The following is a 72,089-nucleotide window of genomic DNA, read 5'->3' as shown; positions in this document are numbered from 1 at the left end:
TTCTATCAGCAAAAATATGTTCTATTACGACTCAAATATTTACAACTCAATGTGAGCAAGACAAAGGAGCTGATCGTGGACTACAGGAAAAGGCGGGCCAGACAGGCCCCCATTAACTTCGACGGGGGTGTAGTGGAGCGGGTTGAAAGTTTCAAGTTCCTTGGTGTCCACATCACCAACGAACTATCATGGTCCAAACATACCAAGACAGTCGTGAAGAGGGCCCAACAAAACCTTTTCCCCTTCAGGAGACTGAAAAGATTTGGCATGGTCCCCCAGATCCTCAAAAGGTTCTACAGCTGCACCATCGAGAGCATCCTGACCGGTCACATCCCCGCCTGGTATGGCAACTGCTTGGCATCTGACCGTAAGGCGCTACAGAGGGTAGTGCGAACAGCCCAGTACATCACCGGGGCCAAACTTCCTGCCATCCAGGACCTATATAATAGGCGGTGTCAGAGGAAAGCCCATAAAATTGTCAGAGACTCCAGTCACCCAAGTTATAGACTGTTTTCTCTGCTACCGCACGGAAAGCGGTACCGAAGCGCCAAGTCCAGGACCAAAAGGCTCCTCAACAGCTTCTACCCCCAAGCCATTAGACCGCTGAAAAATTCATAAAAATCACCACCGGACAATTTACACTGACACCCCCCTTGTACACTGTTGCTACTCGCTGTTTGTTTGTTACCTATGCATAGTCACTTCATCCCCACCTACATGTACAGATTATCTCAACTAGCCTGTAACCCTGCACACCGACTCGGTACTCGGTGCCCCCTGTATATAGCCTCGTTATTGTTATTCTTATTGTGTTACTTTTTATTATTACTTTTTATTTTACCCTACTTGGTAAATATTTTCTTCTTCTTGAACTGCACTGTTGGTTCAGGGCTTGTAAGTAAGCATTTCACGGTAAAGTCTACACTTGTTGTATCGGCGCATATGGCAACGTTTGATTTGATTGGATTTGAGTTCTGTCACATAACTCAAAGAAATAAAAATAAAAAAACAGCAAAGAAAATACTGTTACATACAGTACCAGTCAAAAGTTTGGACACCTACTCATTAAAGGGTTTTTCTTTATTTGAACTATTTTCAACATTGTAGAATAATAGTGTGAAGACATCAAAACTATGAAATAACACATATGGAATCATGTAGTAACCAAAAAAGTGTTAAACAAATCAAAATATATTTTAGATTTTATATTCTTCAAAGTAGCCACCCTTTGCCTCGATGACAGCTTTATACACTCTTATTTAATAGTTTTGATGTCTTCACTATTATTCTACAATGTAGAAAATAGTAAAAATAAAGAAAAACCCTTGAATGAGTAGGTATGTCCAAACTTTTGACTGGTACTGTGTAGAAATTAATGAATAAATAAACACATTGTATATGTACAGTACATTCAGTATTTTCAATTGCATCTATTGGTTTGGAAACACTTGTATATGGTAGGCTATAAGTGGTCTATGTAATATGAAAGTATACATGTTTACTTTGCTATTATTTCAGAATGATCAAAGCCTAACAGTAAGGCCTGCCTGGGTGTCATACACCAGACAGCTTTGACACACACACACACACACATCTCCCATTCACGCTGTCTGCTCCTCACATCTCACATGCACTCACAAGTCCACAACAAAGAAAGATGCCCCAAGTTATCATCCATCAAACCAAGCCTTTTAAGGCTCATCAAAGGACAATGCACTGTCAAAGACAGAGCAGTGTATCAGACATGATATGACAGAAAGTACTCCAGACGAGGAGCATAAACTGTCTGCTGAAATGAAAGGGCTGCGTGGTGTTTGGGTAATTTGAAAAAAATGAGTCAATATTATCTGTCTTTATGAGGGAACGGGGGCCTGGGATATGAACACAGCAGGAGTTCCCTCCCTTGTTCCTGATCACAGTTTGATCCTTTGGCTTGAGGAATATGCTAAGCTTCTGATCCACCATTTTGATGGGTTTAAGTGTTGAATATTTCATTGTTGACAAATGCCAGCAGTGTCCTTCAGTTCTGTGGTGCATGCTGGGAAAAAAGCAGCATTCCGAAATAATATATCACTAAATGACATCCAACTTTACTGTGTTCTAACTGAACATAGTGTAAGACAGGGAAAGAGATCAAGAGAACCGTCGTTGGCTACTGGCACTGAAGAATGCAGACCACTGTATTGTGCAGAATGCATGGACGGAAGACTAGCACACTTAAACAAGCAAGCATGGTTTTGTGTATTTTTCTCCCATGACTTGTCGTTCTCAAATCAACCATCAAACACTACAGCTATTACAGTGCATTGCATGCACAGCTGGGTTGAGGAGTGTGCCCCAGTGCGCGATGGATTTTACAGACCATTATGTGGTGAAGAGAGCGAGAAACAGGATCCCTCTATGATTACACTGTATTCGGCGTGTCACTGATTTATTGTGATAGCAGAAACTCCCTGCAGAACCAAGTCATCAGGCGATGCTTTGACTAGCGCCAGACTTGGCTTCAAACAGTATTTGTTTTCTTTCAAACACTTTATCTGCATTTGATTGAGCTTGCCTGGTGCAATGGAAACAATGCAGTTGTCCCAAAAATACAAACCCCACCGATCTGGCACTCCAGGCGGGCAGACTCAATCAAATGCTTGAAGTAGTTGAAAGAAAATGAAAACTATTTGAACCCAGGTCTGACTAGTGTTATAGTAGGTGATAGGATGCATAGTTTCAGTCCTGACCTTCAGAGCTATCCTTTAAGACATTAATTCCAGTGAGAAAACATGAGGGCTAGCATTCAGCTAGCATGAGTGGAAAGCAGGCCATCCCATCTGTAATCATTATTGTAATAGTGGTCTCGTGTTGCCATACCTCCAAAATCACTTCGTTTTCATGCCTCCCTTTGAACTTGTTGAACTTGTTTGAATTGTTAAACGATTAATCAAAATGACTAGTGTCAATGTTGATTAATCATTTATCACAATCCTGCAATAAAGAGGGGAAGGATTTCTGTCTCTAATGTGTCTGTGTTGTATTCTCAAATTAACAACTCCTTTTTGTATACAGTAGTTGTAATATCTCCAATCTGTTTTATTTGATTGTCACTCTCTCTCAGTATATTTTGCAGCTTATCATATGGCATGAATCATATGGCATGGATCTCCCAAGAGAATTCTCGACAGTTATTGTCACAGCTGTGTATATCCCCCCTCAAGCAGATACCACGATGGCCCTCAAGGAACTTCCCTGGACTCTATGTAAACAGGAAACCATATATCCTGAGGCTGCATTTATTGTAGCTGGGGATTTTAATAAGGCAAATATGAGAACAAGGCTACCTAAATTCTATCAGCGTATTGATTGCAGCACACACACTGGACCACTGCTACTCTATATTCCGCGATGCATAGGCCCTCCCCCACTCTCCCTTCGGCAAATCCGACATCGACTCCATTTTGCTCCTACCGTCCTATAGGCAGAAACTCAAACAGAATGTAGCCATGATTAGAACCATTTGACACTGGTCTGACCAATCAGAATGCACGCTTCAAGATTGTTTTGATCACGTGGACTGGGAAATGTTCCAGGCAGCCTCAGAGAATAATATAGATTTATACAGTGACTCGGTGAGTGAGTTTATAAGGAAGTGCATTGGAGATGTTGTACCCACTGTGACTATTAAAACCTATCCTAACCAGAAACCGTGGATAGATGGCGGCATTCGCTCAAAAATTAAAGTGAGATCCACCACATTTAACCATGGAAAGATAACTGGGAATATGGCCGAATATAAACAGTGTAGTAATTCTCTCCGCAAGGCAATCAAACAAGCGAAATGTCGGTATAGGGACAAAGTGGAGTCGCAATTCAAAGGCTCAGACATGAGACGTATGTGGCAGGGTCTACAGGCAATTACGGACTACAAAAAGAAAACCAGCCAAGTCACAGACAACGACGTCTTGCTTCCAGACAAACTTTGCCCGCTTGAGGATAATACAGTGCCACCGACATGGCCCGCTACCAAGACTGCGGGTCCCCCTTCTCCTTCTCCGTGGCGGACGTGAATAAGACATTTAAACGTGTTAACTCTCGCAGGGCTGCTGTCCCAGACAGCATCCCTAGCCGCATGCTCAGAGCATGCGCAGACCAGCTGGCTGGTGTGTTTACGGACATATTCAATCGCTCCCTATCCCAGTCTGCTGTCCCCACATGCTTCAAGATGGCCACCATTGTTCCTGTACCCAAGAAGGTAAAGATAACTGAAGTAAATGACTATCACCCCGTGACACTCACTTCTGTCATCATGAAGTGCTTTGAGTGACTAGTCAAGGATCATATCACCTCCACCTTACCTGCCACCCTAGACCCACTTCAGTTTGCATACCGCCCCAACAGGTCCACAGACGACGCAATCACCATCACACTGCACATGCCCTATCCCATCTGGACAAGAGGAATTCCTATGTAAGAATGCTGTTCATTGACAACAGCTCAGCATTCAACACCACAGTACCCTCCAAGCTCATCATTAAGCTTGATGTCCTGGGTCTCAACCCCGCCCTGTGCAATTGGGTCATGGACTTTCTGACGGGACGGCCCCAGGTGGTGAAGGTAGGAAACAACATCTCCACTTTGCTGCCCCACAAGGGTGCGTGCTCAGCCCTCTCCTGTACTCCCTGTTCACCCATGACTGCGTGGCCATGCACGCCTCCAACACAATCATCAAGTTTGCAGACAACACAACAGTAGTGGGCTTGATTACAAACAACAACAAGACAGCCTACAGGTAGGAGGTGAGGGCACTCGGAGTGTGGTGTCAGGAAAACAACCTCTCACTCAACATCAACAAAACAAAGGAGGTGATAGTGGACTTCAGGAAACAGCAGAGGGAACACCCCCCTATCCACATGGACGGGACAGTAGTGGAGAAGGTGGAAAGTTTTAAGTTCCTCAGTGTACACATCACAGAGAAACTGAAATGGTCCACCCACACAGACAGCGTGGTGAAGAAGGCGCAACAGCGCCTCTTCGACCTCAGGAGGCTGAAGAAATTTGGCTTGTCACCGAAAACCCGAACAAACTTTTACAGATGCACAATTGAGAGCACCACCTGATATCACCACCTGGTACGGCAACTGCACCGCCCTCAACCGCAAGGCTCTCTAGAGGGTGGTGTGGTCTGCACAATGCATCACCAGGGCAAACTACCTGCCCTCCAGGACACCTACAGGCCCCGATGTCACAGGAAGGCCAAAAAGATCATCAAGGACAACAACCACCCGAGCCACTGCCTGTTCACCCCGCTACCATCCAGAAGGCAAGGTCAGTACAGGTGCATCAAAGCTGGGACCGAGAGACTGAAAAACAGCTTCTATCTCAAGGCCATCAGACTGTTAAATAGCCATCACTAACTCAGAGAGGCTGCTGCCTACATACAGACTCAAATCATTGGCCACTTTAATTAATGGATCACTAGTCACTTTAAATGTATGTACTGTATCTTATACCATCTATTGCATCTTGCCTATGCCGCTCCGCCATCGCTCATCCATATATTTGTATGTACATATTCTTATTCCATCCCTTTAGATTTGTGTGTATTAGGTAGTAGTTGGTGAATTGTTAGATTACGTGTTAGATATTACTGCACTGTCGGAACTAGAAGCACAAGCATTTCGCAACACTCACATTATCATCTGCTAGCCATGTGTATGTGACCAATACAATTTGATTTGATTTGAGGCCTAGTCTGATTTGAGGCCTTATTATGATGCAATTACATAAGATCTGGCCACCTGACAACCTGCTAGCTCGACTCCATCCTCTCCTCCCTTCTCCAGACCATCTCTGTAGACCTTCTCCCATTCCTCACTTCCCTCATTAACTCATCCCTGACCACTGGCTGAATCCCCTTTGACTTCAAAATGGCCTGAGTGGCTCTCCTCCTCAAGAAACCAACACTTGACTCATCTGACGTCAAAAACTATAGACCGGTATCCCTTCTTTCTTTTCTTTTGAAAACACTGATCAACTCTCTCGTTATCTCTCTCAGAACGATCTTCGTGCCCTAACCAGTCAGGTTTCAAGACAGGTCACTCAACCGAGACTGCTCTTCTCTGTGTCACAGAAGCTCTCCGCACTGCCAAAGCTAACTCGCTCTCCTCTGTTCTCATCCTCCTAGATCTATCCGCTACCTTTGACACCGTGAAACCATCAGATAATCCTCTCCACCCTCTCAGGGCTGGGCGTCTCAGGCTCTGTCCATTCCTGGATTGCATCCTACCTGGCAGGCTGCTCCTACCAGGGGATGTGGAGAGGATCTGTGTCTGCACCTCGTACTCTCACTACTGGTGTCCCCTAGGCACTGTCCTCTTCTCTCTATACACCAAGTCACTCGGCTCCGTCATACTAGCACTGGCTTTGCTGATAACTACTTTATTGAGCAAAAATGTACTTAATATGCCTGTGATATGTGGTTGTCCCATCTAGCTATCTTAAGATGAATGCACTAACTGTAAGTCACTCTGGATAAGAGTGTCTGCTAAAGGACTAAAACGTCAAAGTAATTACTGGCCTTATGGGCATCTGTCATCTGAAGCAGAGAATAGCTAAACTCACACATTGTTTACATGCTGAGCTATCTGTTCTCAATTTAAAATGATACCAGTAGAAAATGTATATGACACAAACCATATACCAGATTTTGTACATGCCTTTTAAGTGCTGACATATAACATATTTTAGTGCAAATCCAACCCCTGTAATTTAGGTACAGTATGAAAATAGATGATGCAATCTCTATTGCACTCCACACTGCCCTTTCCCACCTGGACAAAAGGAACACCTACTATGTGAGAATGCTATTCATTGACTACAGCTCAGCATTCACCACCATAGTGCCCTCAAAGCTCATCACTAAGCTAAGGACCCTGGGACTAAACACCTCCTTCTGCAACTGGATCCTGGACTTCCTGACGGTTCGCCCCCAGGTGGTAAGGGTAGGTAACAACACATCCGCCACGCTGATCCTCAACACAGGGGCCCCTCAGGGGTGCGTGCTCAGTCCCTGTTCACTCATGACTGCACGGCCAGGCACGACTCCAACACCATCATTAAGTTTGCTGATGACAACAGTGAGCGATGAGACAGCCTAAGATTTGTCATGGGTCCTCAGATCCTCAAAGAGTTTTACAGCTGCACCATTGAGAGCATCCTGACGGGTTGCATCATTGTCTGGTATGGCAACTACTCGGCCTCCGACCGCAAGGCACTACAGAGGGCAGTAAGTATGGCCCGGGGCCAAGCTTCCTGTAATCCAGGACCTCTATACCAGGCGGTGTCAGAGGAAGTCCCTAAACATTGTCAGAGACTTCAGCCACCCTCGTCATAGACTGTTCTCTCTGCTTCCGCACAGCAAGTGGTACCCAGAGCGCCAAGACTAGGTCCAGGAGGCTCCTAAATAGCTTCTACCCCCAAGCCATAAGACTCCTGAATGGCTAATCAAATGGTTACCACCCCCCCTCCTGGAACGCTGCTGCTACTCTCCTTTATTATCTATGCATAGTCACTTTAATAACTCTACCTACATGTACATATTACCTCGACACCGATACCCCCTGTATATAGCCCCACTATTGTTATTTACTGCTGCACTTCAATCATTTGTTATTCTTATCTCTTACTTTTTTTGTGGTATTTTCTTAAAACTGCATTGTTGGTTAAGGGCTTGTAAGTAAGCATTTCACTGTTGTATTCGGCGCATGTGACAAATACATTTTTTTATCTGATTTGAAATAAGGAGACGACATAACAGAGAATTGCAATGAAAACCAGCATGCTGCTAACGTTCTAAACACACACATACATACATTCATGCTACACACACACATCAAAACTGCTGCAACCAGACTCTTATTATGATTGCTAAATACTGCATAATTTAACAGTTGCCCATCAATCCCCTCTTCTCAATACAAGTGTAAATATTGGACTATAAATTGTGCCTTCCTGTATTGTATTTATGCTAAAATGTTTATTCTATTCTACTGAACCATTTACTTTATGTTCGTGTTCTTATCTTGTATTGTTTCTTTTTGCTGTTGCATTATCGAGAAGGAACCTGCAAGTAAGCATTTCGACGGACGGTGTATACCATGTGTATCCTGTACATCCGACTTATAAAACTTGAACTTGAACAGTGCTTGTTGGTTGCTCCTATGGCACTAATCTTTTGAGCACCTTTGGTGCTCTGCCTAAGCATTTGATTGGTTTGACGTGTTGTGAGGCATCACTGATTTACACCGGGTTCCGACCCCTCTAACTGATTTCTGCCTTGGAACTTCACCAGGCTTCCCGTTTTAGGGAAGCCTGGTTAGCAACAAGGCTATTGTAATAGATACTAATCTAAAGCGGGAAGCCTGGTTGGCAACGAGATTATTGTAATAGCTACTAATCTTATGTTATATGTTTTGTGTATTATAACACAGTTGTTAGTATTTATTCAGAAAACTGGAAGATAAACAACACAGTCCAATGTCAGTAAAGACTTTATGTGTCAATTCAAACGGGGATATCCCTATTCCTCTATGTGTGTTTTCTAGTAGAGTACTGTGTCAAACAGGGATATTCCTCTCTGTATGTTTTGGCTTCAGTTCAAGTCCTCCAGTAAACCCTATCACACACTTAATCAGTGAGCTGAGCTCTGAGTGTCAACATCATTTGTTATCAATGAGTCTCAGCAGTCCCTCTTAAAGTGATGCTCCGGAACATTACAATAATTTCAGCCAGTATAAAAATAAAAGAAATGTATTCATATGATATGTTACAAATCCAATTTGTACAATATGTTACAAATTTGCTTTGCTTAAGATCCCGCCATTTTCTGGTAGTTCTCCTAATTTCAGTGTATGTGACAAAACAAGCAAGTGTAGAGAATCATTGTACCGTCTAAACCGCTGTGAAAAATATTTTCCATTAACATTTTTTTTATTTTCAGCTGTTTGAAGCTGGTTTTCAAAACCGAAAGTAAAAGAAGCAAAAACAGCATAGAAATAGTGCACATAGAACAAATCTAGTGCTTCTTAGACTTGCTATCAATGAGAATGACAGATCTGTAACACACATTTCTATGTGAATTTGGTCTGGTCGCCCAAAACGTTCCATATTGCAGCTTTAAGTCAGGAGTGCAAGGATGCTGCTGACAGAACTGCCTTAAAAACCTGCCAGAACTTTCATGGCTGCAAACGAATGCATTTTGACCTTCCCTGTCACTATCAGTGAGCTCAGGACTCAGTCGGGAGCCCTTTCAGAGTGACTAGACAGGGGAAGCTAATCCACAAGGCCCTGCCGCTCTGACATTCCTTCCTGGTTCTCAGGACCCTTGTCAACATCCCAGAGGTGCAGATGCTCGGCTATCAGAGCCACTTCAGGAGGACTGGAAAGAAGGGATATGTCCCAGGGCACCCTAGTCCCTATTTAGTGCACTACTTTTGATCAGCGCCCCATAGGCCCCAAAACCCCACTCTGGTCAAAAGTAGTGCACTATACAGGGAATAGGGTGCCGTTTGGGACTGGGACGCAGACAAAGCAGATAGTAGGATAGGGGGCTGGGGCTCTACAGCCTCTGCATATGATTTGTGATGTCAGCTGTGTGTATTACAATGGAAAACATGTCCCACATGCTCATGATGTTATGCACCACTACCACAGCATCTTGGCTATTTTAGGGCGATGACGTCACGTGTAGAGGTTGTGGTGTTGTCAAATTAACCACACATTCTTGTAGGAAACGACTGTTTTTATACAATATAAACTGTACCAATGCACATTGACTTAAATAATAATAATATAATATACAGTTCAAAATGTACATAATTAATTGTCCTACAAAGTTGTTCTTATATATATTTAATGCATGGTTGGATGTGATCCACAGTAGGAGAGGCAACTGAGATGTTGTGTAGAACTTCCCATTTGCAGTGTTGACTGTATTATCTCTTGGACTCAGCATTTTGGCAGCAGGGCATTATTCAGAATAAATGCATTATCAGGGAGTGGACACAAATGACTAAATAAAACCGTTAAGCAGGCAACCCAATGGTCGCCCAACAAGATTAATAGCAGGCATTCCTGCTTCAGGATTGGATTTATTTTAACTTTTATTTCTCCTTTAATGACTAGCCGTGAACACCACTGTTAATATATCGCCCATGCCTCCAGATTGCCAATGAAACCCAATGACTAATGAGAATTCAAAATGGCCATTATCTACATTAATGTCTTTTCATTTGGAAAGTCAATACTGTGTCTGAGTTGGTGTGTGAGAGAAATGTATTCTAAGGTCGAGCAATCTGGAGTAAAACAGTAATCCATTATCTACCATCCAATTAAAAGTGTTTTTTTTTAAAGTGCCCCCGCCGAACACATAATGAAAAGGTATTTTTGCTTCTATGTAAAAGTACAGTAGGGTATAACCATTACATTTGTATTAATGAATTTCCAGCACTGTTCGTGTTACTCTTTTAGATAAGTGCAAGGTTTTTCAATCGCATTTATCAGCTACTACGCCCACTTAACTTTCATCAGTGTATTTATTATCACACCAACTAGATTTAAATTATTAAAAGCTTAAATGATGTAGACTCTGAGAATGTGTTGTCCCCTATTTTCACCACAGAGTTATAAATGTTATACATTAGTGGGATAAATTAAGCAATACTTCACCAGGGTGCGCTGCTGCCTTTAATGCGTTTCTCTCTGTAGGATGTATATTCTTCCTATACGGCTCCCAGAGGCAGAAGATACAGCTCATTTTAATGAAAGAGTCCAGCTTAGTAATGACTTCTACTGTGATTCATAATGAAACAGTCCAGCTTAGTAATGACTTCTCTTGTGATTTATATATTAGTAATGGAAATCGACTTCACATAAGCTAACAGGGGAGACGGCATCTTTTGTAGGCCTTTAAATCCAAGCATTAGGAAAGACACATTGCCACATGCAGTTACATTAAAACCTGCTATTTCTCATTGATGTACAGAACAAAGTCCGGTGGATTCCATTCTGGAAGCAAAAACACAGTATACACAGATAAAATATGGCCTACAATAACTTGTTTTTAGCATGTTGTGCAACTCATGCCTCATGCAATGCTTAGGCCATGGCTTAGGCATTGCTTTACCATCACATTCAATCTTGAATATTGTTCTTTTCATCTGTGATTTAGCATAGGGAACTATAAGATAGATGTCACCCTTGAGAGGACTTGATTTTCATGTCTGCCAATCCTCTTTTATACCTATCCACAATGGTCATAAATGCACTTTAATATCTCCCAGAGAAATGATTAAAGAAACTGTTTATCCACATCCTGCATGGAACACCACGGCAACATTCTTGATTAATGACAAATGCAAAGCTTTGAAATGACGCTCCTGAGAATTTCGCAATAATATAATCTGCTTTGTTATTCTACATCTGAAAATAATCTCTTCTTTCCTGTCTCTAGTTGAACCTGGACATTGGGTTCTTCTGTTGAGACCACACATTGATGAGAGCTGGTTCAGAGAGCTGACTTAACGATACACTGTAATCTAGCCAGGATCACTGTGAAATTCACATTGCTACCACCACGTGAGATGAAGAAGTTAAGAACTACATGGAATGAAGTATGCACACTGTCCACATTTGTAAAATAGAGTAACAGAGTCATTCAGGAGTTAAAGTGAGAGCAAGGAGAGTTGTAGGGGAGAGTGGGGTAAGTTGAGCCAAATGAAAATAAATGTAGTGTGTTAAAGGTTTCATAATGCTGGTATTTAAACGAAAGTAGATCATTTTAAGATTGTTCTATACATCAGTTGGGGTCTCTATAAGCTTCAATATGAGGTCCTAAACCTAGTATGGAAGTACATCCTTGTAGCTGTGTGGGCTAATATAGTCAAAAGGTTTGCCTTTGGGTAAATTGAGCCAATGGCAAGTTGAGCAAATTGAAGTGTTTTCTTCCCAGGTGCAATGCAAGCCATTATCGCTTGGATATGAGGTAACAACAGGTACAAAGTGTTTGTTAGGTGTTAAGGCCGTGTTAAAATATGCTTAAAATTATGAAAAGACAAAAAGCAATTGTGATTATGTTGAATTGTGTTTGGGAAATAACGATAGACGTGGTTTTAAAAAGTTATTGGTAATATATAATTCAGTACAGACATTCGTAGGAGATAGGTTGTCCAAAAAAAGTGGTCTCTTAGCACAACCTGTTTTCAAACCTGTTGTTTACATTAATTGTGATTATGTCCAGGGATACACCACATCCTGAAATATATGTACATATCTTTGTTAGAAAGGATGCTATATTTCCCTTGATGGAGTGATGCTGAATGTAAAAAAAAAATCTCAATTTACCCCACTTTCCCCTATACAGTGATAGCTATTAAAATAACAACAACCTACCACCTGCTTAAGCCACTCTAGATACATTATACCGTGTCTGTCTGCAAGATGGATACCAAACATAAATCCCAAGTATAGGTCCCAGATGGAACTCTATTGCCTATATACTGCAGCACTATATAGGGAATAGGGTGCCATTTGGGACATAGCCCATCAGAGTTAAACATAGAGCAAGAAGTGAGTGGTATGCGGCCTCTTCCTGTTTGGTTGTTGTGTGACAGGAGAGGGGGCACCAGTTAAGCTCCTAAACTGGCAAATCCCCTAAGCTACCACTCCGGCCCGCCATAACCTCTTCTTATAAGAGATGCAGTGTTGTGCTATGAAGGAGGACCATGTCGATACAGTAGTAGGCTACGCATAATTTTACCTTTGACTGGTGTTTCATGAATGGCATTTGATAATAATAATTGAAATTCACACCTTTATTAAAGCCATTTTTCAAAGCAGTGTGAAGTCAGTGCGCCTACCACACACATTTTTCTTAACGCCCGTTAAGGCGCTAGTTTAGTTTAGTGGTAGTTTAGTTGTCGCTAGTTTATTCATTGTAATCATGTGAGTATTAATGATGAGTTGATACGGTTTCTGACAGAAGTTCCTGGATGTATATTTTTGTACACAGCATCAAATTTACAAGAGCTGTCATCACAAAAATCTAGCTAGTATATACTGACAAGAGTATTTTCTTCTCAAAGGGACAAAATGAACATCTTCCAGGCAACAATATTTCAATCAATGTGAGTTATTACTTTGGGGGGCAGTATGCTTTGTCAGTCAGCAACGAGACGATGGGTTGGTTGGCAGTGGCATGTCTTATTAACAGGACAATGTTGTGGTTGACATTTATCATATAGCTGCGGGGTCGTGATCTTCAAGCAAAATGCCATTGTGTCACACATACACATACGCATGCGCAAGCACACACACCAACACTGATCTTCAAGCAAAACGTCACTGAGACATTACATGTGATGCAAGGCTTCTGCTTTGTTCTCTCTCAGGCGTCAACACTAGTGATTTCACGCTGAAGTGAGTGACTAACTCACGCTAAGCCATACACATCTTTGTCTAAACTGGGACATGCTATGTGTAGAAAGGAATATTCCTGAGGGTATAGGCAACAAAACAATGAGTGCTTTAACAAGCCGACTAGGGGCTCTATTCAATCCGTATCTTGGAAGTTCAGCGTTACAGAATGATTGAAATTTAAAGGAAATGTTCCCTCGATTGGCGGAGACTGCATCACAGTAAATGCTGAGTATGTCAGCTCAATCGAAAATTACCTTTTCATTTCTAACGTTACGATGATACAGATTGAATAGAGCCATAGGCCTATTAGTTGGTACATTTAATATAGATATCACTGACTATTTTAGAGGGATATGTTTCAATAATGCTTTTATCATGGGAGGTTAAATCCACAGGACAGACTGTTTCCTTTAGGAATATGATGAATCCAATACAGCCATATCTACAGTGCTTTCGGAAAGTATTCGGACCCCTTGTCTTTTTCCACATTTTGTTACGTTACAGCCTAATTTGAAAATGTATAAAATGTATTGTTTTACTCATCAAGCTACACACAATACCCCATAATGACAAAGCGAAAACAGGTTTTTAGATTTGATGAGAAATTATACTTTTTTTTAATCAATTTAAAAATAAGTCTGTAACGTAACAAAATGTGGAAAAAGTTGAGGGGTCTGAATACTTTCTGAATGCGCTGTACTATCCATTTATCTAAAGTAAGCCCACTGTAATGTTATTAGCATCCAGCCTTTCAAGTCATCTCACAACGGCTAAATTGGGTATAACTGGTTACAATTACATCACCAGACGTCAATTTCTAGTTGTATTGACGTCACCAGATGGTCGCCTCGCTTCGCGTTCTTAGGAAACTATGCAGCATTATTATTTTTTTTAATGTATTATTTCTTACATTGTTACCCCAGGAAATCTTAAGTCTTATTACATACAGCCGGGAAGATTTATTGGATTTAAGAGCAACGTCAACTTACCAACATTACGACCAGGAATACGACTTTCTCAAAGCGGATCCTCTGTTTGGACCACCACCCAGGACAATGGATTTAATCCCAGTAGCCGAACCAAAACAACGGCGCCGCAGAAGGGGCAGACGGAGCGGCCCACTGGTCAGGCTCCGTAGACGTGCACATCGCTCACCGCTCCCGAGTATACTACTCGCCAATGTCCAGTCTCTTGACAACAAGGTAGACGAAATTAGAGCAAGGGTTGCCTTCCAGAGAGACATCAGAGATTGCAACATTCTCTGTTTCACTGAAACATTGCTCACTCGGGATATGTTATCAGAGTCGGTACTGCCACCCGGTTTCTTCACGCATCGCGGCGACAGAAACAAACCTCTCTGGTAAGAAGAAGGGCGTGGGTGTATGCCTTATGATTAACGGTTTGTGGTGTAATCATAGCAACATACAGCAACTCAAGTCCTTTTGTTCACCTGACCTAGAATTCCTTACAATCAAATGCCGACCGCATTATCTACCAAGAGAATTCTCTTCAATTATAAATCACAGCCGTGTGTATCCCCCCAAGCAGACACGTCAACGGCCCTGAAAGAACATCACTGGACTCTATGTAAACTGGAAACCACATATCCTGAGGCTGCATTTATTGTAGCTGGGGATTTTAACAAAGCTAATCTGAAAACAAGGCTCCCTAAATTTTATCAGCATATCGAATGCGCTACTCGAGCTGGCAACATTCTGGATCATTGCTACTCTAACTTCCGAGACTCATACAAAGCCCAACCCCAGCCCACATTTCGGCAAATCTGACCATGACTCCATTTTGTTGCTCCCTGCCTATAGACAGAAACTAAAACAGGAAACGCCCGTGCTCAGGTCTGTTCAATGCTGGTCTGACCAATCGGATTCCACGCTTAAAGATTGCTTCGATCACGTGGACTGGGATATGTTCCGCATAGCCTCAGACAACAACATTGATGTATACGCTGACTCGGTGAGCGAGTGTATTAGCAAGTGCTCACCGAGTCATGTTGTACCCACCGTGACTATTAAAACCTTCCCTAACCTGAAACCGTGGATTGATGTCAGCATTCGCGCAAAACTGAAAGCGCGAACCACTGCTTTTAATCATGGCAAGGCGACCAGAAACATGACCGAATACAAACAGTGTAGCTATTCCCTCCGCGAGGCAATCAAACAAGCTAAGCGTCAGTATAGAGACAAAGTAGAGTTGCAATTCAACGGCTCAAACACGAGACGTATGTGGCAGGGTCTACAGTCAATCACGGATTACAAAAAGAAAACCAGCCCGGTCGCGGACACCGACGTCTTGCTCCCAGACAAATTAAACAACTTCTTTGCTCGCTTTGAGGACAATACAGTGCCATTGACACGGCCCGCTACCAAAACCTGTGGGTTCTCCTTCACCGTGGCCAACGTGAGTAAAACATTTAAATGTGTTAACCCTCGCAAAGCTGCCGGCCCAGACGGCATCCCTAGCCGCGTCCTCAGAGCATTCGCAGACCAGCTGGCTGGTGTGTTTACGGACATATTCAATCAATCCCTATCCCAGTCTGCTACATGCTTCAAGAGGGCCACCATTGTTCCTGTCCCAAGAAAGCTAAGGTAACTGAGCTAAACGACTATTGCCCCGTAGCACTCACTTCTGTCATCATGAAGTGCTTTGAGAGACTAGTCAAGGATCATGTCACCTCTACCCTAACTGATACCCTAGACCCACTCCAATTTTGCTACCATCCACAGACAACACAATCGCAGTCACACTGCACACTGCCGTAACCCATCTGGACAAGAGGAATGCCTATGTAAGAATGCTGTTCATCGACTACAGCTCAGCATTTAACACCATAGTACCCTCCAAACTCCTCATTAAGCTCGAGACCCTGGATCTCGACCCCGCCCTGTGCAACTGGGTCCTGGACTTTCTGATGGGCCGCCCCCAGGTGGTGAGGGTAGGAAACAACATCTCCACCCCGCTGATCCTCAACACTGGGGCCCCACAACGGTGCATTCTCAGCCCTCTCCTGTACTCCCTGCTCACCCATGACTGTCTGGCCTTGCACACCTCCAACTCAATCATCAAGTTTGCAGACGACACTACAGTGGTAGGCTTGATTACCAACAACGACGAGACGGCCTACAGGGAGGAGCTGAGGGCCCTCGTAGTGTGGTGTCAGGAAAATAACCTCACACTCAACGTCAGCAAAACAAAGGAGCTGATCGTGAACTTCAGGAAACAGCAGAGGGAGCACCCCCCTATAGACATCAACGGGACAGTAGTGGAGAAGGTGGAAAGTTATAAGTTCCTTGGCGTACACATCACAGACAAACTGAAATGGTCCACCCACACAGACAACGTGGTGAAGAAGGTGCAACAGCGCCTCTTCAACCTCAGGAGGCTGAAGAAATTCGGCTTGTCACCGAAAACACTCAAAAACCTTTACAGATGCACAATCGAAAGCATCCTGTATCACAGCCTGGTACGGCAACTGCTCTGCCCACAACCTCAAGGCTCTCCAGACGGCAGTGCGGTCTGCACAATGCTTCACCGGGGGCAAACTACCTGCCCTCCAGGACACCTACAGCACCCAATGTCACAGGAAGGCCAAAAAGATCATCAAGGACAACAACCACCCGAGCCACTGCCTGTTCACGTCAATATCATCTAGAAAGCGAGGTCAGTACAGGTGCATCAAAGCTGGGACCGAGAGACAGAAGCTGTTTTTCAATCTCAAGGCCATCAGACTGTTAAACAGCCATCACTAACATTGAGTGGCTGCTGCCAACATACAGACTCAAATCCAATTAATAATTGGATGTAATAAATGTATCACTAGTCACTTTAAACAATGCCACTTTATATAATGTTTACATACTCTACATAACTCATCTCATATGTATATACTGTACTCTATACCATCTACTGCATCTTGCAATATTTTTGATCTGACCTTGCCTTAACCTGGGTTACTTCACAGAGGCAGAAATGTAAGGAATGCCACCGATGGGTTGTTGCAGGATTGTGGTAATGATGAGTGGTGACTTGGAAACAATAGCTGATACTAACATCTTGACTTGAAATTTGTATACTCAGAATGTTTTAGCAAAATTTTTTTTTTATTGGGTTTATTTGTTTAAGGCATTTGTGCACATACCATTTTGTGTCTATTCTGAATCAAAGAGCAAGCAGTCTACCGATTTCAATTCGGGTAAACTGAAAGCAAATAGGGTGCTCAATAAAAACATTGCTGCCTGTGGGCCTCTGTTAGAAAAATCAATAGCCAGAGGACAAAGAACCTATAGTCATCACTTAATTCTCTTATCGCTGTGATTTAGGGGACAAGGGGGATGTTAAATAACTGTAAATCCTTATCTTTGACTTTGTGGGTGGTTTATGGCAGTTTCAACAGCAGCTCAGAGACAAAAAGTCTATATCTGCAGCAGGATATACGATTTATAGCTTTATTACTCTTTGTCTAAAAGAGCAGAGAAACATATAATTGAAAGGAAGAGATAGTGGCTAGCTGGCGGCTCGGGGAGCTAGTGGGTGCTGGAGGGGGACTGGGGGGGAGAGAGGGGGATTAAGTATAATCATTGTGAGAGACATATCTCGGTGACAGGTTTATGGGCGTACGGAGCTAACCCTCTATTTTTGGAACTGCCCCTCTTTATAAAAATCCAATTTTTTGATTAATCTGCAAACTGTCCAGATTGAGTTTTAGCATTTCTTTGCTAGATACACACACATGCAGGCACACACATCACACACACACACATCACTACGCATGAGCCTAGAGGTCACCAGGAGGACTAGGCAGGGGGAACCACATCCTCCCCCACCAACCCAACCACTAGAATCTCCTCACACACCGTCTTCTCCCTCCTCATATTTTCACCCTCAGTGACACAAGGCTTATTGTTCCCACTGATGAGACCACAATGTAATGGGAATTAGGGGAGGGGTAATTCACAGAGAAATTGGGTGACACCGGATCAATAGATAGTCACAGCTTTCTCATGAACCCCGAGGGGCCATTAGTGGAGAGGACTCCTTTGTTTGTCTAATGGTGAAAGGCTTGGTCTACATCCCAAATGGCTCCCTATTCCTTATATAGTGCACTACTTTTGACCAGAGCCCAGCGCTTTGGTCAAAAGTAGTGTACACTATATATGAAATAGGAACCAGAGAGGGATATAAATGAGCACAGACAAATAAAGGTGATTGTTGAAACAGTAATTCCTGTTTTCCTAAAGATGCACCTTATTTCCTATATACTACACTACTTTTGGCTAGAAATGTGCACTATAAAGGGAATGCAATCTGAGATTCTTCACCTTTCATAAACCTTTGGGCAATGACATTTCTACATTAGAAGTCGACCAGTTTCGGAAATCCAAGCCAATGCAAAATTTGGAATAATCATAAGATCTAATGTTGTGAATTACTCTGAAAATTATACTGTTTATCCTTAAAAATCCACTGTTTATCCTTGTTAATCAAAGACCATACATGTTTCGTTCAGGAAGTAGATTCTTCATGTGTTCAATGGACTATGGGAAAGGTCTCCGTCCCCATCATCAGAGCAGCCCTCTGGCTCAAGCTCTGCGCTGTAGCCTAGCCAGAGAATGGAAATGCATTAGCCCTAATCTTATACAGTGTTCAAGCTGATGACCCCTAGCATGTGACAAGTCCAATTCACAATTAAGTTCTTAAGACAAATGCATATTGCGGCCATCACTGTGATGCAAGCTTCTCTGCCCCACCTCCCACCTAAATGCACAGATCATTATAGCATTTCTCCTACTCAAGGAGCAGCTCCGACTACAGCCCATGAAAACCATGTGCCAATGTGCCAATGAAAACCAAAGATATTAATTTGTGAATTATGATGGCGGCCCATGCATTTTCACAATTAATAAATTCCACCCCATCGAGTTGTGATTTAATTATGAATTATGTAAATGGTATGCCATGCATCTTTTATGCATTTTATTTGCTAAATGGGGGAATGGGGATGTAGGCGTATCACAATGATTTAAATGAACACTCTCCAAGTGTAGACAGCAGAAGTAAGAGAATACTTAGCGACCGATCAAAACTGCACACAGGGCGCGTTGCTAATGGCAAAACACATTTCAGATTACAGATGAATAATTGACAAATAAGGCTTGAATGGCTTTTAAAGGGCTGGATTTACTTCATATTTATCTGGTCTTCAACCCGGTTAAACAGTACTATTACATTTACACATTATTTTGTAGAATAGATAATACGTATGGATTTGACCCTGTAGAAAGAATGAACCAGTTAGAGTGATATACTATCAACCTCCTCAACACTAGGTTTTTTCTCTCTCACTTCACTCTCTTGTCAAGATGATGCATTGCCTAGAACAAGGACTATATTTAGTTTCAAGAGGGCTGTCAAATCGAACTGTCAGACTGCACTTTTTGATGAAGCCTTATCACTCGCTCATCCGTCAATCAAGGAGAAAGTGCTCCCAAAGTCAAATTCAAGAGTTGAGAGAAACAGAGTTGTCTGACAAGCTAACATTTCACAGTCAGGGCCAGGTGATAAAGAGGTATTTGAAGGGTATTGTTATATACTTAATGGGCCCTCAGGAACAGTATTGCATCTCAAATGGCACCCTATTCCATTGCAATACTTTTGACCAGGTCCCACTATGTAGGGAACAGGGTGCCATTTGGGACATAACCAGGATGTTCAGGTAGCAATGATAGGGTATAGCCTCTCTGGTATGAATTAGGAGTATTATCACACCACACACATAGATGCATAGCATTTCAACAAAAATAACACTTGATTTGCCACTGTAAAAAAAGGAAAAAGAAATGTTCAAACGTACAATTATAAGGCAACCAGCTGCAATAGGATTGTGAGTTTGCTCAACATTTGGGCATAAAGCTGAAACAACATACAATTCAACTTGAGAATGTATGTTCACTCAACTTAGAATTTTAGGTTGAGGGAACATACAATTCAACTTGAGATGTACATATTTCCCGGAGTGCCTTGCCTTTCGAGTGAATTGTAGTTACCACCTATGACTGTATTTTTTTAGCGACAGAGACATGCTTGTTGTATTCAATGGATTTCAGTCCTGTAGCCTTCACCAAGTGAGTGTCTAATTGAATATGTTATCTTTATAATTAAGCTATTTATACATTACATACATCATAAGGCCTTTCTTTGAGTGCTTAGTTACACCCTATCACAGTCATCGGAAACTCCTGATTTACAGGCCACATGAAGCCTGCAAGTCACATTACGCTGGCTTGCAAAGTGATGTGTAATTCCTATTGGAATCCAGCCAGAGTGAGGATATCCAACAATTATACATTTTTATCTCCCACAGCATGCATTGAGAATGACTGCCAGAGTATGGAAGATTGGAACCCTGACCTGTTCACCGGACGTGCTACCTGTCCCAGACCTGCTGTTTTCAACTCTCTAGAGACAGCAGGAGTGGTAGAGATACTCTCAAAGATCGGCTATGAAAAGCCAACTGATATTTACTCTTGAGGTGATGACCCGTTGCACCCTCTACAACCACTGTGATTATTATTATTTGACCCTGCTGGTTATCTATGAACATTTGAACATCTTGGCCATGTTCTGTTATAATCTCCACCCGGCACAGCCAGAAGAGGACTGGCCACCCCTCATAGCCTGGTTCCTCTCTAGGTTTCTTCCTAGGTTTTGGCCTTTCTAGGGAGTTTTCCTAGCCACCGTGCTTCTACACCTGCATTGCTTGCTGTTTGCGGTTTTAGGCTGGGTTTCTGTAAAGCACTTTGAGATATCAGCTGATGTAAGAAGGGCTATATAAATACATTTGATTTGATTTATTGAGACTACCTAAATCATCTAAACTGAAACAACCCTCTCACCAACAGATTGGATTAGTTTAAAAAATGTATGTTATTTATATTTGTGTAGCATAAGATTAATCAACCAATCAATGCACATGCAAAAACACAGGTATTGAAACAAGCAATTCAGAAAATCAACCTGCAATAGAGCATTCTGGGAAATATGATAATGATGAACATGGTTTTGAGCAAACGTGAATTAGTAATTTTACTCAACCAGCTTGTTCAAATTCAGCTCACTTTTTGCAGAGTTTGTTGAGTAAACAGACTAACACATTAGCTCAAATTCTTGTCCTGTTGAAGTCCACTCAACTTGCAGAATAATGCTGATTAAGCCATTGGTGAAGTTGGCTTTTTCTACAGGTAATGACTTAGGCATGTTGCAGCATACAACATAGCTACAGTACATAGCCAGTCAGTATGGTCTTCCTGGATTTACTTGTAACTATCATAACATATCATCACAGTAAGTTCGCTGGAGATGCACCATTGAGGCCCTTGCTCCGCTAGGAGCTGAAATGACTAAGTCCAAGTCAAGTAAGTCATAACAGCAGCAAGCAGAAGCTTAAGAGTTCATAGAAATAGAATGACATTCATAAAGATATCCTTCACATCACAGCAAGTCCCCAGACATGTGGAGGAGTAATGCATCCCCTCTGGATGCTGTGTTATGGTGGGATATTGTCTTTAGCCACTTTAGATGGTTGCCACATGGCAGACTCCCTCAGATTCTTCCTCACCTCAGTGGGCTAGCTCTGGCTGTGAGCTCCCCTGTCTGGCCCCCTGGAGAAACTCTCTCTATCCTTCCCTGCTGTTCGGAGTCTGTCTGTGTTCCAAATAGCACCCTATTCCCTATATAATGCACTACAACACCCTATGGGCCCTGGTCAAAATGGACCAGGTTTGGGTCTCTGCCTGTAGGGACTGCTCAACTGTTCATCTCAACAGGATGGAACCTACAGACACTCACATTGCATGACTTGTATTATATATTGGTCTTTGGGAAAATACCCTGCTATTCACAATGCATGCCACTGAGGTACCAAAGTCGTATACTCTAGTATATTTACACTCTCTCTAAATTAGCTGGTGCTCTTTGGCCACCTTTAGTGGTAACACCTGGCGGCTGCTTGCCCTATCCTTCCTCCTGAGGACGAGAAATAATAATAACATTGGTTAGTCACGGTGTTATCCTGAGCTTATTCTGCCCTGTGCTTGTCAAAACTGAGGCATATCATTAACTAAAGCTCCTAAAACGGACACATATCATCAACTATAGCAGTGAATAATGATTTTACACTTTATGATGACCTCCTGATGGGCTGACCCCAAGTGATGATGATAGGCAGCAACACCTCCGCCACGTTGATTCTCAACACTGGGGCCCCACAGGGGTGCGTGCTCAGCCCCCTCCTGTACTCCCTGTTTACCTATGACTGCGTGGCCCGCGTCTCCAACTCAATCATCAAGTTTTCTGACAACACAACAGTGGTAGGACCTGATTATTAACAACATTGTGACAGCCTACAGGGTAACAGTCCTGGCGGAGTGGTGCCAGGAAAATAACCTCTCCCTCAACGCTAACAAAATGAAGGAGCTGATCGTGGACTACAGGAGACAGCAGAGAGAGCACATCCCCATCCACATCGATGGGGCGCAGTGGAGTGTGTCAAAAGCTTCAAATTCCTTGGCATGCTGTGACGTCTCTCCCACTCTCTATGTCTGCTGAGATCTCCTGTTTGGTAGTCTGCTTGTTGCAGGAGGCCAGTGGGCAGCTGATGTGGCGCACCTGGGCAGGCTTGGCCTGCAGGCTATAAAGGGTGGCCACATCAGCCAACACTCGCTCGCTTCCCTGACTGGCAGGCTGGCTTCTACCACTTTTAGTTTTGTTGATCTGTTTTCACCAGACAACACCCTCTCCACTCAGCCACACACACTACTGATTCTACAGACGTCCACAGCTTATGTTACATTTTTGTATTTGTTATTATTATTTAGTTTAATACATTTATTCCTTTTTAAATTGAAGTAATGTGTGGTCTACCTTTGTTGTTACGAACTATGAGCCAGGTCATAACACAGTGGAGGCTTGTGCAATTGGATTGTTGGCTAATTTGTTTGGTTTGGTTGGATTTTGGTTTGGACTCCATGGTTTGTGCATGGCCAGGCTGGAGCACCGTGTAGGGGTAGTAATTGGGTTCCGCTGTGTTGCCATTTTGTTTTTGTTGTCCTTCACATTATCAGTGTACACTAGGTACCAACACTATTTGTGTAAGCATTTGTTTTTTGTTTGTCTAAATTGGTCATTTAGTTGAGTTTATCATGGCTAGTAATGTAGAGAAGTTGGAGTGCCCGAATGAAGAACTTTTGGAGTAGTGCACTAAAGAACAGATACCACAGATTGGTGAGCACTAAAATATTGAATTGGATCGTAAGCAATTTAAAGATCTTATGAAGGTTAGTGTAAAAGCGGAACTAGTTGAGGAAGGATTCCTAACTGTTTGAGAGACACAGTTTGTTACTACAGTTCAGTCACCAGGTGTCGCTGGTTTAAGTTTTGAGCAAGGAAAAAAATTGCACATCACTGACAAACTGAAATGGTCCCTTCACACAGACAGTGTGGTGAAGATGGTGCAAAACAGCACCTCTTCAACCTCAGGAGGCTGAACAAATGTGTCTTGGCCCCTAAGACCCACACAAACGGAAATGTCGGAGACACAGACAGCAATGTTAATACAAATTTCCTCTGTTGAAAACTAGAAGGTTAATCTAAAAGAAATGTGAGATAATGTCTAGATGCTTTTTATAGTGGAGATCAAGTTTATACATTACCTGGCTAGACTGATGAGACAGTGGATTGCTCAGTCAGATGGAACAGAGTAAATAGGCGTTTTAACGTCATAGATTTAGCCGGTGGTAACTTGTGGAATAGACTCGGGCTGGAATGTGATTTTAGCCCATCAGCATTCAGGATTAGACCCACCCGTTGTATGATAACGTTTACTGTTTCACCGACTTTATATGTCGTATGCTAGTCATGGCTCTTCCTATGTAACTTGCTATTGCATTTTTCTATATTATGTGTGTATTGCTAGGTATTGCTACACTGTTGGAGCTAGAACCATAGGCATTTCACTGCACCTGCGATAACATCTGCAAATCTGTGTACGCGACCAATAAACTTTGATTTGACAGTCATAGACGCACTGACCTTTTCAGAGTGATAGGCATACTACTCATTTAGAAAAGACATATTTGACAATGATCATCTGGTTTCCTGGCTGGCTATATACCTCCTTATCTGCTCTCTTCCCTCCTCTCTTATTCCCTCTCTCATCCTTTCATCCCCTCTCTCCCTTGAAGTCAATTACACCACTTGTCTCTGACATTACGGCTAATAACGCGAGCTGCTCTTGACCTTATGCTCATGTGTCTCAGAGCAGCAGATGAAAGGGAGACGTCCCCTCGTGAATGGATTAACCTCTGATATGGGATGAGTCCCACATCGTACCCTATTCCCTACATACTGATCTACTTTTGGGCCCTGGTCAAAAGTAGTACATTAAATAGGGAATAGGATGTCATTTAGGACCCAGAAATGGTGTGTGTCTGGGAGTATTAGGCTCCTGCACCGAGCCCTGTGACGGAGCCCCCATTCCCCATCCATCTCCCCAGGCAGCACCTTGCTATCACACGGCATGGTTGTGGTACTAAAAGGCCTTTGGAGAAGACTGCTTTTTCACTTTAGTTACAAATCAGAGATCAGCTCCCATAGGCCTTCTGACCACGACACTAACACATATAGAACTGGGTCAAAAGGCCATGGGGCAGAGCGTTGGTCTAAGTTACATTGTTGTCAGAGCTTGAATTGTTTAGGCTAGTGCAAATCATACTGCTTTTTAATAAGATTTTGTTTTAATGAAATCCGTCGACATGCAAGAATATATTGTAGATAACATTGTGAGGTGAAAGTTGGGGACCAATAGTAGGTCTATCCATCTCCAATATTACAGTATCCTGAGCATTGCCATGACAATACTGCCCCTCTCTGCACAAAAGTATACATCACATGTTGGTCATCCCCAGCTATGAATGATAATATTACATGCATTTTGAATGTTCCTAAAAGGTATTTCAGACAGTCACAAACAGCCCAGATCCATGACAGTAGTATCAACTGGATGATTAGCCTACTATATCATTACCATCACAAAGTACATAAAATGAAATCAAAATGTAATGAACATCAGTCCATGATTTCTGACACGGTACATACTTAATATCAAAGCATGATTTCTCCATCAAATACACTGTAGCCTACTTACAGAAATGGCAATATAAAAGTCGTCCAGAATTTCATGATTTTTAGGTATATCATTGCAAATATGCTATAGGCTAATGTTCTGGCTCTGGCCTAGTAAAATATTCCCACAAACTATTTTCAGACAAATTTTCACATTGAGTTCAAAATAACACTGTTCAAACAGACTGTCCTGTTGGCCTCTGTGTGTGATGACTGACAACCAATAATCCACATTCTGTAACTGTTCACCTGGGATCTTCTGTGAAAACTAACCACTGGTCCTGGGATTCATCATTACACACACCTGGCATCAATCATTACGCGCACCTGTAAGTCAACATGATACTCACCTGGACTCCATCACCTTCCTGATTACCTTCCCTATATCTGCCACTCGCTTTGGTTCGTTCCTCAGTTAGTATTGTTCCTGTGTAGACGCTTCTGTTGTCTCCGTTCATGGTTGTTGTTTAATTAAACGTTTCACCTGCTTCTCAGCGTCTCCGTTACAGACTACTGACTCTAACAATGGAAGCAGCAGGAAAACAGAATATCTCCTAGAAGGTTGACGAGCAGGGATACCTTCTAAGTCAACACCATGACCAGCTGGCACAACTGGGGATGGCTATGGGAGGTTTTTCACTGTGTGCAAAGTCACAAACACACCCGGGAGGCGTTGTCTTCAACTAGCAGAGGATACTCTACAACCAGTCGACCCAGCGAGTCAGCCCATTCACCAACCTGCTCAGGTCAGCGACGCCTGTTTGTCCCTCCCGGATAAATATGATGGCACTCCATCTAAATGCCCTGGCTTCCTACTTCAGTGCTCCTTCTACTTTACACACCAGATGGGATCTCCCACGGTCCAAGGTTGCCACAGTTATTTCTCTGCTGACTTTGAGGGTGTTAGAATGGGCCACAGCCATCTGGGAGAGGAGCTAGAATCTTATGAGGGGTTCGTGGCTCTGTTTAAATGTGTCTTCGATCATCCCCCGGAGGGCAGAGAGTGGGGTGAGCGCCTACTCCAATTATGGCAGGGGGACCAGACGGCTGCCGAGTACGCGCTCACCTTCCGGACAGTACCAACATCCAGCAGATGGAACTAGCCGGCGCTTCGTACGCTATTTAGGTCTGCACGATGAGGTCCAGACGGAACTGGCCTGTCGCGACAAGCTTTCCTTGGACGCACTAATTGCGATGGCCATCCGTCTAGATAACCTACTTCAGAAGTGTCGGTACTCTCATTGCTTCTCTCCCTCCCTCAGTGAACACTCGATTAGAGCCTGAACCCATGGAGGTAGGGGGTCACACGCCTCCCCACGGCGGAGTGATGGAGACAGCTGAGGCTCTGTCTGTATTGTGGTCAAGGAGTGCTCCAGCAGTGTCCGGCGCTTCCTAATCTGGGATACACAAGAATAGATGGACAGTCACGTGATCTTCCACCTCCTGGGGCAGGAGTGAGTATTCCATCTTTATCACTCTCTGCTAAACTCTTTGGTGTCCATCACACTAGTTGACTGACCCTCATGTACTGTGTCTACAGCATTAATGTATTCCGGTGCTGCGGGGAACTTTATTGACCAGACCCTTGCCTCAACATCTCATGCACGCTCTCCTTTCCCGGTTCAAGCCCTCGATAGTCGGCCACTAGGATCTAGAACCATTACACACCACCCAGCCACTATCCCTCACCGTGGAGTCCATTCATCAGGAGAACATCCCCTTCATTACCAGTTCACAAGATCATTCTCGGCCTCCCTTGGCTTCAACGCCATAACCCCACCATCTCATGGTTGAGGATAAGCATCAGACTGGTCACCCGAATGCCAGAGGACATGCTTCCCCATCCCCTGTGGTTCCACGTCAGTTGAGTCCTGTGGTTGCCCTTCAGCCCAACATCCCGGAAGTATACCAGGACCTGCGGGAAGTCTTCTCCAAGACCTGCGCCCACCGGTCTTTCTCCTCATCGCCCCTGGGACTGTGCCATCGACCTGCTTGCAGGTTCAGCACCTCCACATCTACCCTCTGTCGATGGCTGAGACCCAGGCCATGGAGGATTACATCCAAGAGGCATTCCATCAAGGTTTCATCCGCACTTCCACTTCTCCTGCATTGGCTGGTTTGTTCTTCGTGGCCAAGAAGGATGGCGGGTTACGTCCATGTATTGATTAGAGGACTCGCTGAATTCCCCACAGAATACCGGTACCATCTCCCGTTGGTGCTGGCAGCCATATAACAGCTCCACGGGGCCCGGTTCTTTCACAAACTGGACCTGCGGAGTGCTTACAATTGCATCCAGGAGGGGGGACGAGTGGAAGACTGCGTTTATCACGATGTCTGGCCACTACGAGTACTTCGTGATGCCATTTGGCTTAGCCAATGCTCTGTCAGTGTTCCAGGCATTCGTGAACGAGGGGTTCACGGACATGCTCGGACGCCAGGTGGTCGTGTATATCGATGACACCCTGGTCTACTCAGCTACCCTGGAGGATCACATCACTCACGTTTGTTCAGTCCTGGAATGCCTCCTGGCTAACCACCTGTTCATCAAGGCTGAGAAGTGCCAATTTCATCAGAGGGCGCCAAGGAACCATTCGTCATCCTCACCGACCATTGGAAACTGGAGTACATACGGACAGCGAGGACCACCGCAGTGCGACCCGTGTTCATCCCTGGGGATCATGTCTGGCCCTTTACCAGGAACCTCCCACTCCACTTGCCCTGCAAGAGACTGAGCCCCTGGTTTGTGGGGCTGTTCAAGGTTCTCTGGAGGGTCAACGTATAGGTTACAGCTTCCCAGTGACTACCGTATCTAACCTTCTCAGGCCGGTGGTTCCTGGTCCCTAGCTGATGCTGTCCCTCACGACACACCCCCCCCCCCCCCCCCCCCCCCGGGATATTGAGGGGAGTCCGGCCTATGCCGTCAGATCCCTACTGGACTCCTACCGTTGTGGGGGTTGGCTCCAGTATCTGGTGGACTGGAACGGGTATTGCCCAGAGGAGCGGTGTTGGGTTCCGGTGGACATTCTGGAGGGGGGTGGGGGGACTGTCACATCTCCTCCCGCTCCTTCCCTCCGGCATTCGACGTCTAACAGCCGGTCCTGGGATTCATCATTACACACCTGCACATCAACATGATACCCACCTGGACTCCATCACCTTCCTGATTACTTCACCTATATCGGTCACTCCCTTTGGTTCTTTCCTCAGTCAGTATTGTTCCTGTGTTTGTGTAGACGCTACTGTTATGTTGTCTTGCTTCATGTTTGTTTTAAACGCTTCACCTGCTTCTTGACTCTCAGCGTCTCTGTTACGTTAGGATTTGTGTTGCTTCTGTAAGTGCAGGGGGCCATGTACAGTATGCTGTACAAACCAGGGTAGTAGAGGATGGAGAAATGTAGAAATAGACTCAAAGTTTCAGAGACAAAGAAATGCAGAGAGAAACTACTACGGTCTGATTTCAAAATTGAACGAAGTGTAGGAATGGGCTGGGGCTGTGAATGAGCACAAGCCACACTCTGCATTACAGGTCTTTGTGTAAAACTACAATGGATCATAATTACATGATAGGAAATGCCATTAACTAGGTTTGGTGAACCAAGTGTTAAATTGATTAGTCACAAATCAGACCTCCTCCTGTCCTCAGAGGTAATTTTATGCAGTGCGCCACAGACATTGCACCGTGCAGATCCATCTTATGCGGTAAGTAGGTTATTCTGCATGACCTTTGGTGCTGTAAGTGCCAAATATATTTTTGCAAATCTTCATTCCACTTATTTAATGCAGGGTTCCCCAATTACTCCTTTTTTTAACAGCTTGTCAGGGAACCTGGAACATAGCTATAAATAGTACACTGCAAATTGACGACAAGAATCCCAAACACTATGACCAAACCTTAATTACAATCACATACAGTAGGCCTATGCCTCTTAACCAATTACAGTCTGGAGTGGATGAATGCAACATCCATGTCTCTAACAAATGTTATTGGTGGTACCTCTACAATTCACTTGAAAGGCACTCTGGTAAATATGCAAATAAGGCTTTACAATGAGCAGTGTTAATTTAACACTGGAAAGTGTGGACCACACACACAGGATTTAACACATTTGCTATGCATTATAACAAAACATTTGAGAAGCCTTTGACGCTTGTCATCAAATACTGATGAAGCAACCGGCCCCAAATAAGGTCCTGATTTATAGATGTCTTCAAAACATTTGCTCAGATTTGCATGCCGGCACTACAAATTGTCCAGTCTGTCATATACAGTAGTAGTGCCACAAGAGGGCACCATGTTTCACAAGTATGACTAGATATTTACACATACTCATAGCCCACATAGGCATAAGACTAAATGTAATCATATCAACTCTTCTTGTCTGGGGCAAAAATAAGAAATTAACATTTTGGCTTTGAGGACCATGGTCATGGCTGATTCCTGGAACTCAAGGTTGCCGCTGAGTAGTCACATCTCATTGCTAACCTGGCCATGAAAGCAATAGAAATCAGTAAGCATAATTCATCACAGTCTATATCACATTTAATAATCTCTTCTCACTCGTTGCCTACCATTTTAATTTGTTTCCACCACCAATAACAGTGTAATGATATTCCATATACTGCAGGGTTGTACAAATAAACTGTCAAATCAAATCAAAGTTTGTCACATGCAGAATAAATGTAAATTATCAATATACAAAGTAGATGAATTAGCCCACAAATCAAGAACATTTAAATGCATATTCCCATGAAACTGATTGAGATCAAATGATTGGTATGCAGATGCAGTTTGGACGTTTCACCGGTAAAACGTGAAGAATAATCATTCACAATTGACAGTGATGATGGCCTATTATGAAATCAGGTATGCCTAAGGCTGTTTACACAGGCAAACCGATTATTTTTTTTTACAAATTGGTGTTTTGACCATCAGATCAGCTCAAAAATATCAGAGACCAATTCGTGTAAGAAAATAATCAGAAACGCAGCTTGTGTGTGCCTAGGCAAATGTAGGATTTGGAGGATGCATTTTATGCATATTCTAAAATTATATTCAATAGGCTACATCTGTCAGAAAAACTTTGAAAATGTTATTCAAAAAAATAAATTAACACTCCAGCACCCCCCCTCCCCAAAAAAAGAAACCACCAAACCACTGCACCTTGATTCAATGTGCAGTCTTATCATGGGTACAGCATTGTTGATAAAGATACCAAACAAAGCATCATCTATGGAATGAAAACATAGCTCAAATCACATTTCATTGGTCACTTGCGCCAAATACAACAGGTGTAGACTTCACAGTGAAATGCTTTCGTATGAGCCCATTTCTAACAGTGCAGAGTAAAAAAATTATAATACTAATATTTGCTAAAGGAAATTGTTACTAGATACAAGGAGTACCAGTACCAAGTCAATGTGCAGGGGTACAAGGTAATACAGTATGTACATGTGGGTAGGGGTAAAAGTGTCTAGGCAATCAGGATATATAATAGCAGCAGCATGTGAAGTGTGAAAGTGTGTCTGAGTATGTGTGTGGCATCATGTTGCATGTGTTTTGTGAGCATGAGGTGGACATGTTTAACTATTCTTGTGGGGACCAGAAGTCCCACAAGGGCAAATGCTATTTCTAGGGGGTTTAGGATTAAGTTTTTGGGTTAAGGTAAGGGTTATGGAAAATAGGATTTTGAATGGGACGGAATTGTGTGTTCCCACAAGGTTAGCTGTACAAGACTGTGTGTGTGTGTGTGTGTGTGTGTGTATGTATATAGAGCCAGTGCAAAACCATTAAGATAAATACATAATAAAGGGGGTCAATGTAAATGATCCAGGTAGCCATTTGATGAACTGTTCAGCAGTCTTGTGGGTTGGGGGTAGAAGCTGGTTATCATTTTGTGAACCTTTAGATTTACAAGACGCTGCCTATGTACTGCACTTTATAAAATGTGATGAACTTAGACTTCGGATTGCTTTTCAGTCCCTCAAAATCAATACAAGCTTTGAGAGACTGGCTGTGTGAGATCAGATTACTTTTACATCACATTATCACAGAGAGCCTGGGGATATTCCACATTGCAGCCGACATTAAAAAAGGCGAGTCGAGATTGACTGATCTGCGAATCACCTTGCATCGTGAACAACTACTCAATATTACTTGTAGATCAGTCAGTCACAATTTACCCATGATACATCATGGTTTTGATGCTCTCGAGCACAGCCCTTGTCAGAGCATCCATTACCAACAGTCTCCCCTGATAACATAAGTTATTTTAACACCTTCAAGAAAAACCCTTATCAGCTGTTTACAGAATTGGTATCAGAAAAAGCAATGTGTAACCATGGACTTTATTATACAACTCCCTGACCAAGCAATGGTCCTATTTAACTATTATTTAAAAAAAATTACAGAGTAGACCATAAAATAGATCTATGCATTCAGCCGGCATTGAAATCTCAACGTACACTAATAACACAGTTATAACGGAGATCAATTAATCAGCATGGATACAGAAAAGACAATGAACAAATGTATTCACTCACATTTCTCTCTCCTCCTCCTCAGATAACCTCACCACTACGAAAAATCCTTCCAGCTATTGAGGAAAGGAGGCATTTTTGCCATTTATAACGTGAGTATTTCAATATAGCTCAGTCATGTAGGATGTTGCCCATAATTCAACAAAATATCTATTCAATGACCTATTCAATTTTGGCATTCAGAACCAAATTAACATTCGTCAAAGACTACAACAGTTCATCTCAAATCACATGAAGGGCAGGAGTAAGCAACTAAGAAGAAAACATAATTACAATGCTCAATGCTTTAGTTCTGTGGAGTGGGAAGGTTGTGAACCCTGCAGCTGATGTGGACACCCAGGCCAGGTGGAAGATGGGCTAACACTGGCCTTCAAACTGTAACTATGTAGGAGACAGGTCTTTAAACTAAAGTGTGAGACACTGGCCTATTCTGTAATAAACTGCAGTACCTTGGCTTGGATTCAATCCGTAGTGCTGAAGACCCACGCTATTGGGCGATTGAAATTTAAAGGCAATGTTCCCGCGTTCAAGGAGACTGCATATGACGGCTCAACCTTTACATTTCAAATCACTCTATAACGCATCGTCTCGCGTCAGATGGTGTGTCACTTCCCCGTGACGCTGTCCCTATGTGCAGGCAGAATCGACGCACTAACGTAAGACAATGTCTACAACGCAGATCTTCCTCGCTATGGTTGAATCTAGCCTTTAAGTGAACTTTTCGTTATGATAATCAGCTGGTACTTGCCATCTTTTTAGTACAGGTACTGACTTTTCAATTGTTATTTAATCATGTCATTAATTCAATTAGTGTTATGCTGCCTTGAAAAACTGTCATGAATTGGTTTAAATGAAAAGGACCAAAGTAATAAGGGTAATATTTACAGTACTACACATTTTGTACACAGGTGAGTCATACTTTCACTGTATACTTGTTTGTTTGAAATGTTCATTATAGTTGAGCTGCACATTCAATTGTAAAACAAGTGACTTGTATATTTTCATTTTGTCCAACTGTATGAAGAGGTGACATGATATATGAAGGAAGAAAGGATTGACTTGTTTAAAGACTTTATTGTAAAGGTTGACACACGAGTGGACTTGGTTTCTGATCAATGTCCCAGTCATATCATTTATACACAGTTATGGGAAGGGGAGGTGGAGGATACACTCAATTAATGGTTTCTCTTTTCCTTTTCAAATCCCATTTGCCATTGTCGTGCAAATTTACATTACCATATTCAACTAGGAAGCAGGTTAGTTAATCAAGACAGTACAAGTCTGCTAATGACCGCAGAGTGGGTAAGCAATAAGCATAGTTACCAAATCCTCAAGAATATTAGCTAAATAGATCAACCAATAGATTGACGTTTAAGGTCTCTGGAGTTGATGATAAGCATTGTGAGTAGGAGCCGTCCCAACAGGCAAAGCGTTGCTAACCGAATGCTACTATATGTGCAAATGAAACAGGGAAAGATGGGATATAAATATAGGTAAAAAAAATAAATTAGGTATAATATAAATTTGCCTGTGCGCAAAACAGTTCAGGATTGTCACATAATATAATGATATAATAATAACATTCTATTATTATACATATTTAAATCAAAGCATATATCTTCATATAAACCCCCTCGGACTGTACAATCCAATGAGCCAAACCAATAAAGCAAAACGCTTTAGGATGTATTTCACTAGTGGTTCAGCACAGCATAGAAACAAACACATGACTTGATAAATAGCAGACCTAGTAGTACTAGCCTACAAACCATATGAAAGGAAATAAGTGGCTGATGGGGTTGGGGATCCATCTAACTGACAGTACTGAGGGCTGTTGGGCAGGGCGTGTTGTTGCTTTAGATTAGATTCATCCCTTTGAGACATCCCTTAAATGGTGGTTGGGCTAGAAATACATAAGGCCAAATTATTCTGCGATTCCCTAAATTAAATTAAATTAAATACAACGACTTCACTACACAGGTTAGCTAGATACTTATGCTTCCAGCTCCAGTCCCAGTCCCAGTTTGTGGCCACCGGAGTTGATGCTTTTTCCATCGACCAGTGCAGACAGGACGAGTTTCATACCTGCAGAACAGGAAAAATAAATAGAAACTTGGCTACAACAGCCCACTTTGGAGATGATTGGCAACGCTTTTGCAAAGTAGTGAGAGCCAGTTCTTACCTGGCCGCAGTGTCTGGGTATAGCCAACTCCCACCAAGCTGGCATTGTTAACTTTAGCCTGGAAAATATAGCAACAAAACACACACAATTAAAGATATCCTCCGGAACTTTGGCGACTACTATGTATTTTTTTATTTTTTTTATCTCCCGCTTTGGGCTGGATGTGTCAATGTGTAGTTCATACATGCATAATCTAAGAGCAGATTTACTGTTTAACCTCAATTAGCTACAAAATCCCTAGCTTAAAATAAATTCTGGAACCTGTGCTACACTATTTTCCCAGACCTGCCAACCCTGTCCAACTATTTAGATAACAGACGCACGCGGCAAATAGGAGATTCAACCAAGTTTAGTCTCTATAGTAGAGGAACGCTTGTCACCTCTCAAACAGGGCCAATCACTAGGGCCAGCTCACAAGCATTGTCTTTTTAGACACGGTTCCTAATCAACACTAAAAGCAAAATAATTTTAAAAACACAAAAACAAATGATCGCATTGACAGACTGCAAACTGGCTACACAAAGCTTAAGTAGGCTACCGCAAAGGGAATCTGACCGTTGTTCGATAGAAGAGTCCGCTGTTTCAGCCTATGTAAAGGTGCCTATTCTATTTCTTTGCGGTGCATACACCATTTCAGATTTTCGAAATTGATAAAATCTCAAATCTAGTGCAGACATTTTAGAAGCATTGCCTCAATAGCTAATGCCGGACACATTCATTCTTCAGCACGCAGTCTTCTAAACTCCCGACTCGATTTAATGCCAAGATGTTTATATTTATTTTTTATTATACTTTGTAATGCTTTTTGTGACATGGATCATAATTACAGTCTCAGGTTGCGTGATTCTCGTAATGTTACATGGAAAGTACAACTAATGGGATGCAGAATTAAATGTATATCACACTCACACAAATGCGCCCAGTTATTTTTCGTATTTGCATTTACATTTCTTTCACTAGGAAATGCGAGTGAACTGCTGGCACTTTAGAGCCCACTGAATGTCCATCTTATGTTCGCTAACGTTAGCTTGAAACAATTAGTGTTTACCTTTCCACAACACACGGAGTCGAAAAGTGATTTGTCCATGTGTTTACATACAGCTGGCAGTCGGCAAACTCATCATCACAACAAACAGGAGGGGCAGATGGGGGGTAGCTACGTTGAATAATGATGTATTAAGTCTCCATGTCCGTTGACACAAACGCCGTACATCTCTGTGTTGCAGCTCGAGAATCGGGATGTTAGATTTTTTTAGATCCCCCCCTCCCCCCCATCAGGCCCTATTCATTTCTGCATACTTTTAACTCGGATCTCATACATGGACAGAGAATTGCATAGTTGGTATGCAAAATGCATGCATGTTGGCAGGTCTGTTTTCCTTACATTTTGCCTTGTGGGCCAGCCCTCTGGCAATTCCAGTTCAACCAGTAAGCTTCAGCCCCTCGCCATATGAGTGACAGCTAGCAAGATGCACATGATGCACAAGATGCACCCACAGCAGAGAGAGAGCAATGACATGGTGCACATATGTGATGTAGTACACCATTTTCGGGGACCACTTTTGGCTTGTGAACTTTCAGAACTACTGATTAAAAAGTATACAAAAGTACCAGATAATCCCTTTAACACTGGAATACAAAGGGTTATATGATAATTATTGTCACGGAATAAAACAAAATGTACATTTTTTTTAAACTCCTGTTACTTCCTAAAATACCCATCCCCATTTAACAAAATACTAATCTCACAGAACCAGAGTCTCTGAATATTGAACACAGCTGTAAAGTCTGGCATACAAAACATATAAACAAGACAAGCAAAAGAGCAGCACTCACGGATATGGAGGTACTGGAGTCCAGCTGGTACTTGGCAGCGATGCCAAAGCGGGTGCTGTTGCTGCCTGCTGTCCAGGCCAGGTTCACAGCAGTCTCCAGCTGGTCATTCACCTTCTGGTAGATGGACCCTCCAAACTCTGTGCCATCATTACTGGGATATATGAAACACATTGAGGGAAAAAAGTATTTGATCCCCTGCTGATTTTGTATGTTTGCCCACTGACAAAGAAATGTTCAGTCTACAATTTTAATGGTGGGCTTATTTGAACAGTGAGAGACAGCATAACAACAACAACAACCCAGAAAAACATATCAAAAATGTTATAAATTGATTTGCATTTTAAATGAGGGAAATAAGTATTTGACCCCCTCTCAATCAGAAAGACTTCTGGCTCCCAGGCGTCTTTTATACAGGTAACGAGCTGAGATTAGGAGCACACTCTAAAGAGAATGCTCCTAATCTTAGTTTGTTACCTGTATAAAAGACACCTGTCCACAGAAGCAATCAATCAGATTCAAAACTCTCCACCATGGCCAAGACCAAAGAGCTCTCCAAGGATGTCAGTGAAAGATTGTAGACCTACACAAGGCTGGAATTGGCTACAAGACCATCGCCAAGCAGCTTGGTGAGAAGGTGACAACAGTTGGTGCGATTATTTGCAAATGGAAGAAACACACAACTGTCAATCTCCCTCTGCCTGGGGCTCCATGCAAGATCTCACCTTGTGGAGTTGCAATGATCATGAGAACGGTGAGGAATCAGCCCAGAACTACACGGGAGGATCTTGTCAATGATCAAGGCAGCTGGGACCATAGTCACCAAGAAAACAATTGGTAACACACTACGCCGTGAAGGACTGAAATCCTGCAGCGCCCGCAAGGTCCCCCTGCTCAAGAAAGCAAATATACATGCCCGTCTGAAGTTCGCCAATGAACATCTGAATGATTCAGAGGACAACTGGGTGAAAGTGTTGTGGTCAGATGAGACCAAAATGGAGCTCTTTGGCATCAACTCAACTCGCCGTGTTTGGAGGAGGAATGCTGCCTATGACCCCAAGAACACCATCCCCACCGTCAAACATGGAGGTGGAAACATTATGCTTTGGGGGTGTTTTTCTGCTAAGGGGACAGGACAACTTCACCGCACCAAAGGGACGATGGACGGGGCCATGTACCGTCAAATCTTGGGTGAGAACCTCCTTCCCTCAGCCAGGGTATTGAAAATGGGTCACGGATGGATATTCCAGCATGACAATGACCCAAAACACACGGCCAAGGCAACAAAGGTGGCTCAAGAAGAAGCACATTAAGGTCCTGGAGTGGCCTAGCCAGTCTCCAGACCTTAATCCCATAGAAAATCTGTGGAGGGAGCTGACGGTTCGAGTTGCCAAACGTCAGCCTCGAAACCTTAATGACTTGGAGAAGATCTGCAAAGAGGACTGGGACAAAATCCCTCCTGAGATGTGTGCAAACCTGGTGGCCAACTACAAGAAACGTCTGACCTCTGTGATTGCCAACAAGGGTTTTGCCACCAAATACTAAGTCATGTTTTGCAGAGGGGTCAAATACTTATTTCCCTCATTAAAATGCAAATCAATTTATAACATTTTTGACATGCGTTTTTCTGCATTTTTTGTTGTTGTTATTCTGTCTCTCACTGTTCAAATAAACCTACCATTAACATTATAGACTGATCATTTCTTTGTCAGTGGGCAAAGTACAAAATCAGCAGGGGATCAAATAATTTTTTCCCTCACTGTAAGCAGACATACATTATGTTATCCTTGTCTGATGAACTGCTCTTTTTGTTTGATAACTCAATTAGAAGATGAATTGAAATGCTCAAATCCACCTACAACTTATCAAAATCAATTGCTAAAACATTTCAGTTCACCTTTAAGCACAAAGGAGACTCCTCTTTCTAACCATGGTAGAAAAATTCAGCCTTGTCACTTTAGTGCCGAGACATACAGTAAGTCCTCCAAAGTACAATCGATATGAAGCTTACACATTGGTGTGCAGCTGGAAATCTCCTGTCTTATAGCCAACAGCGAAGTTGCTCTGGGTCATTTTGGACTTGGCCGTGTCGAAGGTCATCTGATAGCCAGCCAGCCATCCCTCGTATCCGGCCACCGCTGCCCCATGGATGGCCGGACCAGCAAAGTCAAAGTCTACGTCCACACCCAGGTTGACGTATTCACGCTTATAGGCAGTCTTCACCTTCCCACTCTTCTTGCTGTTAGAAAAAAATAAAAAGGTAAAGAGAGGGGAAAAAAGATGATTAATAAACATCTGATATCTCGGTTGTTCTTGTTCAGTCTTCCCTGACTATTTTCAATAAAGAAAGTTTGGTGGATTATGCAGCGCCGAACATGCACAATAAATGTTATCGATTCCAGGGTCTCAAAAGACTGGTGAGAAACATTCAGTTATGCTTGAAACTAAAAAAGGCACAAACCTTACCCAGAATTTGGTGAGAATTGGGTGTCGAACGTAAGTTTCAGTCCTTTGGTGATCTATGGAATATGAAAAAACTAAGCACAACCAAATAGAAAGCTCACAAATCATTTCAGTTAGACTGGTTTCTCCTCTCTACCTGGTCTTCAACAGTGATCTCAGTCCCCAGAGTATTGTCTGTGGTCCACTTCTCTGTAAAAGTCAGGCCGTATTCACCCCATTTGTACTTGGTCTCCAAGTTCCCGTTGACTTTGCTGGTGTCAGTGTTGGAGGAGCCCGAGGTTTTGAATTCCTAAAGGACAATTACAACAGGGTTAGTTACGAGTTGTAGGCTATCCTATCCTTTGTTATACAAGAGCATAATGCACAGTAATTCCCTGGCAAGATTGAATAGAAAAACTCACCACTCCACTTGAAGACTTGGTCTTGACATCAAGTTTCACCAATCCAAAACCTTATGAAGAACAAATCACAACATTCAGACCACCACATGTTCCTTTGTATGGTAAGGTTCCTTTGCATTTCAATATTTGACAAATGGACCACTACATGGAGAATACTGATCCATATGGTCCAACTGTGACATGGCTTGAACAAATTGAATGTCCGGTTGTTATCATCATGTTTCCTTCCTGTGAAATAGGGGTAACAAAACACAACCATGTTTTTCCACATCTCTAAAGGACTCCCATATATAAAATGGACGGTTGTGTAAGAATATTTTACTGAAAAAGTGGTTTAATTGATAGATATTGTGACACACCCACTTAACTCAAGCAGTGCCTTGCTGGAGGGGGGTACATAAGCTCATGTAACCCAGTATTGCAAGCAGTGATATTGCAAAAATGTGGAATACGAGTAGTCAAGTGTCTGCCTTTTATACAATTTGGGATCTTTTAAAGCATTTTGGAAATATATACACCTGTAAACACAGATACAACAGACGGAAATATCAACTGTGAATATTTATAATGAATGTTAACTTCACTTTTTGGTAGCTGTTCAAAATAACTTTCAAAGTCAGATTTGCTCTCATTCAGTGCTATGGGGTCCTGCCTGACCCCCAAACTAAAAAATACGCGTTTGAATACCCATACTAACATACTGTATACTACATTTAAAAAAAACAGTATTTAACCTTTATTTATGTAGGCAAGTCAGTTAAGAACAAATTCTTATTTACAATGATGGCCTAGGAACAGTGGGTTAACTGCCCTGTTCAGGGGCAGAACAACAGATTTTTACCTTGGAAGCTCGGGGATTTGATCTAGCAACCTTTCAGTTACTGCCCCCAAGCTCTAACCACTAGGCTACCTGCCGCCCCATACATACTTAAAATGAGTACACACACACACACACACACACACACACACACACAGTACTATTAGTTTATTTTAGTATACTGTAAACGACCGGTATGCTTTCAGTTGAGCGTACTAGCGCTTCGCCTGTCTACTGGAAGTTGATGTTGCTGTGCAACCTCTTGCTAGCATAAATTACTAGCTAGACATTTTACGACTTCGGGTGCGTTTGTCCGTTTGTAAATTCAGAGCGTTACGCTCTCGGAGCGCACACTTGACGCTCTGGTCGAGGAGTAGGGTTGATTCGAGCGTTCTGACCTTACAACGGCAGTCAAGTGCCCAAGCTAACATTGGCTAGCTACTTCCAGACAAATGAGAGAACACCTCACTGACCATTTTACTCACCCTAGCAGAGCTGGTTAGGCTGTATCCATGTTATCCAGAGCGTTGGTGACTAACTGTGCTGCTGGCAACTCTTTAATTACGTTTTTTTTGCCGACGTTTACTGACACCGGCCATATTCAACGGGTGTTGAGCGTTCATAAATTAAATACGTTTTTCTGCGCTCGGAGTCTGGTACACTCAGACGAGAGTACTCTGAAATCGTAGTTAGATAGCCAGAGCAAATTTACAAAAGCACCAAAATGTCCATTGAGAACTCACAACGACTATAGCACTTAGCTAAGCGAAGAATGAAGGGAATAATCAAGTCAATAAACGCTGGGTAGTTAGATAGCATATCGTTAATATACTGGCTAGTTTGATGTATTATTAGCCAAGTAACGTTAGGTAGCTAGCTAACATTGTGGTAATGTTACTGCTGTAATGATATGCTATGTGGTTCGTAAGGACAGCGTAGCTAACAAACTGTCCGCCAACATAACGTAAGGTAATTTATTTGAAAAGTCATTACATTGCTCAACATTTGTCATAATTAGTTAAAGCAATGAATTTGTATCCGCTCTCGTTGGACTTCGGCTGCATATTTTCTGTCAATTTCTTCAAATCTGAAAACGATGTGAAGCCACGCTAATTTTCTGAAGAATTCCATTACGGGCCCTTAAAGCACTGAAATAGTGTTCATTGCTTGTATACTTCGTATTTTGGTGAAAGTAGTACGACATCCGGGAAATTTCGGCATACTAACTATATCCATACTATGACCTAAATTACTATATACTAAATTAACGTCACAAATAGTACCATTAGTATGAGTATTCAAACACAGCTACAGTAACACATTTTAGGTTGTGGCTACAGTAATCTGCTCAAAGGAAAACACTCAGTGTTTTCCATTAGCGCCGGCTGTCAGCTAATAAACCGGTTACAGATTAGTGTTGGGTCGAATCGCGAACGAGCCGGGTCTTGTAGGTGAACGTTGGGAGCCGGCTCGCATATCAGAAGAGCCGAATCTATTTATAAAAATAAAAAGTTGATATGAATAATCAAAATATTTAAATGAATAGAAGTAACTAATTCATATAAAAAAAATAAATAAATAAAATAAAAAAAAAAAAAATATATATATATATATATATGCCTAAATGCTCAAGCGCACACACATTCGTTCTGACTGTCTGCGCAGACTAACAGCCTCACCTGTTGTTCCTGTCAGACACGCAGTGCCAACCAATGAACCAAAGATGCGTGCGGGAAGGCCGAGCCAACTCACAGTCACACACTTAGCAGCCGTGGAGAGAGAGGAAGGACAGCTGTCAAAACAACAGCTGGAAAATGAGTCGGAAGCACAGTAGCATTTGGATGCATTTTAATAATGTAGACAATGTTAGAGCACAGTGTAGAATTTACCAAAACAAAAATCTCATAAAGCTGGTTCTATGCACAACCTACACGGCATATGCGAACTGTGCAACCAACTGTAAAGCTAGCTGTAGCGGAGCTTCGAAAAACTAGCGGTAATGCTAGTGATAGTGGTGGAGTCAGCATCTCCACCACTCAGTCAAGTAGTCCTACTCCACAACAACGCAGTCTTCTGAGGACCAGTTTATGCCAAAGTCTATGTCTGTAGCAAAACAAGGCCAAATTGATATTGCATTGGCTAAAATGATTGCCACCGATTTCCAGCCATTTTCAATCGTGGAGGACAGAGGTTTTAGAAATCATAGGAATAGTCTAAATCCAACGTAGACAATTCCAAGCAGAAAAACCCTTTTAAAATCACTTATTCCACAACTGTACGAGAGCACACAGGCTTCAGTCCAAAAAGCTACTGCAGTTTGCCTTACCACTGACTACTGGACATCAAGGGTAAGCACTTCTTACATGTCACGTCATTGAAAAATCTTCAATGTCTAGCGGTCTTCTGGACTGCTCCGAGTTCAGCGACAGACACACCTCAGAGAACTTGGCAGAGGAACTGTTGAGTGGTCAGAGAATGGCAAGTAGATGGAAAAGTGGTCTGTTGTGTTTGTGATAATGCTGCTAACGTAACCAACGCCATGAAAATGTTTAAATGGAACCATCATCCATGTCTTGCCCACACAATCAACCTGATTGTAAGAGATGCTCTGAAGGTGATGAAGCCCACTGGAAAAAGTGAAAGCAGCTGTGGAATACTTCCACAGGAGCACAGTAGGTGCTGAAAAACTGAAGTCTACACAAAGCCAGATGGGGATGCCTGAGCTGAGGCCTAAACAAGACTGCACTACAATTTGGAATTCAACATTTATATGTTGAAGCGGTTTCTTGAGTGAAAGGATGCCATCCTCTCTACCCTGGCCATTGTCAATGCACCTGTTGAGGCTCTGACCCAAGAGGAATGGGAGGTGGTGGAGGAGGTGTGCAGAGTCCTGGAACCCTTTGAGCAGGTCACTGTGGAGATCAGTGGAGGGGGGTACAGTAAGCAGTTATTACATCATTATTTAATCCAGTATTATAAATGTATACGAGCATGTAGTATCAGTAGACAAAACATGAACCTGAACTAATAAGTTACTGTTCTCTCTTTTCAGCAATGTGACAGCCTCAAAAATGCTTCCTGTGTAGAGCGAATCACAGAACGCCTCCAGAGAGAAGCAAATGTAACCACAGGACATGTGACAGAGTTTGACACCCTATGTTCATCAATGGACAGCAAGTTCCACAGAATGGAATATAACCACATGCTATCAGAAACCGCTGCACTTGACCCAAGGTTTAAGAAGTTAGCCTTCAGTGATGCCAGAGCGATTGATGAGGCACTTCAAAGAATAACCTCAGCAGCAGGGAGGGACAGCCCCAGCAGTCAGCTGGCTCAGGCACCAGGGCAACAGTAAGAAGAGAGATCCGATGGAGTAGTGCCACAAACTTCTGCTGTTTGGATAATGTTTGACGAGAGAGCAACTGGGGATGCAGCACGAAGGAATCCCTCAGCAGATGCCATAATTGGAGGTCCGATCCTATTTGGAGGAGCCCCTCCTGAGCTGGTGGAAGAACAAGGCCTCTGTCTACCCACAGCTTACTAAAGCCATGACAGCGAGACTGCATAGTGGCCACATCCGTTCCCTCAGAGGATCGTCTAGAAAACGGGACAAATAATTACTGAGAGAAGAAACCTCATCAGCCCCTCAAAAGTGAGGCAGCTTGCATTTCTGAATGTAAATCTCTCAAATGCAAAATATGGTCAACATTGCTGTGTGCTGCTGGTTATAACAAGGCAATAAAGGAGAGAAAAGAGGGACCAGTTTAATGATTTAAGTGGGATGCTGCAGTTTTGCACATTGTTCTTCATTTTCTTTGATATGGTGCAATATTCTATTATGCTGTTCAGATTGTATTCATTTTGAATTGCTAGATTTATATGCACTTTGTTTATATACATTAAAAAGTTATACTTCAAATGCAAATGTTTAATAGCATTCTTTTTCATAACAAACCAATGCATTTTTAAATACATAGCGGTTAAGGTAGAGTATGAATTCATTGAATAATTTAATTAGAATTGTTTTAACAACAATCATAGTCAAACTATAGCAAACTGTTTGACTTGAAAAAATACAAAACATATATTTTTTTAAAAGCCGTTTGGGAGAAAAGAGCCGGCTCTTCTTGATGAGCTGAGCCGAACGAGCCAGCTCATTGAAAAGAGCTGGAATGCCCATCACTATTAACTTGTTATGCTAACTAGCTAGCAAGAGGTTGCATAGCAACAGATTCAACTTCCGGTGGACCGGCGAAGAGCTAGCACGCTCATCTGAAAGGATACTGTTTGTTTACAGAATACTAAAATTAACTAATAGTATATACACTCATTAAATATGTAGTATACATTATGTCAGTATGGGTATTCGAACACAGCTCATGTCTCAATTGGCTCAAAAAAAATCCTTCTTTAACCTTTCTCCTCCACTTCATCTACACTGATTGAAGAGGATTTAACAGGTGACATCAATAAGGGATCACAGCTTTCACCTGGTCATGGAAAGAGCAGATGTTCCTAACGTTTTACATTTTCTCTTTCAATAAATAAGACCATATCATCCTCAAAAGTCTTGTGAATTAACTATTGCATTTGCCTGAGCTGAGTATGGAAGTTAATTTATAATAGCCTCTACAGGTCATAAAATATTTTCACCTCAATAACTGTTGTATCTGTTAACTACCTCATTTTCCAATTTATTTAATCTAGTAAATAAAACTTCAATTAATGATTTGTGAGCGGTTTGGTTCTTGAGGTTCCAGAGCTTGACGACGGTCCAGAATGAGTTTATAGCAAAATTGACTGATTATATTGTTGATTGTATTAACACTAACAGCTAATGATAAGTACCGATAGAGTTAATTCAAGGGTCTCTCTATAGCAGTAAAATGGCGCTGGAACAAATGGCAGCAGTTTTACAGGCGTCTAACCAATTCTGCTATTATGCGTTTTTTTCCCGCATTATTTGTAACTTATTTTGTACATAATGTTTCTGCCACCATATCTTACGGCAAAAAAAGAGCTTCTGGATATCAGAACAGCGATCACTCACCTCAGATTAGACAAATATTTTTTCTTCAAGAAGCAGGAAGCACAGGATGTACTGCGAACACCCGACAAGGCCGACATCCCCGTTATTAGCAGGAGAAAGAGACGCAGGTACAGAGGACACAGAGCGGGTGCCTCGTAAGGATCCAGAGAAGGCGAGTGGGAAAACTACCGTCAATATTACTCGCAAACGTACAATCATTGGACAATAAATTAGACGAGGTACGATCACGAATATCCTACCAACGGGACATCAAACTGTAACATCTTATGTTTCACGGAATCGTGGCTGAAGGATGACATGGACATTCAGCTGGCAGGATATACGCTGCACCGGCTTGACAGAACAGCACACTCTGGTAAGACGGACGGACGGACGGACGGGGGGGGGGGGGGGGGGGGGGGGGGGCGGTCTGTGCATATTTGTAAACAGCAGGTGCACGAAATTTAAGGAAGTCTCTGGATTTTCCTTGCCTGAAGTGTAGTATCTTATGATAAGCTGTAGACCACACTATTTGCCAAGAGAGGTTTCATCTATACTTCTCGTGGCTGTTTATTTACCAACACAGATCGGACACTGGCACTAAGACCGCACTCAATCAGCTGTATAAGGAAATAAGTAAACAGGAAACCACTCACCCAGAGGCGGCGCTCCTAGTGGCCAGGGACTTTAATGCAAGGAAACTGAAATCAGTTTTACCTAATTTCTATCAACATGTTAAATGCGCAACCAGAGGGAAAATAATTCTAGATCACCTGTACTCTACACAGAGACGCGTACACAGCGCTCCCTCGCCCTCCATTTGTTAAATCCGACCACAACTCTATCCTCCGGATTCCTGCTTAAAAGCAAAAATTAAAGCAGGAAACACCAGTGACTCGGTCTATAAAAAAAAGTGGTCAGATGAAGCAGATACTAAAATACAGGACTGTTTTGTTAGCACATACTGGAATATGCTCCGGGATTCTTCCGATTGCATTGAGGAGTACACCACATCAGTCACTGGCCTTTATCAATAAGTGCATCGAGGACGTCGTCCCCACAGTGTCATACCCAACCAGAAGCCATGGATTACAGGCAACATTTGCACTGGGACTCTAACCCGGAAGCTTATAAGAAATCCTGCTATGCCCTCTGACGAACCATCAAACAGGCAAAGCGTCAATACAGGGCTAAGATTGAACCGTACTACACCGGCTCAGATGCTCGTCTTATGTGGCAGGTCTTGCAAACTATTAGACTACAAGGGGAAGCACAGCCGCGAGCTGCCCAATGACACGAGCCTACCAAACAAGCTAAATCACTTCTATGCTCGCGTTGAGGCAAGCAACACTGAGGCATTCATGAGAGTATCAGCTGTTCCGGACAACTGTGTGATCAAGCTCTCCGCAGCCGATGTGAGTAAGACCTTTAAACAGGTCAACATTCACAAGGCCGTGGGGCCCGACGGATTACCATGGCGTGTGCTCCGGGCAAGTGCTGACCAACTGACAGGTGTCTTCACTGACATTTTCAACATGTCCCTGATTGAGTCTATAATACCAACATGTTGTTTCAAGCAGACCACAATAGTCCCTGTATCCAAGAACACAAAGGCAACCTGCCTAAATGAAGTGCTTTGAAAGGCTGGTAATGGCTCACAACACCATTAACCCTAAACCCACTTCAATTTGCATACCGCCCAAACAGAATGTAATTTGTTGCACTCCACACTGCCCTTTCCCACCTGGACAAAAGGAACACCTAAGTGAGAACGCTATTCATTGACTACAGCTCAGCGTTCAACACCATAGTGCCCTCAAAGCTCATCACTAAGTTAAGGATCCTGGGACTAAACACCTCCCTCTGCAACTGGATCATGGACTTCCCGACGGGCCGCCCCCATGTGGTGAGGATAGGTAAAAACACATCTGCCATGCTGATGCTCAACACTGGAGCCCGTCAGGGGTGCGTGATCAGTCCCCTCCTGTACCCCCACGACTGGGTGGCCAGGTATGACTCCAACACCATCATTAAGTTTGCAGACGACACAAGTGGTAGGCCTGATCACCGACAATGATGAGACAGCCTATAGGGAGGAGGTCTGAGACCTGGTCGGGTGGTGCCAGACTAACAACCCATCCCTCAACGTAACCAAGACTAACATGGAACTGAAACCGGCTGCGCGCGTGTGCCATCGTGCATAAATGCATGTTGTCCCCCCGCACCAAACGCGATAACGACAGGCAGGTTAAAATATCAAAACAAACTGAACCAATTACATTAATGCTTTTCAACCTGTCCCCAAATTTAAACATTTATGGCAATTTAGCTAGCTTGCTGGGATATAAACATTGAGTTGTTATTTTACCTGAAATGCACAATGTGCTCTACTCCGACAATTAATCCACAAATAAAACGGTCAACCGAACCGTTTCTAGTCATCTCTCCTCCTTCCAGGCCTTTTCTTTTCTGGACTTTAAATTGTGATTGGCAACTTTCATAAATTAGGTGCATTACCGCCACTGACCTTGTTTTTCTTTCAGTCACCCACGTGGGTATAACCAATGAGGAGAAGGCACGCGGGTACCTGCTTCTATAAACCAATGGGGAGAGGCAGGACTTGCAACACGACCTGGGTCACAAATAGAACTGACTTCTATTTTAGCCCTTGGCAACGCAGACGATCGTTGGCGCGAGCAGTGTGGGTGCAATAATTGAATATAGATTTCTACATTTATTTGGTGTAGTCAGCCTGTAAGGAGATGATCGTAGACTACAGGAAAAGGAGGACCAAGCACGCCCCTATTATCACCGACGGGGCTGTAGATGTGCAAGTTGAAAGCTTCAAGTTCCTTGGGTGTCCACATCACCAACAAACTAGAATGGTCCAAACACACCAAGATGGTCATGAAGAGGGCACGACAAAGCCTATACCCCCTCAGGAAACTAAAAAAAAAAAAGATTTGGCATGGGTACTCAGATCCTCAAAAGGTTCTACAGCTGCAAAATCGAGAGCATCCTGACTGGTTGCATCACTGCCTGTTACGGAACTGCCCGGCCTCCGACCGCAAGGCACTACAGAGGGTAGTGCGTACAGCCCAGTACATCACTGGGGCTAAGCTGCCGGCCATCCAGGACCTCTACACCAGGCGGTGTCAGAGGAAGGCCCTAAAAATTGTCAAACACCTCACCCACCCACCCCAGTCATAGACTGTTCTCTCTACTACCGCATGGCAAGCGGTACCGGAGTACCAAGTCTAGGACCAAAAGGCTTCTCAACAGCTTTTACCCCCCAAGCCATAAGACTCCTGAACAGGTAATCAATTGCCTATCTGGACTATTTGCATTGTGTGTGTCCCCCCAATCCCTCTTTACACTGCTGCTACTCTCTGTTTACCATATATGCATAGTCACTTTAACTATACATTCACGTACATACTACCTCAATTAGCCCGACTAACCGGTGCTCCCACACATTGGCTACCCAGACTATCTGCATTGTGTCCCGCCACCCTCTCTTTTACACTACTGCTACCATATATATGCATAGTCACTTTAACCATACCTACATGTAAACTCAGTCCGTTTTCAGGACCCTGTCGTTCAAAGATTATTTTACAAATTATTTCACAGATCTTCATTGTAAAGGGTTTAAACATGGTGTCCCATGCTTGTTCAATGAACCATAAAACAATTAATAAACATGCACCTGTGGAACAATCGTTAAGACACTAACAGCTTACAAACTGTAGGCAATTAAGGTCACCGTTATGAAAACTTAGGACACTAAAGAGGCCTTTCTACTGACTCTGAAAAACACCAAAAGAAAGATGCCCAGGGTCCCTGCTCATCTGTGCAAACGTGCCTTAGGCATGCTGCAAGGAGGAGTGAGGACTGCAGATGTGGCCAGGGCAATAAATTGCAATGTCCGTACTGTGAGACACCTAAGACAGCGCTACAGGGAGACAGGATGGACAGCTGATCATCCTCGCAGTGGCATACCACGTGTAACAACACCGGCACAGGATAGGTACCTCCGAACATCACACCTGCAGGACAGGTACAGGATGGCAACAACTGCCCGAGTTACACCAGGAACACACAATCCCTCCAACAGTGCTCAGACTATCCGCAATAGGCTGAGAGAGGCTGGACTGAGGGCTTGTAGGCCTGTTGTAAGGCAGGTCCTCACCAGATATCACCGGCAACAACGCCATCTATGGGCACAAACCCACCGTCGCTGGACCAGACAGGACTGGCAAAAAGTGCTCTTCACTGACGAGTCGCAGTTGTGTCTCACCAGGAGTGATGATAGGATTTGCGTTTATTGTCGAAGGAATGAGCGTTACACCGAGGCCTGTAATCTGGAGTGGGATCGATTTGGAGGTGGAGGGTCCATCATGGTCTGGGGCGGTGTCACAGCATCATCGGACTGAGCTTGTATCATTGCATGCAATGTCAACGCTGTGCGTTACAGGGAAGAGATCCACCTCACTCATGTGGTACCCTTCCTGCAGGCTCATCCTGACATGACCCTGAAGCATGACTATGACACCAGCCATACTGCTCATTCTGTGCGTGATTTCCTGCAAGACAGGAATGTCAGTGTTCTGCCATGGCCAGGGACGAGCTCAGATCTCAATCCCATTGAGTACGTCTGGGACCTGTTGGATCGGAGGGTGAGGGTGAGGGCCATTCCCCCAGAAATGTCCGGGAACTTGCACGTGTCTTTGTGGAAGAGTGGGGTAACAGCTCACAGCAAGAACAGGCAAATCTGGTGCAGTCCATGAGGAGGAGATGCACTGCAGTACTTAATGCAGCTGGTGGCCACACCAGATACTGACTGTTACTTTTGATTTTGACCCCCCCCCCTTTGTTCAGGGACACATTATTCAATTTCTGTTAGACACATGTCTGTGGAACTTGTTCAGTTTGTGTCTCAGTTGTTGAATCTTATGTTCATACAACTATTTACACATATTACGTTTGCTGAAAATAAATGCAGTTCACAGTGAGAGGATGTTTTTTTGCTGAGTTTACATACTACCTCAATTAGCCCGACTAACTGGTGCCTGTACATATAGCCTTGCTACTCTTTTTACTGTTGTTTTTTTATTTATCTATTGTTCACCTAATACCTATTTTTTTACTTAAAAAATTGCACTGTTGGTTAGGGCCAGTAAGTAAGCATTTCACTGTAAGGTCTACACTGGTTGTATTCGGCGCACGTGACAAATAAACTTTTACTTGATATCCAACCCTTGAAGATGCCCCTCAGGATAAATAAATGCATCAAATAAAATCTGATTATTTGCTGGAATAATTAATTAAACAGTAAATGATCTATAATATTAACTAGCCAAAAGTCACAACAGCTTGGAGGGCACTAGGCTGAGCTGTAGTCGATGAACAGCATTCTGACATAGATATTCCTCTTGTCAGGATAGGACAGTGTGCAGTGCTATGTCGATTGCGTCATCAATGAATCTGTTGGGGCGGTATGCAAAATGTAGCGGGACTAGGGTGTCCAGTTACGTTCACTTTCTTAGGTACAGGAACACTGGTAGACATATTTTGAAGCAAGTCAGACAGACTTGGATAGGGAGATTGAATATGTCCGTAAACACTCCAGCCAGCTGGTTTGCACATGCTCTGAGGACATAGCTTTGGATGCCATCTAGGCCGGAAGCCTTGAGGGTTAACACGCTTAAGTCTTACTCACGTCGGCCACAGAGAACGATAGCTGACAGGCCTCGTGAGCAGTGGTGGCCCCGCGTCGGTAGCTCAGCGTTTTCCTCCAAGCAGGCAAAGGTGTTTAGCTAGTCCAGGAGAAAGGCCTCGGTGTCCACAACGTGGCTGGCTTTCCCTTTTTAATCCGTGATTGTCTAAAGTCCCTGCCACATACTTCTTGTGTCTGGCCCATTGAATTGGTTTTTGGTTTGGATAAATTCTAAATCGTCATAGAGGAAACAACATCCTCTATGCACTTCCTGAAGAACCCAGTCAGAGTGAGTGTATACTTCAATACTTGTCTCAGAGGTAACCCGGAACACTTCCCAGTCCGCATGATCAAAACAATCTTCAAGCATAGATTCCGATGGGTCAGACCAACGTTAAAACAGTTCTGGGAGATTCATGATGGCATTGGAGAGGTGCAATTCCTATGACATGTGAAGGCCCATTAAGTTGATGGCATTTCTTGACAATGAGTGTCAGGTTGTGTTGGTTCATTGTAAGTCGCTCTGGATAAGAGCGTCTGCTAAATGACGTAAATGTAAATTGTAGTGAACACCTGCCGTAGTCATTTAGGATAGGAGAAAATTGTCTTAGACAGTAGACACACATTACTGCTGTATACAAAATAAACACTACATTATACACTCAACATAACATACATTGCACATTACCCTTATCATATAGCCACATATATAATACTTTGCACATTCCCTTATTCTGTCAGTATTGTCCTTAGCAAGCTCATAATTGAACCTATTGCTGTTTAGGTATTTGATGGACATGGGAATGAGGAAGTGCTTATACCTGTTCAGCTTACATGTAGGGACCCTATAGTGTCTGCCTGATACTCAGAGTGAAGTACATGGGAGGGATCTGAAATAATTTCCTACGCAGGTCTGGTAACAGTCAGTTCAGAAATAGTCTGCAGGGAAGGATGTTGCCTCACGCCCATTACATTCATGGCAGTTTGTATCAGTTGGACTGATAAATTGCAAAACCAGACTGATGCCATATATCAGGATACTCTATGACTGCATGGTAGAACAGGAGCGTTCTTTTCTGGTCAACTCCAAAAACCCTGAGTCACTGTAGGAAATAGAGGCGTTGTGGTACTCTGCAGCAGACACTACTTGGACCTTCCAGCTCAGCACATTGCACATGTGTACACCCAGGTACTTGTACGAACTAACCTGTGCTATGTTGGCATTGTAGACAACCACAGGCACGTGGTCACAGACAAGATTTGGGGTCAAACACCATCTTCTCTGTTTTCTTTACATTGAGGATGAGGTGGTGCTCATCACACCACTTGACAAACCTTTGAAAATCAGACCTGTAAGCATGGTTGTAGCTTGTCATGTCTGGTTGCATCCAGGGTGGGAAATGAACTTTGTCCAACAGTTACGGTGGCAAGTAGATTAAAAAAAATGAAAATCTACCAGCCACTCAGAAATTAAGACAAAATATTTTTCTGCTATTGTTACAGCTAAAAACACAAACAACGAATGAGCATGCTTTGTAAAATGTTTCTAAAACAAGAAATGTATTACCAGTAAGATGTAATGTGGTATATTGCTCAATTCGATTTCATGAATGTGACATGAGTTTTTTAACTGTGTGTACAAAACATTACGAACACCTTCCTAATATTGAGTTGCACCCTTTTTTCCTCAGAATAGTCTCAATTCGTCAGGGCATGGACTCTACAAGGTGTTTTAAGCGTTCCACAGGAATGCTGGCCAACGTTCCTTCAAAAAGAAATCAGCACTGAGCAAATTTCAGGTCTGCGGAGCGCAAACTTGAAAGTTGTGAAAATTCAGGGCAACTTCCAGCTCATGTTTACTGTGAACACTGAGGCTGTACCCGCTTTAAGTTACTGTTTCAGATAGTGGTCAAGTAGGCTTCTGTGGCTATTTGATCATAACATAGGCCTACCAGAGTGGCAATGGAGAACAACGGAGAAAATGCATCACATAAAATGTTAACATGAAACTAGCTGTTCTATCATTCAGCCTACAGTAGCAGACAATGTGTGGTGTCAAAGCAGGACTACATTCCATGACATGCAGGGCTTGACATTAACCTGTTTATCCACTTGTCCTTCAGACAAAGAGGTGACTGAAAATGTTGTGCTTGATGCAAGAAACCACTTTACAAAATAAAATGCATTATTATTCCCATACCATTATTACAGAGAATCAGACAAATTATGCTTCCCTCTGACTATTGTCTACTTAGCCTATTCAAGCAAGTCTCAAAATACAAAACTGCCCCTTTAGCTTGGGGTTGCCATGCCACTGTTGCTTTTTTCTATATCTAGACCTTGTGAGTGTATATTGACAGAGTTTTACAAAAAGAGTTTTCAGTATTGGTTATAAATTTGAAAAATATCTCATTTAAAAACATGTATACGGGTGATTTTTATTTTATCTTTATTTAACTAGGCAAGTCAGTTAAGAACAAATTCTTATTTTCAATGACAGCCTAGGAACAGTGGGTTAACTGCCTTGTTCAGGGGCAGAAAGACAGTTTTTTTTACCTTGTCAGCTTGGGGATTCGATCTTGCAACCTTTCGGTTACTAGTCCAATGCTCTAACCACTAGGCTACCTGCCACCCTGATTTAACCATCATTTAAATGGTATTGTGGCTGTCATATTGGATTTAGAGTAAAATTTAAGGGGGCCCCCTAACATAATTGCAAGAGCAAGGGCTGAACATATGAAATACATTTTTTTTTTATGTTGTGTCTGAGCCCACTTGCCTTACAGCCGATTACAATAACTACAACATAAAAATAATACATGTGTAACTGTATGCATTTTTGTCAGGCAGTACCTTACAGCACTGAATGAGAACAACTTTGGAAAGTTCTCTATTGAACTTAGTTGATAGATACATTTCTACTTATTGCATCTGTGGGTTTATATTTCCAAAATGTTTTAAGATATCCTAATGCTGTTTGTATGTGTACTGTATAAAGGGCAGATAATTGACTATTTGTATCCCCCCTGCACTGTTTGTGTTAAGGGGGTGTCACAATATCTATAAATGTAACCACTTTGCAGTAAAATATTTTTACACAACCATCCCTTTCATATATGGGAGACCTTAGAGATATGCTTTGTTATACCCTCGGGTAGGTATCTCAAAAACGAAAGCCCTTTGAGGAACGGCCACTAGCCTATTAGGGCGTAAGAGAGGCCAAAGCAAAGTGATGCTTCATGTTCAAGCTGTCACAAGAGGTCCCTGTTACGTATATGTTTGTCACTCTCGTCACTTCTACATGGGTAAACCAACCAGTTAAGACATTTACCATATCCTTTGTTGAAGATGTCCTTTGCAGATTTGCCAAGGTCACCATATGATGGAGGCACTGCCATTACACCTGTGACAAGAAAAATGGAATATGAGAAATCTAGCTATTGTAGTACTACTGACTGAGTTCAGCATGTAGCCTATAGAGGGAAATAGTAATGGCGCCTTTTTGGAGGCACCAAATCTGTCATGGTTCTTTGGACAAAGCCAATGGGGAAATGAATACCATTTTTGTAGATTTTTTTTTAAATAAACACAGAAAATAAGGTCTGTGGTAAACACAGACTTAAGAGATCTTATATGTTTTGATCTATGAGATAGCTGATGAAGATTAACGTCACTTTGTACATTTTAAAGCATTTATGTAACAAAAAAAGCACAAAGGCTTCATAATTCATAAAAGTCATGTTAACTGACTGATAGTAGCCTATCTACTAGAAAAATTAAAAAAAAGCTTAAGTCTGTTAAGCACAGACCTTGCCTGGAAACCTTGAGGTTGAATTGCATTGAACTCTATGTCCGGCAGAAATTAGCATTTGAAATCAGGAAAGTTTCCTCTCATGACCTCTACATACTAAAATGTTGAATAAAATTATATGTTGAATAAAATTATATTTTAAAGTACTTCACCGGTTGTCTGTGCAGTTGGTCCTTTTGGGGGTAATAATGTGGGTCGATATATCCACAGGAAAGTATAATTACATCAACTTTTCAAAGCGCTGGTAGTGCTTTATAATTTGTATCACCTGAAGCATGTGCAGAACCATGTAAAACACGTGCAAGAGCTTGGCAAGTATGCATGTATTTGAATGTTGTGTGCATGCTTCAGGTGATAGAAATCTAAACACACTACAAGTGCTTTGAAAAGTTGATGTAATCATACTTTCCTGTGGATATATTGGCTCACATTCCTACCACCAAAATGCACAGACAACCGGGAAAGTACATAAAAACATTATTTTATTCAACATTCTGCCCAACATAGAATTCAATGTAACTCAATGTCGGGTTTCCAGGCAACAGCAAGCCTTATTTCGGCATTTATCCCAAAACCCTATACTTTCCCCATAGGGATTGCTGAACCAACCAGATAACTAATTGCGGGGTTTTGGACTACAAGCTGGCGAGCTCTATTGCAGCAAGTGTATGACAAAGATGGTATTGCCACAACATGCATGTTGTTGTCTGCTTGTCATCACTGATTGACTAGTGGCAGTATAATCCACCACCCAGTAACTGATTAGATAGGGAATTTATGATCATCTCAGCATAGGACCTTGCAAACATTTGAAGGGATATTGCCAGGCCTACAACCACATCTACACAGGTGAAGCTTTGAAGAACATGGTTATCTGCAAGCAGCAGCCATCTTGACATCGATATTAGCACTCCTACGCCTCTGCATTGTCTTGCCTAGATCATTCCAATGACTGACAGTGGCGGCTTGTTCAATGAAAGTCAAGCTAGCTAACTAGCTAGTAGAGTTAGCAAATAGCTAGCTAACAAACTATCACATCACAGACAGGGATAAAAATGTTGAGTAAAAAAAAAAATGCACATTTACAATGTCGTCAACGACCATGACTTGCCTTTATCCTTGACAAGGGACCAAACTTTAGCTAGCTGGCTACACGTTTCTCTTCGCTGGATCCTGGCTGGCCATGTCCCCGTCTTGACTTTAGCTAATGGCTCTTTGGCTAGCTCGCTAACGTTAGCCCACAAAGACACCTAACGTTAGCTACTGTAGCTAGAAAAAAAGGCCGACATTTAGGCCTAACGTTACTTAGCTACTGTAGCTAAATTTTGCAGGAATATTATAACTTCACCTCAGTTGCTTGGAGCTTTCGTTGGTGCAGATAGTTGGTTTGACTTGTTTTCAAGCTGTTTCTGACACCGCGTCGCGATACAGTCCTGTCCAGCTGGAGGGCGATGAAGGAGAAACCCATAGAGATAGATAGAAGTCTCTAGAAGAGGGGGCGAGACATCCCACTCCTTCAATTTCTGTTTCAATGGAAGTCAATGAACTAAGTAGACCAGACCCAGTTGTTATCGTATTGGTGTCTTTGGGAGAGCCATGCCCTCCTTAAGTAGACAGGAACTGACATTTTTTTCAGTGCTAAACAGCCTGAGTGAACTGTCTTAATTCATCCACCATCTTTGACTCTAGTGCCCAAAAACCATTTTAGCATGGGCAGCGCCATTGAGGACTTTCACCATTTTGAAGTAGTCAACTTGGTGGAACTTCATATAAGTTACAGAAGGTTCACATAATTCCATCCAGGTCATCAGGAGGGATCAGCCAATGAATTATACTTGTGCGCAATCATTCCATAACTGCAGGTGGCAGTAAATCCCCAACCTTGACTTTTATACCTGTTCAAACACACTCCAGGTGGCAGTATGCACCCTTTCAGTTTGTTTGCCAACTCATAGAAGTAGTAGAAGAAAATGGGACTACTTCAAAATGGAGATGGTACAGTATGTAGACAGGCTAAAACTGCTTCTCCAATAGAAATCTCGCTCACACTTGGCTAGCTAAGCTCATACGTAGAAACACGGCATCGAGTCTAACGACGCAGAACCTATGTAGGCTGTCAAATCAAAGGCACTCTTTCGATATAAAGTTGTCTTTGACATACATGAAAATGTGTTATTTTGCCACTTTCACAAGGTTGGAGTAATAACATGTTGAACTGCTTAAGAAATTGGCTAAAATCTAGGTTGCCTTTAGATTTCGAGAAAATTAACAACGAATGAAGAATTTCTCACTTCTCTCATTGACTTTTCAAACCCCGGCCTGGTCTGTTTCGCAAGCGTTCCCGGAAGTCTCACGATGTTGCGCCTCTGGATTTAGAAACTCTGTGACACTGCTCATACTCTCACAGACGCAACAATGGGACAGATACAATGTTGCGTCCTCTAACTATCTTTATGGAGAAACCGCAACAACAAAACAACCCACAGGACCCTGTAAATGTAGCTGTCGTTTCTTTGCCTGTCTAAAACAAAGCAGGATGGCCTGAGTTATGCGTTAATTTGATAATTTGTAAGTCCATATTTGAGTATTAAGTTAGTACAAGACTAAAACACTTGAAAATTAATGTATTTATTAACTTAATGCAATTGTCTTCACGAATAATATATCTGGAAACTGGAAGCAGTCTTTCTCCTCACCATAGCAACCATGGTGCTTGGCTTAATATGCAGCCCAGAACCATATATTTAAGCGATGTTTCTATTGCCACTTTGAAGTCAACCTTGGTGAGCTAGCTAAAATTGTTTCCACTTCCTCCAGAAATGTAAAATGATGCCATGTTGATAGGCAGCCAATATGTAACTGCAGCTGGCTTCGCTAATGTTGCTAGCAAGATGTTGAAGAATGTAATTCATCCTCACCATGCTGTAACTAACGTCACCCCCATACTTAGAACCATGTATTTAGTTTGCTGACGGTTGCTAGCTAGCTAAACAGTTAGCGTCGTCGCTAGAATAACAGGCTAGCTAGCTTAAGTCCTCCCTTGCTCGTCATGGCATTGGCTATTAGCTAACCAAGCAAACGAGACAACGTTTGATATGATTTAGCTAGCTTTCAATACGACCTGACCAACTACAATCCATGCTAGCTCACGTTAGCCAGCTTCTTTCAACTCTGTTTTGCTAGCTATCTTTAGGTAGCTAGCATTCGAGGGCTGACTTTTCATACAAGTTTATTGCGTAGTGCAAAAATGAATGAAGGATCCAGCTATGGTGGTAATTCGTGTCATGTCTGACTACTACAGTACTGCTTGTCCATGTGCTAGCTAACAGCAACTAGCCCAGACGAGCTAGCTAACGACATGTCATTGAGCTGGCACCAGTTGTCCCCCGACCCAGCTCGAATTTGCTCCTAAATTTAAGTGCCAGTGGAAGCGGGGCTTTTAGGACAACGTTCATAATTTTGAATATTGTTTTAGTTCTATACATTCAGAATAGCATTGTTGAAATATTCACAGTGTTATGTTAATGGTAAGCTAACCTGGCTGCCATAGAATGTTGAAGTGTAATGTAAACGCTTCATAATGCACAAACCGCATTGTCCCAACTCTCTAAATATATGGCTCTCTGCATGTACACGTTTTTATAAACTTTATTTCAACTAGGAGTCCCACTGAGTCCAAGGTGTCTTTTGCAAGGGAGCCCTGCATCTTACATGATAGGTCTATATTAATCATTTAATAATATATAAATAGCTATTTAAATATATTAAAGTATTTCTGGTAAAGCAGTCAGATTTTGTCTGTACAGTTAGTTTCAGGATGTTTGTATTTTGTTCACAGCGGGATTACTATAACTGGGGTCAGAAACACTTCAAGAAACCTGAACTAACGTTAGATATCTAGATAAACTACCAGCATTCTGCAAGGCAAGGAATTAGAGTAGATGTGAGATCAGATATTAAACATTGTTCTGAGAATGACAACTGTGCTAGCTGAGTGCTAGCAAACTAGCTTGATGAGTGTCGTTGGAAAACTCTTCTGGTGGCCAAAACAGAAACAGGTGTTCTAGCTAACTAAACAATACACAGTGTTACACTGAATCAGCACTTTGACCTCAGAGAAGTCAGAGAACTTGACCTGAAGTGACATTAACTAAGCTAATGAGATCAGGATGAACACACATGCTTTTTTTCCCTAGCAGAGACCTGACATGTAAACTCAGTCATGTAAGTATGTTAAATCGTGTAGCTAACTGAATTACTGCCTTGCACACATCCTTACACACTGGGCTCCGGGGTGACTTTTCACGAAGTACAGTTCTTGGATCAGCTTCCCCTCCCCAATACTAACCTTAACCATTAGTGGGGGAAATGCTAAACTGATCCAAGATCAGTATCTAGGGCAATTTCACCCTACTCTCACTCCAAACCCTTCTCGATTGAAGAATCACATCCAAGACGACAGACCCTTGATTTCTACCGTTTAATAATGGTAAAGATTGATTAACCCAATACAACCACACTGGCTGTTATTGCTACATTTTCATTACATTGGTAGTCAATTACTGTATCTTGAAGATCAGTAACATACCGTTATAACCACACCAGTGATAAGGATTAGTAACATTTTATTAGGGGGGGGGGTTAAAAGTGACAAGTAAGAACAAATTCAAGAGAGAAAAGCCATCATTCATAAGTATGTATCTAACATCTTAGCAGAAAACGATGAATTTGCAGCTAGCTACCTAGCTAGCATGCACATGAGCTGGCATTACTCAAACCAAAAGATTTATGCATTAGGAACTAGTTGGAATTATAAGAAAGATGGGGGGAAAAGGTAAAGACTCAACCAGTAACGGGTTACAATCTAGGCCTGGTAGTACTAGTAACTATTCCACAGCTGAAATTCCAAATAAAACATGATGGGATGGATATAGAACAAAACCCACTGGACTCAAACTGATTGAAACAACATTGTTTCTACGCCATTTCAATAAAAACATTCAATGTGATGACGTTGAATCACCGTGGAAAACTGATTGGATTTGTAAAAAGTTATCAAACGTGACGGAATTTCAGGAACTGTATAATTGTTTTATTTCATGTTAGTCGACAACGCAATCAAATGTAAATCATAACTAGATGTTGAACTCACGTTTGTGCCCAGTGGGAAGTAATACTTCATTGTTTTACAAATATGTACTAAGTGGGTTGTAACCAATACCATCAATGGCAGTTTCGGACCTGATTTGAGTAACTGTGGGGGACTTTGTGATGGTTTGCATTTGTTTTAAATGATTTGGGTGAAAGGGTGATTCTGAAATAAATCCTATACATAAAAGCACATTGTGTTTCAAACAAATATAGTTCCGCACAACTGTAAACATATTCCTGCTTAAGTGCATGTTGCAATAACCTTTTAGTACATCAAATACCTATAAAAAAAATGGTATTTACATATACCAAATGAAATAAATTAAGATGCAGTCAAAATTAAGTCCAAGGGATCTGTGGAAGAAGTAAAAATACACATTTTTTCAATTACTTTGTAGGGATTGTTATCCTTGTATGTTATTCTTATCGTGAATCTTGGTCAATTACTAAATTACCATTTTACAAGCTAGTACAAAACTCAACATTTGAGATATGCATTTCGTACACAGACAATGTTACTATAACAACTAAAGCTATTGGCAAATGGAATGGTATTTAAAACAATTGTTCACCATTTTCCATTCCATAGTTTTGGCTGCTTTTTGCGATCTCCTAAGTAACGACCCTGGTTACGATAAGGTCTAGTTAGGACAAGGCAGGATAATAACTGAACAATACAAATATTATAAAGGAAACCAAAACAGTTCATTTCAAAATGAGCCATGAATGACTCATTCAGCATTCTAGTAATACTGTCAATACCACAATCGTGTCTTAAGGAATGCAGAAGCTTTACACACTACCTAAAGAAACAATGGCAAACAAGTAACAAGCCCGATCACAACATCTTGAACTATGATATTGCTATACATAAATTCAGCAACAGTATCATCTGTGACGTTTTGATATTGCCTTTAAGGTGGTCCATACTTGTATTAGAACTAGAGTCCAGATAAAACATTGAAAGAAACATGTCAGTAATATTATGAAAAGTGCCCTAACTTCTCAGGATATCTAGTGAACACACAAGAGCCTATTTCACTTTAACGCTATTGAATTTTAGATTTCAACAAACTTTACTGACTTAAAATAAAGTGTTTGGTTACAATAGGCTGCCTGAGAATTCTGCTTTTATGTTTCCCCAAACCTATAGCTCGCCGTTACCCCCAATTTTCTATCAGGTTGCAAGTTAAGAGCTTTTAAGGCTCACACACACATTGCAACGAATGTGCATCTAGCGTTAGTCTGCCGATCATTCACATTTTTCAAGCGATTCTACATGTAAAATGAGTGTGCACTTGGTTTGCAAATTCTGTTGTGGTGCTAACTACTCCCGACCAGCAAACCCTATTGGTGTGTCTGAGCCCTTAAGCATTGAAATGGTAGCCTGGTAGTAGCAGATCAGTTTGTGCTTTAGTCAACTCCTCTGTCGAGTTTGTTGTCATGCCATAAACAGATTGTATAGCATAACAACAGAAGAGGCACTGACTAAAGCACATGTGCATCTGTAACCAGATTATTGATCTTGTGGCAAAAGTTGAGAGAAATTTACATTTAAAACTCATCCCTTTTCAAACGAAGAGAGAAAATTGATGAAAGGATGAGTCCCAAATGGCACCCTATTCCCTATGTAGTGCACCACTTTTGAACAGAGCCTTATGGGCCCTGGTCAAAAGTAGTGCATTACATGGGGAATAGGTTGTCAATTTAGACACAGGCCTTACTTTAATCCCTTTTAACAGGCTGACATGGGACAGAATATGAGGAGTCACATCTCAGTCTGTACCCGGTCACACCATGGCAAAAATAGGATCCCACAAGCCATCTCAGTTAGCAATCTCTTGTAGATATTGGAATATAAAGTTGATATCACATAACCACAGTTAGCAACTTCTTTCAGAGGGCAGTAGCAAAAATAGCACGACAGGGCTCAAAGTCACCAGTAGTGTCTATTAGATGAGATCAATGTCCTTGTGGCTGCATCGCAGACAGGTGTCCTCTACCACCTAGTACCCAATCATCCTCCTGATCATGGCGGGTTTAGAGAAGGGCCAGCCGTACTCGTTGGGCACAGGGCCGTTGACGTTGCATTCGAAGAAGGAGAACATGGGGAACCAGATGCGGGCCCTGCGACTCTGCTGGTAGGCCCTGGTGTTAGCCAGCGTGTGGTAGTACAGGAAAAGCCTGGTTGTGATGTAGAAAGCTATGAAGACGTCGATGGAGTAGTGTTCATGGGCCGCCAGGATAAAGAAGATCCCAAACAAGTTTAGGACCCAAGATAAGGTGTGGATGAAGTTCCAACCCCTCGGTGTGTCTGTTGATGTACACATAAAACCAGCCAATTGATAAGTTAGAAAGTTGAATTTCAGTTGGTGTCCCAAATGACACCCTATTCCCTTACATAGTGCACTACTTTGGACTAGAGCCCTATTGCCTCAAAAGTGCATTGAATGACATCTTTATTGATTCTGGTCTCAGCGTAGACCCATTATCTGTATGCGATTTTCAAATCAATCACACTTAATTTATAGAGAACATTTCTTACAGAGGAGGCATTTCAAAGTGCTTAACAAATAATACAATAAAAAGGTAAGAACATTAAAAACCTAATACATTTTCTAAAATGAGAGAAATTCTAATACAATAGTAAAACAATAATAAATTAACAGTGGACATGAGACTAATGAATTAAAATAAATAAGATGTATAGAATGTGATGAAATAGTATGGCTAAAAGCACACCAAGTAAAAGCACGGCTAAAAAGATTATACAGTAAAAAAGTTACTGTTTCTGAGGCCCCTCCACTCCGGTAGGCTGTTCTAAAGGCCAGGACCATAATGGCTAAAGGCAGCCTGACCTTTGGAACAACTAAAAGGCCAGACTGACTGGACACATATCTTAAAAGCATATCATACACGTATTCGGGTGCAAGGCCACATAGCGCTTTGAAAAGCTTTAAAAACGTTTTAAAATTAACTCTAAAACTAGCAGGCAACAAATTCAGGGACTTTAAAATAGGTGATATGTATGCTCTCCTTCTGGTCTTCGTTAGCACACATGCTGCAATTAAACAGTTTCAAATCTGTCAGTGGCTCAGTTGGTAGAGCATGGAGCTTGCAACGACAGGATCGTGGATCTGATTCCCACTGGGGTCACCCATTCGGAAAATGTATGCATGCATGACTAAGTCGCTTTGGACAAAAGCGTCAGGTAAATTGGCATATATTACTATACTGTAAGTGGTCTGGTCTTGATGCCCTTCATGCAGTTACAGCTAATGGACACATGATGGTAGCAAAGGGACAACACATGATGTACATAAGTTCTTCCCACTTACAGTCAATAACAGTTATTGTCTGCAACAGGTGACAGTGAAAGTAACAGTAAAATGATATGGAACACTTACATTCTGTCACAAAGAAGTTGAGCATGGTGATGACCACTGTGTGACCGCTGAACATGTAGTCACCACATGTGTGGACACCTGTGAGAGACATTCCAAATCCACTCCAGATGGCCAGAGCTCGATGCAGTTTTGCCCACATGTCACCATAAATCTGGGGGAAAGAGAAGTGTCACTATTGAGATTTTACCCTGCCGTGAGAAGAAAGAAAATTGATTCCCATAGTGTTTGTACAGTGCGGCCAGATAGTATCTATAAAAAGCTACACGTGTGTGTGTGTTATGATGAGATCATCCTCAACCTGGAGGAAATGCTGATGTGTGTGTGCACATGTGCATGGAGCTGTAGTACCTTTCCTGAGCACTGCAGGTGCTGTCCTGGCACTGACAGGGAGGTGACGAACATGGTGATGCAACGCAGCATGAACACTGTCCCCATGAGGCTGCACAGGCGCCGCAGCAGAACTGACCTTCAGCAGAGCAGACGTTACACATGAACTAGACCAGTGGTTTTCAAACCTCTCCTCTGGGACCCCTGCAAGTTTCACAACTTTGTTGTAGCCCTGAACTAAACTCACTGACTCAAGTAGTCAAAAGGCATAATAATTAGTTGATCATTTTGTGTGCTAGCTCTGGAATAGTTCAAATAAATGGAACAGGTGGGTGTCCCTAAGGAGAAGCACAAATGTTTTTTGTTTTTTTTTAAACCCTGGACGAGGTAAAACATTCTACAATTCTATTCATTTCATGGTGAAATTCTAGATACTAGTTTAAATAATGTCTAGGCTATAGGTGTGACGAACATATTTCCCTATGGACCAGTCAGTAGCCAGTACTCTACCTGTGCTTGTGCAGCAGCAGAACTAGCAGCCAGATATTACACAGGATCACTCCACATGCCTCTGCCATGGCAAAGGCCCATGGTATTCTAGGTACACTGTTAAGAGAAAGAAATGGTTATTGGCTAATCTACTTAGACGCAAGCTGCCTGGTATTGAGCATTTTGATTATTTTCCCAGGCTTGGCTAATGTTTATGAAGTATCACAACCATTAACAGATAATAGCCAATAATAATAATAAGAAGAAGAATATTACGCTATCAACATTCAATATGACTTCATTGGAAAAACAAAATAGCCTAGTAGATGCAAACAGCAAGCCTAATCCAGTGCAACTGGAAAAACACACCTGACAAACCTGCACGAGGTTAAGGCAAACGGCAAGCCGCCTCTCGATTGCAAAGATAAGCCTCTATGTCAGGTATGACAACCTGCAACTCTGCCAGTCAGATGATAAACGCAGGGAGCCTAGGGCAACATTTAGCCTAGTTGCTGCTTTCTCATTTAATTGTTTATTTTATTTAACCTTTATTAACTAGGCAAGTCAGTTAAGAATAAATTCTTATTTACAATGGCAGCCTACCCCGGCCAAAACCTAACCCGAACAACGCTGGGCCAATTGTGTGCCGCTCTATGGAACTCCCAATCACGGCCGGTTGTGATACAGCCTGGAATCGAACCAGGGTATGTGGTGACGCCTCTAGCACTGAGATGCAGTGCCTTAGACCGCTGCGCCACTCGGGAGCCCACATGGTATAGAGAAGACGGACCCACTGGTTGCCCTCTAGGTTACAGAGAGCTGGTAGTCCCAAACTACCAGGTGTGAAACAGGGAAGTGACTCAGGATATGCTAATTTGGTATAGAGCAGACTGAACTTACTCTATTAAATTAATCAAAACAGGAACATTTTACATTTGGCTCAAAATTCAAAAAGAAATTATCTTAACAGAGATAAATGTCCTCCTGTGTGCTACATATATTCCAAGCCCTCTGACACTCCTATCAGAACACAGCAAAATCAGTCTACTTGAACAGAGCAATACTCAATCATGAGGCATCAAAGCCAAAGGAACTGAATAATATTAAGAAATGCTATAGCTGGAAGGAATGTAGTGTGGAAACCTACCAAAAAACAAGCCCACTCATCTTGCCAACAGTAATCTGAAACGTTATCACACCATGAGTAAGTCCAACTACACTCTCAGTTAGAACAAGCTGGATATTCAAGTCCTGTGTGGCTCAGTTGGTAGAGCATGGTGCTTGCAAAGCCAGGGTTGTGGGTTCGATTCCCACGAGGGACCAGTACAAATAAAGTATGAAAATGTATGCACTATCAGTTCCACTGGATAAGAGTGTCTGCTAAATGACTGAAATTGTCAAGAGCAATGGGAGTCATCATGAACAAAAGGTCAAGCAAGCAATCTACTCAAAGTAGGAGAATTCAAGAAAACCGTTAATGGCAGGGCATGCAATTTAGATTCATAACAGGCTATGGTTGTGTCCCAAATGGCACTCTATGCCTGTATAGGTGAAACACTGGACACCATTGCAAAAACAAACAAGAGTTCATATTGGACAAATTCAAGTAGCATAAGTTCAGTTTGCTTGTTTGGTTCCTAGTAAAATGTTATCACCACAGCATCAGTTATGTTGACATTCGAAACAGAGGTGTTTGCTGAACAATCACAAGCTCAAGTAGGTCTACATATACATTACTTAGGATGTGGGGGAACAGCATGATCAACAGCAACCCACCTGTCTAAGAAAATGTCTGGCAAGGGCGGGTAGGTGCGCATGTCCGGCACCCTCTCGTGCACGATCACCATGACGAAGGAGGTAAATCCAAACACGAACACAACATAGATGGCACTAAGCGCTGTCTTCCAGTACTCAGGGTCCAGCCTCCTGCTCCCTCCATGCTTGTACTTCCCATTTGTATACTGAAGATACTGCTCTCCAACCGGTGCAGTGTCTGTGTTAGAGTTATCACACTCTCTACTGGAGTCTCCATTGCAGTGCCAGTCCCCACCGCCACCCTGAGGGGAGTGTCCGTCGAACGGGACCCCCAGCTCCTCCAGGATGTCCAGGTTTTGTTTCTGCAGCTTGCGGAGGGACACCATCAGCCTCTTGATGTCCCCCAGCACCTTGAGCTCAAGCGGGGGAGAGCGTAGGTCATACTCGCTGAGGGTGAGTAAGGACATGCCATCCAGACGGTGCTTGTTGCACAGCAGGTCTACATAGTGGCAGAAGCCCTCGTCCTTCAGCCACTTGGCTACATGCTTGGTGGTCCACTGTCGGATGTTCAACTGGGTGCTGCTAGACATCTCCAGTTCACTCTGAAAACTGTAAAAAACAAACAGAAGATTAATCTTGACTCCAAGAACCAAATCTCACATGTGCCCTGTCACGGGATAAATGCATATCACGTGAAAAGATATGAGGAATAAAAAAGGAAGTCCCCAAAACTATTGTAGCAGTCGGTACCCGGTACTTTTACGAAAGAGAAAACACTGCAACACTGTGTCATTACATAGAGAACTAGTCATCCACCATTTCCACTGAATCAGCATTTCAGAAATACTGTTGGTTCCCTATAAAGCCAAGCAAGACTTCAACATGAGTCAATTCAAATTATGTCACATAAAAAAATATTTAGAAAATATTTACTAAATAAATTATAGTAAAAAATGTTAACGAACACAATAAAATAACAATAACGAGGCTATATACAGGGGGTACCGGTAACGAGTCAATGTGCGGGGGTACAAGTTAGTCGAGGTAATTTGTAAAGTGACTATCCTAAGATAATAAACAGTGAGTAGCAGAAATATCACTGACAAAAGAGGCACATACTATCCATTGCTTCAAGACAAACTTCACCTTCTCTTCCCATCTGGTTGTTAAATTGTGGTCACTAAAAACTATTTTCCACTGAAACGTATATGCTCCTAAGAAAGCCTAGCCTACAGTACACAGACTTCAACTTATGTACTTATCTACCTATATCCCTCATGTACAGAAACTGTGAGTCAAGCAGATATTGATGACAGACAAAGGAACAGAAACAGTTGCTTAATCTTGAGAGGCACACCCTCCATTATTCCATTGTGGAATACCAGAGTTGTTACATATAGGGTAAAGAGCAACTTGAACTAGACTGCTTGCTTCTGTTTAGAGAACAGAGCAACCATCCATTACATTCTTTCAGTTGGGGCTGTGTGTCATAAGGACACATTTTTAAAAACTTCATAAAAAGACAGCCCAACAATGCTGAACAAAGAAAATCAAAGCAACATGCAACAATTTCAAAGATTTTGCTGAGTTACAGTTCATATAAGGAAATCAGTCAATTGAAATAAATTCATTTGACCCTAATCTATGGATTTCACATGACTGGGCAAAGGCCCACCCACTGGGGAGCCAGGCCCAGCCAATCAGAATGAGTTCTATATTACAGAAAGCATGATGGTACACTTACTACGTGCAAATGCTAAAAGAAAGGAACAAGGTGGGTAGATAACTAAGTGTATCATTGTAGCAAAGTATTTATAAACAAAAAAACAGATCTCTTAATCTTTTCGTTCATTTTTGTTCTATTATCTATACAATACAGGCATAAATGATTTTGGCCCAATAGGCCTGGCATATTCCCATGTTCAAGGAGCTTTCTATTTTGATTGGGTTATTTTGCCTAAAAACCTTTAGGCCTACCTATAGTTGTTTTTTGTGAGCATTTAGAGGTTTTTAGCGGAGCAGTTGGAAAGAGCACCACTCCATGAGCGGGATTTCCAACTGCTCAACTCCATCATAAATCATGGAGTTGGGCTAACTTGGCAGAGGACAGTGTTCTAGTGACACGAAGTACGATTCTTTTTTACTAACTCAGATCTTTTCGACTCCTTCATTTAAAATAACTAATCTTTCGACTCAGTTCGTTCATTTGGGTCCGATGAACTGAAAAGTAGAAATGGTAATGATTCTACAATTCTCTCGTTCACAATAAGGGGATTATTGGAGCTGTTATTTATGACAGACTTGTAAAACCGTGTTTTAAACAATGTACATTTTGTTGATTGTTAGGCATACAAATAAGATAATGTCTTGGAACATTTGTGGCCGCAACCAGACTAAATCGTGAACGACTTGACAGAACGCATTACTTCTCTGCAGTGAGGGTGATATGAACACAATATCGTTTGCGGGCTGCAGCAGCACCCCAAACGATTCGAGTTCGAGTTTGTTGAGCAGAGGATGTGTATGTTTTAGTTCTACAAAGCTGTGTCCATCATCATAACAATCAATTAATTCTTGAACCATGTATTTGTATTCTCTGCCTGCACATCACTACTCTGTACAGTGTCCCTGGCAATACAAACTGTCCCCATGTGATGGTATTTCCACTTAAGTATTGCACCCATTAAACGCAATACAGATAACTTGTGGGCTTTTAACTATCAAATATCAAATACACAATACACAGAGAATGATGGTGACATCTCTGGCAACAGCCTAGTCTTTAGCAGGCCAGGCAGGGATGACGGTGGCTACAGTAGTTAGCTGATACAGCTGAGGACTTTCGTTAACTGACATTAGCTAGCTAGATAGTTCGCTAACTACACGACTGACTGATATACCAGTAAGCTTGCTGTGTAGCTACCTAAAAATATGCGCAACACATTTCCATGCTCAGAATACATTAGCTAGCAACAAAGCGTACATTCAGGCATAGCGTACCAGTTGGCTAGCATGCTAACGTTAGGCTGATACGTTAGCTAGTAATCTAGCAGTAAATACTCACCAGAATTCAGATTCAACTTTTAGCTGCCGCGGCGAGTAATATGACTAGCTATATGGCATCTCACTTGAATCTGACGAAGCTATAGTTACGTTTAGTGCAATAAGAGGATTGAGGCAAATCATTTCGCCCGGCTGCTGATTATAGTATCTGCTTTACTGTTGACATTACCAAAAAGGAGCGACGACCGTAAATACTAGAAGAGCCGCGCACAGGCGGGCTAGTCAGTTTACTTGTACTATGACCTCTACTGGTGAAATTACAGTATCGTTATGCAAAGCACAGTAAGTAGTCCAATGCATTGTTTATGACCCATAAAAATAACATATAACATAATGTAGAATATATACAAATTTGGCGAGTCACTCACTGTAGCCGACCTTAGCTCTATGTAAAGTTGCAAGACATACATAAGATTTAAGACATAGGTCTCAGTTTAACTACACAAACAGACATAAATCAGGTCATTTTAATTTTAGACTGAGGGGAAGGAATGACACCTGTTCCTGTCACTATACACAGGCCTATCTAAAGCCTCAACTAGGCTAATTACCACCCTACAACATCAGAAAATGAAGAGGAAAGATAGTTAATATCTCATAGGAGCCCATTTTACCACAGTGTTGAAATTGTGCCTTTTAAAATATTTTCTATTGAATCTTATTTAAAGCTCTCACAATGTCTAAAAGGGGCATTTCATTGCACTGTGTACACTACACTGTAGCCTGTGCATATGACAAATAAACATTGATTTGTATGTCGATTGTGCGGTACCAGGGGTACCAGTATCGCACATTGACTCGGTACTGGTATATAGCCTCGTTATTGTTATTTTATTGTTGCTCTTGAATTTTTTACTTTAGTTTATTTAGTAAATCTTTTTCTTAAAACTGCATTGTTGGTTAATTAAGTGCTTGACAGTAAGGTGTTGTATTCGGTGCATGTGACAAATACAATTTGATTGGAAGTAGTCCAATTAACGAGAAAATAAAAACTTCCCCATGCAAACTAACATCATCTATCGGGCACACCTGCAGCAGGTCATTTACATCTGCAACATCACCCTGCAAGAACAGAGATCACAGAATGGCAGCCAGATGATGGATGACTACGATCATTTTAGATAATGGCATTGGCCGGGATACAGATTGCTGACAACATCTTTGTGCGTTGTTTTCTCCACATTGTTTTATGTCAGGAGAAACAGTAATCAACATTTTGGTTTACTATAAAATGCCATTACAGACTTCAGCCAACTTTAGCTAAAACTCAACGGCAGTGATGGGGCAACAATGCAATTAATAAAACAACATGGTCAAATCAACTCAAATATTTGGTTTGAAGATGACTGGGCCCAATACACTTCCATTGGTTGTGAGCTAGCTGTGGCAAAAACTAGCTGTGGTGGCTGTTAATAATTTTTTCAATAATAAAAATAAAAAATCAAAACATGGAATACAGGTTCTCCTGACCCTATAGGCCACTTTCAGGCTGTGGAACCATCTAACATTAGGTTGTAAAATACTGACTGTTGTGAAGGGTCATGCCACTCCTACAGTCTTCTAATTGTCTCCAATTATCCTAGGGTACACCCCTTTCCTTCACACCTGTTTCCATTCCCAAATCACCTCTCCTCTGCATTTTTCACCCCTTTCTGTTTCCTCCTTACACACTAGAATAGTTTGCATGGTGATGTCACGGGGTGGCCCCATCCGTCCTCCCATTGCACATAATATGATTATTGTAGGAGAAACATAAGTTAACCATGTATATTATGCTGCTTGAACTTTTGATGTATCCTTTATATCCATGCTATGCTAATGTCCCTTTAGGTTTAGTCCTGGCATTCTCCTTAGTTTGTAGTTACAGTATATGTTAAGCCCATTCCCTGTAAGTCACATTGTTCCAAACTCTACCTCGGTTCCAAACCCTCCCCATGTGCCTCTGTTCATTCCTGTGTTCAACTCTGTGTAATAAATACCCCTAAACCTGGATTCCTGCTCCATCTCTTGATTAACACTCTGACCATGGTATCAGAATCAGTCCTGAACCTAGCTTACACTCTATCCTAGTCCTTTTCTTCACTGACATTCCCCTATAACTATGACTCACAGCCAACAATTACAACCCCAGCTTGATTGAAATGCTGTGTTCAAAACCAAGTGGGAGGGTGATATTTACCACATATGACCATAGCCGTGGGAAGATGTTTTGAGTAGGGGGTGCTGACTGCAGGGTTGGAAGAAAAAAATCACCTTTATAATAAAGCATTTTCAGGCTAACCAACTACAATTCCTAATGTGATGTGTAGCCTAAGCAAAGGTCAAAATTGAGTAACAGTCACTGCAGCTTAACTTAATTTAACTCCATGACTGTTTGCAAAACAAAATAGACTGCTGTGACCAGAACGCACATTTCTTTGTAGGCCCACTGCAATTCTGTGTGAGAGAGAAAATGCAGGGGTGTTGTAACTAAGTTAGTAAACACAAGATTGTGCCTATTAAAACTGATCACAAATGGACAGCTATGCGATCCATCGCGGCATGGTCAGATTTGGCGTCTGGCAAATGTCAGAATTGCCGGACCATCTTTTATTGGGGTGGGCTGGTTGATAGACTTTTTTATATATATACAGTGCCTTCAGAAATTATTCACACCCCTTGACTGAGGGACCTTACAGATAATTGTATGTGTGGGGTACAGAGATGAGGAAGTGATTTAAAAATCATGTTGAACACGTATGTGACTTAAGCACATTTTTACTCTTGAACTTATTTAGGCTTGCGATAACAAAGGCGTTGAATACTTATTGACTCAAGACATTTCAGCTTTTTTCAAATTAATTTCTATACATTTCAAAAAACATAATTTCACTTTGGCGTGGGGTATTGTGTGGAGGCCAGTGACAAAAAAATCTAAATTTAATCAATTTTAAATTCAGGCTGTAACACAAAATGTGTAACACACTTAAGTCACATACATGTTCACCATGATTTTTGAATGACTTCCTCATCTCTGAACCCCACACATACAATTATCTGTAAGGTCCCTCAGTCAAGTAGTGAATTTCAAACACTGATTCAACCACAAATACCAAGGAGGTTTTCCAATGCATCGCAAAGAAGGGCACCTATTGGTAGATGAGTGAAAAAGAAGGCATTGAATATCCCTTTGAGCATGGTGAAGATATTAATTACACTTTGGATGGTGTATCAATACATCCAGTCACTACAAATATACAGGCGTCCTTCCTAACTCAGTTGCCGGAGAGGAAGGAAACCGCTCAGGGATTTCACCATGAGGCCAATGGTGACTTTAAAACAGTTAGTTTAATGGCTGTGATAGAACTGAGGATGGATCAACATTCTAGTTACTCCACAATACTAACCTAAATGACAGGGTGAAAAAAAGGAAGCCTGTACAGAATAAAACATATTCCAAAACATGCTTCCTG

At 42.2% G+C, this 72,089-nt stretch overlaps 2 protein-coding genes across 5 annotated transcripts; both read right to left on the bottom strand.

Moving 5' to 3' along the window:
- Positions 1–33,244: 33,244 nt before the first annotated feature.
- LOC115153538 (voltage-dependent anion-selective channel protein 2) lies at positions 33,245–55,986 on the bottom strand. 2 transcript variants are annotated; one of them, XM_029699083.1, is made up of 9 exons: positions 55,557–55,986; positions 53,966–54,037; positions 39,070–39,119; positions 38,805–38,957; positions 38,672–38,724; positions 38,217–38,444; positions 36,209–36,359; positions 34,373–34,430; positions 33,245–34,275 (listed from the first exon to the last, which is right to left on the bottom strand). In XM_029699083.1, the coding sequence occupies exons 2-9, from the start codon at positions 54,030–54,032 to the stop codon at positions 34,184–34,186; spliced, it is 852 nt and encodes a 283-aa protein (XP_029554943.1). In that variant the 5' UTR covers positions 54,033–54,037; positions 55,557–55,986; the 3' UTR covers positions 33,245–34,183. The 2 variants fall into 2 exon arrangements, with proteins under 2 accessions (XP_029554943.1, XP_029554942.1); XM_029699082.1 differs by having other exon boundaries at positions 55,794–55,985.
- A 2,925-nt stretch (positions 55,987–58,911) lies between these two features.
- Positions 58,912–68,806, bottom strand: LOC115153537 (sphingomyelin synthase-related protein 1). 3 transcript variants are annotated; one of them, XM_029699080.1, is made up of 7 exons: positions 68,639–68,806; positions 65,596–66,183; positions 63,841–63,936; positions 63,352–63,469; positions 63,004–63,154; positions 61,555–61,910; positions 58,912–61,513 (listed from the first exon to the last, which is right to left on the bottom strand). In XM_029699080.1, the coding sequence occupies exons 2-6, from the start codon at positions 66,162–66,164 to the stop codon at positions 61,603–61,605; spliced, it is 1,242 nt and encodes a 413-aa protein (XP_029554940.1). In that variant the 5' UTR covers positions 66,165–66,183; positions 68,639–68,806; the 3' UTR covers positions 58,912–61,513; positions 61,555–61,602. The 3 variants fall into 3 exon arrangements, with proteins under 3 accessions (XP_029554940.1, XP_029554939.1, XP_029554941.1); XM_029699079.1 differs by having other exon boundaries at positions 58,912–61,910; XM_029699081.1 differs by lacking the exon at positions 68,639–68,806 and adding an exon at positions 66,694–66,870 and having other exon boundaries at positions 58,912–61,910.
- Positions 68,807–72,089: the final 3,283 nt, after the last annotated feature.

Source organism: Salmo trutta, chromosome 18 (assembly GCF_901001165.1).
Source record: "Salmo trutta chromosome 18, fSalTru1.1, whole genome shotgun sequence".
NCBI classification, from domain to species: Eukaryota; Metazoa; Chordata; class Actinopteri; order Salmoniformes; family Salmonidae; genus Salmo; species Salmo trutta.
Note: the sequence above shows the minus strand (reverse complement) of the source record. Positions and strands in the feature narration are given on the sequence as shown.

Excerpts from the sequence above, each read along its gene's own strand:
- LOC115153538 (XM_029699083.1), bottom strand. The coding sequence starts at position 54,032 with ATGGCAGTGCCTCCATCATATGGTGACCTTGGCAAATCTGCAAAGGAC. Across the intron at positions 38,725-38,804 it reads AGATCACTGTTGAAGACCAG|ATCACCAAAGGACTGAAACT; the intron begins GTAGAGAGGAGA and ends CATATTCCATAG. Across the intron at positions 38,445-38,671 it reads CAATTCTCACCAAATTCTGG|CAAGAAGAGTGGGAAGGTGA; the intron begins GTAAGGTTTGTG and ends TTTTTCTAACAG.
- LOC115153537 (XM_029699079.1), bottom strand. The coding sequence starts at position 66,164 with ATGTCTAGCAGCACCCAGTTGAACATCCGACAGTGGACCACCAAGCAT. Across the intron at positions 63,470-63,840 it reads CTGCTGCTGCACAAGCACAG|GTCAGTTCTGCTGCGGCGCC; the intron begins GTAGAGTACTGG and ends GCTCTGCTGAAG. Across the intron at positions 61,911-63,003 it reads CAACTTCTTTGTGACAGAAT|ACACACCGAGGGGTTGGAAC; the intron begins GTAAGTGTTCCA and ends GTACATCAACAG.